The sequence below is a fragment of the Elaeis guineensis genome, chromosome 5 (genome assembly GCF_000442705.2).
Source record: "Elaeis guineensis isolate ETL-2024a chromosome 5, EG11, whole genome shotgun sequence".
In the NCBI taxonomy this organism is placed as follows: Eukaryota; Viridiplantae; Streptophyta; class Magnoliopsida; order Arecales; family Arecaceae; genus Elaeis; species Elaeis guineensis.
The window spans coordinates 4,676,836-4,748,774 of record NC_025997.2 but is presented as its reverse complement, the minus strand read 5'-3'; the positions used below and the strand labels follow the sequence as shown (position 1 = coordinate 4,748,774).

General features: G+C 41.4%; 2 protein-coding genes and 2 pseudogenes across 7 annotated transcripts; all 4 read left to right on the top strand.

The window, feature by feature from the left end:
- Window positions 1-17,467: 17,467 nt before the first annotated feature.
- On the top strand, window positions 17,468-23,076 carry LOC105037578 (protein IN2-1 homolog B). Of its 2 annotated transcripts, none has more exons than XM_073257219.1 (11): window positions 17,468-17,789; window positions 17,958-18,032; window positions 18,187-18,247; window positions 18,441-18,527; window positions 18,857-18,955; window positions 19,035-19,143; window positions 19,243-19,319; window positions 20,307-20,414; window positions 22,229-22,309; window positions 22,415-22,449; window positions 22,860-23,076. In XM_073257219.1, the coding sequence occupies exons 1-10, from the start codon at window positions 17,770-17,772 to the stop codon at window positions 22,421-22,423; spliced, it is 726 nt and encodes a 241-aa protein (XP_073113320.1). In that variant the 5' UTR covers window positions 17,468-17,769; the 3' UTR covers window positions 22,424-22,449; window positions 22,860-23,076. The 2 variants fall into 2 exon arrangements, with proteins under 2 accessions (XP_073113320.1, XP_073113319.1); XM_073257218.1 differs by having other exon boundaries at window positions 17,601-17,789; window positions 22,412-22,449.
- A 1,321-nt stretch (window positions 23,077-24,397) lies between these two features.
- LOC140857833 (uncharacterized) lies at window positions 24,398-29,138 on the top strand (annotated as a pseudogene).
- A 7,909-nt stretch (window positions 29,139-37,047) lies between these two features.
- LOC140857891 (protein IN2-1 homolog B-like) lies at window positions 37,048-42,485 on the top strand. 5 transcript variants are annotated; one of them, XM_073257214.1, is made up of 11 exons: window positions 37,048-37,220; window positions 37,389-37,463; window positions 37,620-37,680; window positions 37,850-37,960; window positions 38,290-38,388; window positions 38,467-38,575; window positions 38,675-38,751; window positions 39,733-39,840; window positions 41,641-41,721; window positions 41,827-41,861; window positions 42,272-42,485. In XM_073257214.1, exons 1-10 carry the CDS (start codon window positions 37,201-37,203, stop codon window positions 41,833-41,835), a joined length of 750 nt encoding a protein of 249 aa, XP_073113315.1. In that variant the 5' UTR covers window positions 37,048-37,200; the 3' UTR covers window positions 41,836-41,861; window positions 42,272-42,485. The 5 variants fall into 5 exon arrangements, with proteins under 5 accessions (XP_073113315.1, XP_073113314.1, XP_073113318.1 ...); XM_073257213.1 differs by having other exon boundaries at window positions 41,824-41,861; XM_073257215.1 differs by having other exon boundaries at window positions 37,049-37,220; window positions 37,874-37,960; window positions 41,824-41,861.
- A 1,491-nt stretch (window positions 42,486-43,976) lies between these two features.
- On the top strand, window positions 43,977-46,225 carry LOC140857832 (uncharacterized; annotated as a pseudogene).
- The last annotated feature ends 25,714 nt before the right edge of the window (window positions 46,226-71,939 follow it).

Sequence of the window (71,939 nt, the reverse complement as noted above, 5' to 3'; positions counted from 1 at the left end):
ACAACGTTCTCAGTGCCTTTCTTGTCCCTAATTTCTAGGTCAAATTCTTGAAGGAGCAAAATCCATCTGATTAAACGTGCCTTGGCATCCTTCTTTGCTAGGAGATGTCTAATGGCTGAGTGATCGGTGTAAACAATGGTGTGGGTCCAAACCAAATAAGATCTAAATTTCTCTAAAGCAAAGACAACGGTAAGGAACTCCTTCTCAGTTGTGGTGTAGTTAAGCTGCGCATCATTTAAGGTTTTACTTGCATAATATATCACTCTAGGCAGCTTATTTATTCGTTGACCTAAGATTGCGCCCACAACATGATCGGACGCATCACACATTAATTCAAATGGTTCAGACCAGACAGGAGGATGAATGATTGGAGCTGATACAAGTGCATTTTTTAGAAATTCAAAGGATTCCAAGCACTCATGAGTAAATTCAAATTTGGTATCCTTTGCCAAAAGATTAGTCAGTGGACGTGCTACTTTGCTAAAGTTGGCAATAAACCTTCTATAGAATCCAGCATAACCTAAAAATGAACGTATTTCTTTCATAGATTTAGGTGGTGGAAGACTTGCAATTAGATCTATTTTGGCCTTGTCCACTTCAATCTCCTTTTTAGAAATGACATGGCCAAGAACTATTCTCTGTTTGACCATAAACTGACATTTTTCTCAGTTGAGAACTAGGTGCTTCTCCTTACATCGTTCTAGAACTAATTGCAGGTGATTCAGACACTCGGAGAAGGTTAGCCCAAAAACCATCTCCATCATATTGCATTACCTAGACTTTTAATCTTAAAATCAATTAGACGTCAACCTTAAGGAATTCGAGCTCAATAGGACAAGGAACCCTAAGAATTCTACCAAGTTTGAGTTGTTTGATTAGTTGGTGTCTAGGCAAGTCCCTGAGGGTGGTTTGTTAAATTGGTTTAGTTGCTGGCCTGGCCAACTCGTTTGGTGTCTAGAAAGGCAACGATGAGTGAACCTCCCACCTCTTATACTTACCTGGCTAACTAGTTGATCAATCTCCACTTGGAAGGCTTGAAGGGTCATCTTGGAATAGTTAGGAGCTGTCTAGATTAGATAAACTCCATTGGGGACAATGTCGGTCAAGTTGGGGGGAGAGCTTGAACAAAATCAGGTGTTATCATTTCCTTTTCCTTCCACTATGAGTTATTTCTTGCATTTAATATATTATGTAAAAAAAAAATAAAAAAATATATATATATATATATATATATGAAATAAATTAATCTATAAAAGAAATAAGAGTAAGTTAGAAAGTATTTGCTAATGTAGTGAGTCACGGAGAAGATTAGCTGGTTAGACTCTTGGTGGCTTAGGTCATTTAAAGACTATTAGCACTTCCAATTGCACATGCACACTAACAAGGTAAAGTAGGTGTTAATTGTAAGGCCAATTAAGGATTTGAGTATTATTTAAATTAGATAATTTTTTCTACACCCCAATTGAAGAAATTTGAATTTAAGGAAAGAGCTACCTGCCTGAAATAAAATACAAAACATAGAGTAAATGTGGATTGCCCTAAGCCTAGTAACCGGGTCTCTTCACCTAAGTCAAGTGTTGAGATTCACGTCAAACGGTGGTGGGAAGGCCAGGATGCTTAGCAAAAAAAAAAAAAACAGTGTGAAAGCTACCTTAGTTCTTTGTTTAATCTGGGGTGTATAGAAAATTAATCGAACTAAGTTATGAAAAATGATACAATTGGCCTGTACAAGTTAATACTGAAATACTAAGTTAGTTATCACTCACACAAGTGCTATAAAACTTTAAGTGTACTCTAAGAAAGCTTCTAAGTAGACTGACTACCGATTCTAATTCGAAGCTCATTACTTAGTAATACTAGAAAACTTCTTGAATTTCGATCTTAAATTAATTTGCAAAGGAAGGATCTTTTTGAAATATGATCTTATTTTGGTACATTGCTAAGGGACTAGCAATGATTAAGTTGGGGGGTGTGATTTATGTCACAAATTGACATAAAAAGTATCAATTAATATCTAAATTATCTAACTTTATTAAGAAATTGATACTTGTTATTATATTTTGCAGAAGAAGAGATCATCAATAGAAAGAATAAGGAAAGAGGATTTCAACGGCGCAAATTTTATGCAAAACGGAGTTAAATTGACCCAGGAATTGAAGAATGAAGAAAGAAGACTCAATTGGGTCAAACCCGAGTCAAATTAGATCAAAATTGGTCAAAAATCAACTAATTTGATGATCTGGTTAGCCGCCTGGTCCACAGCAACAGGCGCATGGACCATGGACCCATCGGCGCACCATAAACCCCCCTAACAACCCTCTAAAACCTCTTAGTCCCACATCTAAAGTTTTGAAAACCTTATAACCCCCAAATGCCTATAAAAAGCCCCCAAAGGCCCTTGTTTTATGTATCTTCCTTCCGATCAAGCTTGTAACCCTAGATAGTGGGGTTTTTAGCTCTCTTCTCAAGCCTCGAGCTTTGAGATTTTTGTAATAAATTTTTTTTATATATAAAATCTTATTTTTATGCAATTTCATCTCTTTACATTATGCAATTTATTTTTCTTGCAATTAGGATAGTTTAATTTATGCAATTTAATTTTATGCAATTAGGTTAGTTTAAATTATGCAGTTTAAATTTATGCAATTAGGATAGTTTAATTTATGAAATTAGGGTAGTTTATTTTTCTGCATTTAAATTTTGCAAGTAGATTTAGATCATGTCTAGCTAAGCATCCTGTTGGGTATAAAATACCCCCAGCCGAAGTCCTCCACAGAATCAACGGCTCCGCCAACAAGGCCAACCTCAAAAGAAGTCTCCGCCCGAACTCCCACGGGAGCCGGGCTTCATCCTCGACGACCAACAACTTTAGCTACAAGACAGCTCCGCCCGGACTCCTACGGGAGCCGAGTCCCGCCGACGACTCCAACGGCTGCAAGACAGACTGCGTCCGGACTCCTACGGGAGCCGAACTCCGCCAATAACTTCAGCAGCAAGCAGACTCCGCCCGGACTCCCACAGAAGCCGGGCTCCGTCCTCAACATCAACTGCTGGTAAGCCTTGTCCGGACTCCGACGGGAGCCGGACTTCGCCTTTAACCTTGATTGCAGGGAGACTTCGCCCGGACTCCGACGGGAGCCGAGCTTCATTCTCGACAACTCCTACCGCAAGACAGACTGCATCCGGACTCCTACGGGAGCCGGACTCCGCCAATAACTTCAGCAGCAAGCAGACTCCGCTCGGACTCCCACGGAAGCCGGGCTCCGTCCTCAACGTCAACTGCTGGTAAGCCTTGTCCGGACTCCGACGGGAGCCGGACTTTGCCTTCAACGTTGATTGCAGGAAGACTTCGCCCGGACTCCTACGGGAGTCGGGTTCCGCCCGCAACTTCAGCTCTGAGAGGGTTCCGTCCGGACTCCCACGGAAGCCGGGCTCCACCCACGACCCCAACTGCAAGGAGGACATCGCCCGGACCTCTACAGAGGCCGGACTCCGACCGCTGCCGAGCTTCAACCGACAGGTCTGCGCCCCCTGGCAGGTCACAACAACAACCATGATCCTGTTCCACTTCTTGTAGCGGATTTCGCGCGGCTCCATCACTCCCTGCGGCGGACCCATTACTCTCTGACAGACTGTGTCAACGGCCACGATTCTGCTCCGCTCCCTGCGGCAGGTGCTGCGCGACTCCACTACTCCCTGACAACTAGCGGCAACGGACGCCGCTCCACTACCTGCAACAGGCTCTACGTGGCAGGCCATAGCAATAGCCACGGGTCTACTCCACTACCCTTCGCCATAAATTTTCCTGACCATGGGCGGCCCACTACCAGACGGTTACAAATGTCGCCATCAATCCGTTGCCTCCTCCGTCTATAAAAGGGGGACCCAGATACGTTATTCTATAAGCTCATTTCTTATCTCAAAACTCTGCTAAATTCTCCGTTCGAGCACTCCATTCTTGTTGAGGCAGAGAACTGACTTGAGCGTCGGAGGGTCTTGCCGGAGCAACCCCACCTCCGGTTTAGACTTCCTTTGCAGGTCCCGGCGGCGACCGCGGCTTCCCCAACTCCAGCTTCTCCGACGCAAGCAGATTTTTGCACCAACAGGATTGGCGCTAGAGGAAGGGCATGAACCTTCGCAGTACCCTTGTTCTTAAAGGAGTGCTCAACGGATCCGCTTCCGGCCATCTTTTCCGGCACCCACTCCTCCTTCCCTCATCTGATGCCTTCTCACGAGGTCTTTGTACAACTGCCTCCGGCTATGATCACCGATGAGGAGTGGCCGGATGACCGGCCTCTGTCGGGTTCCGTCAATACCGTCTCGGGGGAACTCCGGCGGGAGGCAACCAACGTACCGGCTGCATCCCCCAAGCGGCAAAAAATTGAAGAACCCATAACCTTCACCGAAGAAGACACCCAGGGAGTCCAATTCCCTCATAACGACGCGGTCGTAGTTTCCTTGAACATAGCAAATTACGACGTCCGTCGCATTCTCGTCGACAACGGGAGTTCGGCCGACATCTTGTTCTACAACGCCTTTTCAAGAATGACCACTCTTGGCGGTCATCTGAGACCGATTTGCTCCCCCTTGATAGGGTTTACCGATGACGCCGTTCCGACGGAAGGAATGATAGCTCTGACTGTGATCGCGGGTCAGTATCCAAAGCAGTCCAGAGCTCTGGTGAATTTTTTGGTGGTAAAGGCGCCATCTGCCTACAATGCAATCCTTGGCCGACCCGGCCTCAATGCCCTCAGAGCTGTCGTTTCAACCTATCATTTGAAATTGAAGTTTCCCACCAACCAGGGGATCGGAGAGGTCCGGGGAGACCAAGCCCTGGCCAGACACTGCTACAATATCGCCTTACAAAGAAGCGATCAAGCGGACCTCTGCCCGGTCGATGGATTGGATGCTCGCAATGACCTCACTGAAGAGAGGGGCGGTCCAATCGAAGATCTAATACCAATCCCTTTGAATGATGGGAACACGGAGCATGTGGTGTTAATTGGCTCCAACCTGGGGGAGGAGGTGCGGACGCGTCTTGTTGATTTCCTCCGAAGGAATGTGGACGTTTTCGTGTGGGTGTCGGCGGATATGCCGGGGATCGACACAGAAGTCATGGAACATCATCTGGCAGTCGACCCGAAACATCGGCCGACAAAAGAAAAAATCCGGAGTCATGCCCCGGAGAGGCAGAAGGCGATAGCCGAGGAAGTGGATAAGCTTCTCAAGGCCGGATTTATTAAGGAAGTCAATTATCCTGAGTGGATCTCCAATGTTGTTTTGGTCAAGAAAGCAAATGGCAAGTGGAGGATGTGTATAGACTTCAAAAAGCTGAATAAGGCTTGTCCAAAGGACAGCTACCCCCTTCCCAGGATCGACCAACTGGTGGACGCTACCTCAGGCCATGAGCTCCTCACTTTTATGGATGCATTCTCCGGCTATAATCAGATTAGAATGGCATCGGAAGATGAAGAAAAGACAGTTTTCATCACTAATCGCGGCCTTTACTGCTACAGGGTCATGCCATTCGACCTCAAGAATGCGGGCGTAACCTACCAACGACTGGTGAACAAAATATTCAAAGAGCAGATCGACCGAAACATGGAGGTTTACGTGGACGATATGCTTGTAAAAAGCAGGTCTTCTAGAAATCATGTCGCCGACCTCGAGGAAACCTTTGACGCTCTTCGAAAGTATAGAATGAAGCTGAACCCAACCAAATGTATTTTTGGGATAACCTCAGGAAAGTTCCTGGGCTTCATGGTATCGGGGCGTGGGATTGAGGCCAATCCAGAGAAAATTCACGCCATCCAAGAGATGACCGCCCCAAGGTCGATCAAGGAGGTTCAGTGCCTCACAGGAAGGATAGTGGCTCTTAATCGCTTTATCGCGAGGTCGGTCGAATGATGTTTGCCCTTCTTTCAAACCCTCAAGCAGCCGAAGAACTTCTGTTGGACCTCTGAATGCCAACAGGCGTTCGAAGAATTAAAAAGCTACCTTAGCTCACCCCCGCTGCTGGCGAAGCCCAAACCTGGGGAGGAACTATTTTTGTACCTGGCAGTCTCTCCCACGGCCCTCGCAGCTGTCCTTGTCAAAGAAGAAACGAAAGTCCAGCGACCGGTCTACTACATTAGCCGCACGTTGAGGGACGCCGAGACCAGGTACACTAAATTAGAAAAACTGACCTACGCCTTGTTGGTTGCAGCTCAGAGACTCCGACCTTACTTTCAAGGGCACACTGTGACGCTACTCACCGATCAACCGATCAAGGCGGTCTTGCACCGAGTTGATACCTCCGGAAGGATGGCAAAATGGGCGATCGAGCTCACGGAATTCGACATCAACTACAGACCTAGACCGACAGTAAAGGCCCAAATATTGGCAGATTTCATTGTAGAGTGCACCATCCCAGAGGAGGCCGAACCTGAGCAAAGTAGAGTTGACAACCTGAAGTCTCAACCGAACTCCCCCAATGAAGAAGCCAGTCCCTCCGATTGCTTTTGGACCCTCTATGTGGACGGATCTTCCAACATGGCAGGCGCGGGTGCAGGCCTGATCTTGGTCAGCCCGGAGGGAGTCATCGCGGAGTATGCTCTGCATTTCGAGTTCCCCGCAACAAACAATGGAGCGAAATATGAGGCTCTGATTGCAGGATTAAGGATCGCCAAAGAGCTGGGAATAGGTCAACTCCGGGTGCACAGCGATTCTCAACTTGTGGTGGGACAAGTCAGCGGGAGTTATGAAGCGCGGGAAGACAGTATGGCCAGGTACCTTGAGAAAGTGAAGGAGCTTACCCCCGTCTTTAGCAACTTCGACATTAGGCAAATTTCAAGGTCGGAGAATACCAGAGCCGACCTTCTCTCCAAGCTGGCCACGTCGGCTCCGACCGAATTGCCCAAAGGCGTCCTCTTTGAAGTTCTAAAACATCCGAGTACAGAAGAATCACGGCCTGTAATGGAGATCGACCACGAGCCCAGCTGGGTCGACCCGCTGATGACCTATCTTAGAGATGAAGTTCTTTCCCGGGATGCGAAGGAGGCTCGGAAGCTCCGAAATCAAGCCTCCCGTTACATCCTTTATGAGGGCAAATTGTACAAAAGATCATACTCCTTGCCCCTCTTAAGGTGCCTCCGGCCCTCGGAAGCTGACTACACTTTATGGGAAGTACACGAGGGAGCTTGCGGAAACCATTTGGGTGCCAGATCTTTATCCCACAAGCTACTCCGCCAAGGGTATTACTGGCCAACGATGCATCATGATTCGATTGAATATGTCAAAAAGTGCGATCGATGCCAGAGATACGCCAACGTCCAGAGACAGCCCGCCACTGAGCTCACACCCCTAAGTGCCCCATGGCCTTTTGCACAATGGGGGATGGACATCCTTGGCCCCTTTCCCATGGCGTCTGGGCAAAGGAAGTTCCTCCTTGTGGCGATTGACTACTTCATCAAATGGGTTGAAGCCGAACCACTGACAAAAATCACAGAAGCAAAAGTATAAGATTTTGTCTGGAAGTCAATTGTGTGCAGGTTCGGTCTGCCTAGAACCCTAATCACTGATAACGGACGGCAATTCGTGGGAGCAAGATTCGTCGAATTCTGTGAAGATCTAAACATCTCCCACAACTTCACATCAGTAGCCCATCCTCAGGCGAACGACGAAGCTGAGGTAACCAACAGAACTCTTTTGCAGAGAATTAAGACAAGGCTTGAAAAAGCAAAAGGAACTTGGGCGGACGAGCTTTATCACGTGCTATGGGCGTATCGAACTACCCAGAGGTTACCTACAGGGGAGACTCCCTTTGCTTTAGCCTTTGGTACGGAAGCCGTCATCCCGATCGAGCTTAAACTCCCGTCGGCACGAGTCGTGGCATTCGACGAACCCCAAAATGCACAAAGTCTCAGAGCCAATCTCGACCTGCTGGAAGAGAGACGGGAGATTGCTCAGGTTCGAATGGCAGCCTACAGACAGAAAGTTGCTCGATATTACAACGCCCGGGTCAAGAACAAAGCCTTTAAAGCAGGAGATCTGGTGCTACGACGAGCTGCTGTCTCGCAACCTCAGGACCGGGGGAAGCTCGCCCCAAACTGGGAGGGATCTTATGAGGTCAAAGAAGTGGTTCGGCCCGAAACTTATTATCTTAAGGAGCTCGGAGGAGCCGACCTCCTGCGATCGTGGAGCTCAGAAAACTTACGGATGTACTACCAGTGACTTCATTTTAATCGAAAATTGCATACCCATGTGTCTTTGGACAATTCAAGCAAACTATATCAAAAACAAAAGGGCAATCTCATAAAGTCGAAGGCCCGGTTCCTTTTAGACCAGATGGGGGGAGAGGCCTTACAACGCCCATATGTGCCCCACAGCCCTGTTAGGGACAGGAGGAGAACCTCGCCCTAACTTGAGCAAAGTCGAAGGCCCGGTTCCTTTTAGATCGGATGGGGGGAGAGGCCTTACAACGCCCACATGTGCCCCCATAGCCCTGTTAGGGACAGGAGGAGAACCTCGCCCTAACTTGAGCAAAATCGAAGGCCCGATTCCTTTTAGACCGGATGGGGGGAGAGGCCTTACAACGCCCATATGTGCCCCCACAGCCCTGTTAGGGACAGGAGGAGAACCTCGCCCTAACTTGAGCAAAGTCGAAGGCCCGATTCCTTTTAGACCGGATGGGAGGAGAGGCCTTACAACGCCCATATGTGCCCCCACAGCTCTATTAGGGATAGGAGGAGAACACTCGCCCTAACTTGAGCAAAGTCGAAGGCCCGATTTTTTAGACCGGGTGGGGGAAGGCCCTGCAACGCCCATATGCGCCCCCCAAGAGGAAAACCTTGCCCTAACTTAAGCTATTTCGACCGATGGTAAGACCAGCCCGGACTCCTACAGGAGCCGGGCTCCAATCGCCGACATCAACTACAGGACAACCCCGCCCGGACTCCTACGGGAGCCGGGCTTCGCTGACAACAGCAACTGCCGATAAGCCTTGTCCGGACTTCTACGGGAGCCGGACTCTGCCTATGACTTTGATTGCAGAAAGACTTCGCCCTGACTCCTACAGGAGCCGGGCTCTGTCCACGACACCAAGGAAGGCTCCACCCGGACTCCTACGAGAGTCGGGCTCCGCCCACAACTCCAACTTCAGGAGGGATTCTCCGTTCGGACTCCCAAGGGAGCCGAACTCAGCTTCGACTTCAGCGGAGAAAAAACTCCAAGCAAAAAAGGAAAGCAAACAGTGCCCGAGGGCAACGAAAGCTCGGATCTCCGAATTCAAGTCCTAGGAGGGACCTCGGGCCCGAATGGCCCCAAGCGAACCTGCAGCCATCAACGGAATGACAATTGGGTATCTTCGAACGGCGTAAAAGTCAAAAAGGAGCTCGGCAAATGACAACCCTACATGAATAGAAGAGGTCGTCGATGACCTTGGGACGACGTAAAAAAGAAAAGAAGAAGAGAAGGAAGAAAGGGGAAAGGAAAATGAAGAAGTTCGATAGACAACTATTTAATGCGAGATGCAGACGAGGTAACAAAATCTTCTTTTCATTTAACAAGAATATACATTACAAGACCCGGTGGGTCAAGAAAAAAAAAAGAAGAAGATACATATCATCGCAAGCCTCGCGAACACGGTTCGGGAAGAATGAACTGGAGGCCGCACCGAGCTGCAAACTCCTCTTCCCATCTCTGTCCTTCTCAGCCGCGTTCTCCAGTGCGTGTAACAGCTCTCGCCCCACCTCGCTTCGCTCTATCTTCGAAGTCCCAACCCTAGGGAGAAAAGGGTGGGATAGATCCCCGAGGGCGGTAAGGGCAACGGCGGCAGTGGCGAAGACCTGTTTCAAGAGGAGCCGGAGTCACCTTGGAAGCAGTAGTGATGCCAGAGATATGCTTCATCTCCGAATGCTCCGTGACAGCCACCACCCAAAATGCTTCGACAAGGTCGGCATGCGCTACTTCCACCGTCCCCGCAACAAGTTTCACTGCCCCACCGTCGACGCCGACCGCCTCTGGTCCCTCAGCCTCGACGGCATCAAGGATCCCGCCACCGCTTATGACGACAGCTCTGCCCTCTTGACCGGTATCACCCCGCCTTGCTACTCTGAAATTCGCGGGCAGAATAACTTCACCGACAGCCCCCGTTATTAAACCCCTGTTGTTGAAGGAATTCTTCCTCAAGCCCCCTTTAAAACGACGGAGATTCTCACCGGCCGCCGTTCTACTCCTCACCTTCCTCCAAGCCCTAGACATCCCTTCAAGAATGGCCTCCGGGGTAGAGGACATGGTGTAGGAACCCTCAGAGAAGAATTGGGGGGCTGAAGAAGGCAAGGACTGGTGCGAGGGAAGCAGCTGAGGAGCAAGGCTCTCAGGCGAAAGAAAGGCACCAGGATGAGGCCATGAAGGGATTAGGGGGTTTAAATAGCCGACGGATCCTAGCGCAGTTATGACGGCGGGTGTTCCTGGGCCAACTGGTGCGTGCCACGTGTCGCGCATGTCCCCCTCATCGCTATCGAGGGTTGACCGTTCACAAATTCCCGTGGCACGACGCTTGGGATCGCGTTCCGACGAGGGTTTCGAAAAGACTCTTCAGGTCACCTTCACCGGAAAGCGGGCTTTGACGTGCACACATTAAATGCCAAAATATCTGGGGGCGGTGGTGCGCAGGATTCGAAGGGACGGCTTCGGATGTATCCATCTCTCCGTACTTCCTTCGTTCGAAACTCAAACTCGAAAGTAAGGGGACTGGTGTTGGGTATAAAATACCCCCAGCCGAAGTCCTCCACAGAATCAATGGCTCCGCCAACAAGGCCAACCTCAAAAGAAGTCTCCGTCCGGACTCCCACGAGAGTCGGGCTTCATCCTCGACGACCAACAACTTCAGCTACAAGACAGCTCCGCCCGGACTCCTACGGGAGCCGGGTCCCGCCGACGACTCCAATGACTGCAAGACAGACTGCGTCCGGACTCCTACGGGAGCCGGACTCCGCCAATAACTTCAGCAGCAAGCAGACTCCGCCCGGACTCCCACGGAAGCCGGGCTCCGTCTTCAACATCAACTGCTGGTAAGCCTTGTCCGGACTCCGACGGGAGCCGGACTTCGCCTTTAACCTTGATTGCAGGGAGACTTCACCCGGACTCCGACGGGAGCCGAGCTTCATTCTCGACAACTCCTACCGCAAGACAGACTGCGTCCGGACTCCTACGGGAGCCGGACTCCGTCAATAACTTCAGCAGCAAGCAGACTCCGCCCGGACTCCCACGGAAGCCGGGCTCCGTCCTCAACGTCAACTACTGGTAAGCCTTGTCCGGACTCCGACGGGAGCCGGACTTCGCCTTCAACCTTGATTGCAGGAAGACTTCGCCCGGACTCGGAGTAAAGTCGATCGTGACATAAGGAAGTCTGGAAGAGATTCGAAGAGTAGTCGATCATTGTAGAAAATCGACTGATAGTGAAGCCCAGAGAGTATTTGGAGCAGTCCGATAGATGACTGAAGGAGCTCATTATTGGAAACGTCTGGAGGGTATGGTAGGAGTTTGTCCGTTGGAGGAATCTGGAGGATACTGTGGAAGGTCGACTGCTAGAGGAGTCCGGATGGTACTGTGGAAGCTCGGACGGTCGGAGGAGTTCAAAAAAATACCGCACAAGGTCGGAAGACGGAAGAGTCCTGGGAGGATTGGCCTCTTACGAACTTTGGCTGGGGTTATTTTATACCCAACACTAGTACCCCTATTTTCGAGTTCAGGTTTCGAATGAAGGAAGTACAGAGAAATTTTTACAGCCAAAGTTGCTCTCCTTGATTTTCGTACTCGATTATTTTTAGATATTTTGGCGTTTGGCGCGTCGGTGCTGGAGTCTTTTCAAATCGAGGCTTTGCTCATGTTAGGACAAGGTTCTCCTCTTGTTCCTAACATGGCTGTGGGGGCGCATAAGGACCGTTGCGAGGGCCTCTCTCCCTATCCGGTCTCTAAATAATCGGATCTTCGACTTTGCTCATGTTGGGATGAGGTTCTCCTCCTATTCCTAACATGGCTGTGGCGGCGCATAAGGGCCGTTGTGAGGGCCTCTCCCCCCATCCGGTCTCTAAATAACCAGATCTTCGACTTTGCTCATGTTAGGACGAGGTTCTCCTCCTGTTCCTAACATGACTGTGGGGGTGCATAAGGGCCTTTGCGAGGGCCTCTCCCCCCATCCGGTCTCTTAATAACTGGATCTTCGACTTTGCTCATGTTAAGATGAGGTTCTCCTCCTGTTCTAACATGGCTGTGGGGGCGCATAAGGGCCGTTGCGAGAGTCTTTTCCCCCATCCGGTCTATTAATAATCAAGTCTTCGACTTTGCTCATGTTAGGACGAGGTTCTCCTCCTGTTCCTAACATGACTGTGGGGGCATATAAGGGCCGTTGTGAGAGCCTCTTCCCCCATCCGGTCTCTAAATAATCGGGCCTTCGTTTGTGTCGGGATGAGGTTCTCCTCTTGTTCTAACGCGCTTAGTTTTGATTGTCTGAAGGAGCTACTCCGTTCGTAAATTTTTCGAATTCCATGATCGCGGAAGGTCCGCTCCTCCGAGCTCTTTTAGATAGTATGTTCTAGGCCGGACTACCTCCCTGACTTCATACGGACCTTCCCAATTTGGGGCAAGTTTCTCTTGGTTCTGAGTTTGTGAAACAGCAACTCGCCGAAGTACTAAGTCTCCCGCTCTGAAGGCTTTGCTCTTGACCCGGGAGTTGTAGTAGTGGACTGCTTTCTGCTTGTAGGCTGCCATCCGAACTTGAGCTATCTCCCATTTTTCTTCTAACAAGTCGAGGTTGGCCTTGAGATCTTGTGAGTTGTGCTGCTCGTCGAATGCCACGACTCACGCCGACAGAAGCTTGAGTTCAATCGGGATAACGGCTTCTGTTCCGAAGGCTAAGGCAAAGGGGATCTCCCCCATGGGCAGTCTTTGGGTAGTTCGGTATGCCCATAACACATGATAAAGCTCGTCTGCCCAAGTTTCCTTTGCTTTTTCAAGTCTCGCCTTGATTCCTTGCAACAGAGTCCTGTTAGTCACCTCGGATTCGTCGTTTGCCTGCGGATGGGCTACTGACGTGAAGTTATGGGAGATGTTTAAGTTTTCACAAAATTCAGCAAATCTTGCTCTAGCAAATTATCGTCTATTATCAGTGATGAGAGTCTGGATAAGCCGAACCTATAAATAATTGACTTCCAAACGAAGTCCTGCACCTTAGCTTCTGTGATTTTCGCCAAAGGTTCGGCTTCGACCCACTTGGTGAAGTAGTCAATTGCCACCAAGAGGAACTTCCGCTGCCCGGACGCCATGGAAAAAGGTCCAAGGATATCCATCCCCTATTGTGCAAACGGCCATGGGGCACTCAAAGGTATAAGTTCGGAGGTGGGCTGTCTTTGGATATTCGCATATCTCTGACACCGATCACACTTTCTGATATATTCAATGGAGTCATGGTACATTATAGGCCAGTAATAACCTTGTCGGAGCAGTTTGTGGGATAAGATCTAACTCCTAGGTAACTTCCACAGACTCCTTCATGTACCTCCCACAAGGCAAAGTCGGCTTCAGAAGGCCGGAGACATTTCAGAAGGGGCAAAGAGTACAACCTCTTGCACAGCTTGCCCTCATAAAGGATATATCGGGAGGCCTGGTTTCTAAGCTTCTGAGTTTATTTTGCATCATGAGGAAGAACCCCGTCTTTGAGGTATGCAACCAGTGGGTCAATCCAACTGGGTTCATGGCTGATCTCCATTACAAGCTGCGGTTCCTCTGTATTTAGACATTTTAAAACTTCGAAGAGGACTTCCTTGGGTAGTTCAGCTGGAGCCAGTGTAGCCAACTTAGAGAGAAGATTGGTCCTGGTATTTTCTGCTCTTGGAATCTGGTTGATGTCAAAGCTGCCAAAGGCAGAGATGATTTATTTTACCTTTTCGAGATACTTGGCCATACTGTCCTCTCGAGCTTCATAGTTTTTGCTGACTTGTCCCACCACCAATTGAGAGTCACTGTAGACTTGGAGCCGATCTACTTCTAATTCTTTGGCGATCTTCAGTCTTGCAATCAGAGCTTCATATTCTGCTCCATTATTTATCACAAAAAATTCGAAGTGCAGCACGTACTCCACGATAATTCTTTTCGGATTGACCAAGATCAGGTCCGCGCCCACGCCTGACATGTTGGAGGAACCGTCCACATAGAGGGCCCAAAAACCATCAGGGAGATCTGTTCTTTCCTCAGGGGAGTTCGGCTGGAGCCCTGGGTTGTCAGCTTCACCTCGTTCAAGTTCAGCTTCTTCCGGGATAGTGCATTCCACTATGAAGTCTGCTAATATCTGAGCTTTTATCATCGGCCGAGGTCGATAGTTGATGTCGAATTTCATGAGCTCGACCGCCCATTTTGCTATCCTTCCGGAAGCATCCGCTCGATGCAGAACTACCTTAATCGGCTGATCGGTGAGCAGTGTTATGGTGTGCCCTTAAAAGTAAGATCGGAGCCTTCGGGCTGCAATCAATAGGACGTAAGTTAGTTTCTCTAACTTAGTGTACCTGATTTCGGTGTCTCTTAATACTCGATTTATGTAGTAGATCGGCCGTTGAATTTTTACTTCTTCCTTAACCAGAACTGCTGCGAGAGCCACAGGGGAGACTGCCAGGTACAGGAACAACTCCTTTCCAGGTTCGGGCTTTGCCAATAGCGAAGGTGAGCTGAGGTAGTTCTTCAATTCTTCGAACGTTTGCTGACATTCAGTGGTCCAACAGAAGTTCTTCGACTGCTTGAGAGTCTAAAAGAAAGGTAGGCACCGTTCGGCCGACCTTGAGATGAAGCGATTCAGAGCTGCTACTCTCCCAATAGGGCGCTGAACTTCCTTTATTGACTTCGGGGCGGTCATTTTCTGGATGGATCGAATCCTTTTTGGATTTGCTTCGATCCCGCACCCCGATACCATAAAGCTCAAAAATTTTCCTGAGGTTACTCTAAAAGCACACTTGGTTGGGTTCCGCTTCATCTTGTATTTTCGGAGGGCGCTGAAGGTCTCCTCAAGGTCGGTGACGTGGTTCATTGAGGATTTACTTTTTACAAGCATGTCATCCACGTAGATCTCCATGTTGTGGCCGATCTGCTCTTTGAAGATCTTGTTCACCAGCCGTTGATAGGTCGCCCCTGCATTTTTGAGGCCAAAAGGTATGACCCTGTAACAGTAAAGACCGCGGTCAGTGATAAAAGCAGTATTTTCTTCATCCTCTGGTACCATCCTGATTTGATTGTAGCCGGAGAATACATCCACGAAAGTGAGAAGCTCGTGGCCCGAGGTTGCAAATACTAATTGGTTAATTCTGGACAGAGAGTAACTGTCCTTCGGGCAGGTTTTGTTCAGCTTTTTGAAGTCTATACACATCCTCCACTTGCCGTTCGCCTTCTTGACGAGAACCACATTAGAGACCCAGTTCGGATAGTTGACTCCTCTGATGAATCCGGCTTTCAGGAGTTTATCAACTTCCTCAGCTATTGCCTTCTGCCTTTCCAATGCATGACCTCGGATTTTTTCCTTCATCGGTCGATGTTTGGGATCAACAGCTAGACGGTGTTCCATGACTTCCGCATCAATCCCTGGCATGTCCGTCGGAACCCAAGCGAAAACATCCGCATTCTTTTATAGAAAATTGATGAGCTGTGTCCGTACCTCTTCTCCCAGGTTGGAGCCGATCTTCACCACGTGCTCTTCATTCCCATCGTTCAAAGGAATTGAGACAAGATCTTCAATTGGCTCACCCCGTTCTTCAGCAAGGTCGTCGTGAGTGTCTAATCTATCAACCAGACAGGGGTCAGACTGACCATTTCTTTGTAAGGCTATGTTATAGCAGTGTCTTGTCAGGACTTGATCTCCTCTGACCTCTCCGACCCTTTGGCTTGTAGAAAATTTTAATTTCAAATGGTAGGTCGACACCACAGCTCGAAGGGCGTTGAGGTCAGGTCGGCCGAGTATTGCATTGTAGGCAGACGGTGCCCTTACTACCAGAAAATCCACTTGCGCTCTAGATTGTTTCGGGCACCGACCTGCAACTACGGTCAAAGTTATTACTCCTTCTACTAGCACAGCAATATTTAAAAAAATTATAACCGCATCATTATGGGAGAATTGAATCTCCTGGGCATCTTCTTCAGTAAAGGTTATAGATTCTTCAGTCCTCTGCCGCTTGGGTGGTCCGGCCGATCCACTGGCTGCTCCCCGTCGGGGTCCTCTAGAGAGGGTGTTAATGATCCCGATTGGAGGTTGATCTTCAGGCTGTTCTTCCTTCCTTGGTGGCTCTGGTTGTGGTAGGGCCCTCAGTCGATCTTTCCTATCTTCAGGCTGGCGTCGGATGAATCTGTTGAGCCAACCTCGTCTGATGAGCTCCTCGATCTCATCTCGGAGTTGAATACACTCCTCCGTGTCGTGGCCATGGTCACGATGATAGAGGTAGAACTTGTTAGGGTTGCGCTTCCCGAGGTGTGTGCGCATCCTTTCCGACCTTGGCAGCTGCTCCCTGATCTCCATCAGCACTTGAGTTTTTGGAGCATTGAGAGGTGCATAGCTGTGGAATCTTCTTGGGGGAGAGCTCCGTCGAACTCTGCGGTCCGGGCTTCTCTGCCTACGAGCTCGAGGAGGAGTTCGGATATGCTTGTGTCCCGAGGGAGTTCGAGAATGTGGCCGAGCTTCACTCGGTCCTTTTTCAGCTGCGGGCTTGCTGGAGTCGCTCGCCTGCCGCTCCTTCGCGGCCTCCCCATCCTTCAGCTTAAAGGCTTCCTCTGCTCGGGCATATCCTTCGGCTCGAGCCAGCAAATCAGCGAAGTCCCTGGGATACTTCTTTTCCAGAAAAAACAGAAGGTCATTCTTTTGAAGACCGCTCTTCAGGACGGCCATTGCAACTGATTGGTCCAAGTTTCGGACCTCCAATGCGGCGGCATTAAAACGGTTGACATAAGTTTGAATGGATTCTCCCTCCTTTTGTTTGATGTTGATGAGGAATTTCGAACCTCTCCGGGGACGTCGGCTGCTGACGAAATGAGCCGCAAACTGGTGGCTCATTTGATCAAAGGAGAAGATAGTACCCAGCTTCAATGTCGAGTATCAATTTCTTGCTGCTCCCTTCAAGGTAGATGGAAAAGCTCGGCACAGGATGACGTCTGGCGCGCTATGGAGCAGCATCATTGTCCGGAAGGTCTCCAGGTGGTCAACCGGATCCGAGGTCCCATCGTAGCTCTTAAATTGGGGGAGCTTGAAGTTCGGTGGGATCAGTTCCTGCATAATCTTTTGAGAAAAAGGAGGGTGAGTACAGATATCCTCACCATAAGCAGGGAGAGCATGGCGGAGTTCTTCGATCCGTCGGATCATCTCCTGGAATTTTTGATCCAGGAGATCCTCTCGATCGCGAATCTCGAGGGTCTTCTGGTAGAATGGAGGTAGAGACCCTCTTGAGGTGGAAGCATAATCAGACAGAGGGTTCTCCATCCTCTGCTTTCTCTTTTCGAGGGATACAAGGTGATTGATCCAAATGGACTGTTCGATCATCGGATTCTGAAATTTCAGTGATGTTCTTTTCAGTCGCACAGATATCCGTGGTTACTGCTGCTGCATGGTCTGTACCATTTTGATGAGACTCCTGATTTGCTGAACCAGCGGATTGTACTGCTCCATGCCGTGGTCCTACCTAACTCCTTCGTGCTCCTTTTCTACCTTTCCTCTCTGGTCCACAGCACAAACCCCTATCTAGAGTTCGTGGTCAACCCAAGGCCATGGCAACGCCGACGACGAGGTGAGTAACTTCCCGAACTCTCCAACGATTCTGTGTTCGGACAAGATTGTTTCTTGGAAGTTTCTCTTTTGATTGCGGAGTTTCTCAGTTCTGATTGATTTCAGTTGGCCTGTCTGTTGAGTCTTTTGTGCTTCTCCTAAAATATTTCGATCGTGCTATATGTCTTAGTTTCATGAAGGAGGTGCTTCCCTCTGTTCTGGATTCTACTTCCCAGCCACCAACTCTCTTTGATGGGACCACCAGGTAATTAACATATTCTTGTCCACCATATTGCTGATCCTTATCAAATTTATGAGGAATTCTAAGCATTTTGATTTGGATTTAGTACTATTTATCGTTTACCTTTATGATTTTTTCTCCTTTTTCTTTTTTTTTTTCTCCTCCTTGTGGAAGGAAGGCTCTATATGTGTTACACATGCCCATTTGCGCAACGCACCTGGATTACTAGAAACTGTAAGGTATTTCCTTGATTTATGCTACTGAAAGTGATGGAATTCCCTGCTTGTAGAGTCGAAACGTGTTCTTCGTCATGATCACTGGAGATAGGTTTTCCATGATTGTTTTTGAATCGGATGTTTGGAATTTTTTATAGGTGTCGTCTCTTTTATGCTTTTTTTTTTTTAAAAGAAAAACTGCTGTTATGGGAAGCAGGGACTGCAGGAAAAGATCAAGTTGGTTCCAATTGATCTGCAAAATAGGCCAGCATGGTACAAGGAGAAGGTTTACCCCCCAAATAAGGTTCGATGCTTCAATATCATGTGCTTTAATACTGTAGTGTTTCATGAAACTTATGTCTGATAAATGACTTATGCCTCTGATGTAAAACATAAATTACGTGTTGAAATTCTTGAACATAGCTTTTTGCAATTTCCCATCTGCATAAATAAAATTTTATTCATCATTGGTAAAATGATGTGACCAGTTTCATTGATAATTGTTTCCTTTTCAAGATTAATAACTCAACAGAATGCAATTTCCAAGCTCTGCAAAGGTTAATTGGGTTACATCACAGTCAACCTGGAAATATGTTTACGTATACTAATTAAAATGTAAACATTGGTACACAGGTACCCTCTTTGGAGCATAATAATGAAGTCAAAGGAGAGAGTTTGGATTTGATAAAATATATTGATGCTCATTTTGAGGGCCCTGCATTGCTTCCTGATGTAAGTGATAACCGATACTGATCTTGGCAGCAGCCACTTTAGTGATAAGTTTGCTTATTGCGTGATCTGAAATTTGTAGGATCCTGCAAAGCGGCTGTTTGCTGAGGAGCTGTTCTCTTACGCTGATTCTCTTAACAAAATTATGTTCACTGCATTATCCTCGAAAGAAGATGTGGGTGATGAAGTTGGTGAGATAGAACTCTTGTAAACCTTTATACACGTATTCCTGCAATGAGAATTCAAATGGTTATTGCTACATGTTGATTTGCTTAAGCCTGTGTTATTAGGTGCTGCCCTCGATAAAGTAGAAGATGCCCTTTCCAAATTTGATGATGGTCCTTTCTTCCTTGGCCAATTTAGTCTGGTAGGTAACAAATCCTTCGTTAGATTTTTTCCCTTTGAGCTCCTGATTGGTGGCATTCTCTTCGTATTTATCCAAAGAAAAAAAAAAAAAAAAAACATAAAAGGCTGCTATGTCTTCATAAAAAGAATGTTTTCTGGCAATATCCTTAAACTATATAAAACTGGCTTAATTTCCCAATTTTTCAATTCCAAAAATAACCCCAATCAAATAACTGTAATTAGCTTTCCTTAAAAGGTTCAAAGTATACTAGACTCCTACAAAAGAATGGATTCTAATATTGTGAAACTTTGAGAAGGATAATCACTCCAATGAGATTTCTTTCTTAAAAGATTTAAAACATGTTACACTTCTATAAACAAAGGGATTCTGACATTGCTTGACTTTTGAGGATAAGAAATGGACAACTAGATACAGTATGCAAGAAAGGACCATTCATGCTGACTTCTGAACCAATAGTTCAGGGAAAACATGAACCAATAGATGAAGGTCAGATATAATACATTGGAAGGAAAAAAATTATGAATTAATCATTTTCAGCTATTTTTAGAATTTAAATTTTTATTTAATTATCCTAGATATAGAACCTTGAGCAACCACATGCATCTGCACTTGCATTACAAGTATTCTTTAAATAAAAGAAAAGGTGACGTGATTCATTTTCCATTAGAGACAATCAGAAAGGTCTAGAAAAGTCTAGCAAATTTTAGGTTTGGATATTGTTGACTAGAGAATCTTTTCCATGCTATAGTATCATAATTAGTGATTTATTTACCACTTCTGATTGATCAGCTGTGACTGCAACTAAGATATGTCACTTGACATTGAAAGCCTCGTGATTATTTGTTTATTTGTCTATTCTTTTCATTTTATAATCCAGTGATGATATTGTAACTTTTGGACATGTTATACAAGGCTATATTCACATTTTTTACCTTTTCCTGTTGATGTATTCTAAAATTTGATTTTTGGCTAAAATTTACTTTTTAGGTTGATATTGCATATGCTCCTTTTATGGAAAGGTATCAGATTCTCTTTTCAGATGTAAAAAACTATGACATCACCAAAGGAAGGCCCAAACTGGCATTATGGTTTGAGGTAACAAAAATTCATGCCAAGTGTAATGCTTATGTTATGGTGCTATTTTCAGGTCTTTCTTGTCATGTTAAAATTTGTGATGATGGTATGATATTACATTCTAGTGAACTGTGACATGCGACAAGCCATGAGTTTCTATGTGGTAATTAGTTGCCTCCAATGGAGTTCAACATAAAAATATGAATGCATTATTTAACCTTCTGTTTGGTACGAAGGATGGATTAAAGAAACGATGGATAAAAGAGGAAGGATGGATGAGGGAGAGGATGAATGGATCATCCATCCATCATTTCGTATGTTTGGTGAAACATGGAAGGATAGATAAACATGATTCTCTTCTCTATTTGGTACATGAGAAATGAAGGGATGATGGATGATATTTATATAATATTTTTATTAGATTATTTTTTGATAAAAATATTATTATTATAAATTTATAATACTTATTTATACTAAAAAATTAAACAATATATAAACTTATAATGATTATAATCTATAATTATATAAAAAATTATATAAATAACTAATTAATTGAAAATTTAATTGAATAGTTAATTAATATTATACAAATGGTTAATTAGAATAGTAAAAAAATAAAAAAATAGAAGATAATTATAATTATCGATATTATGTACTAAAATTAAAATAATTAGTAATAAAATTTAATAGTATATGATTAATATTATATAAAAATATATATATAAATAATATAAATAAAAAAGTGAAGAAATATTATAGTTTTGTCAAAAAATTACTAAGGGATAATTTTGTCCATGTAAAATCCATTCATCAATGCTCCATCCATTCTTTCTTGCATCCCTCTAATTTGGAAGGATGTAAATTGGTAGGTCAGGATGGATAGATAACTCATTCTTTTTCATCCATCCTTTCTGTGGCTTTTTGAACCAAACAGCGGATGGAGGTCATCCATCCACCCTCTCATGACCCCAACCAAATATAGGGTCAGAGGGTTTGTGAAAATTCAAGCACTGAATATCCTTTCTCTTGCATACCCTCTCATTCACTTTCTATTATTTCCCATTTAAGTCATCATATTGGGATGTTTTTCATTTTGAAAGACTTATGTCAATCTACCCGACTTACCCAAACCAATTTCTACTAGTCCAAAGGCTTTAATTATGGTAATCTTTTGTTATAAATATAAAATTTTGGAAACCATTGCTAATCTAAATAATGGTCATGGAGTTGTGCCATTATCTTTCAGTCTGGTAGTGTCATTAGCTAGTGCACATGAGACTGATGTCATAGTACGTCTCCAACCTTTGCCTATGATTACGCTACCTTGTTAGAGAAATTGAATGGTGTATGAAATCAACTGGGAGATTAGGTAGTGTTCTTCCAACATTCTTTTGATCAATGTGTTCTTCCAACAATTAGCACAGAATATCTCTGTCCAGCTGATTTGATAGAGAATACTGATGTTGTCAGATATCCAATATATGTAGGGGAACAGAAGGCGTGTAGAAGGAAATATGGTATAATTTAGACTATCTGATGAGTGAGCGTACAGACTATCTTATGGACTTCTATCACTTTATTCTTATTTTACCATCCTAGACAGGTTATTCAGAAATATTTGTTTTATGTTTCAATTTTCTTCCAATTTTATTCTAATCAACCTTGCCCTTTAAACATTCTATGAGTATATTATTTGGTTAATGAGGATTTTTAAAGCTGACCCCGAATTGTTGGAATAAGCTGGATGGTTATGATTATGGTTTTTTACTGATTGTGTTGCTCAATCATTGTTACAGTTGACATTTATTGTTAACTTCAACTAAGCATTATTTTAGGAGTTGAACAAGATTGATGCATATGTACAAACCCGGCGTGATCCTCAGGAGCTACTTGCTCACACTAAGAAGCGGCTTGGGGTAAAACCTCTCTATAGTATCTCATTTTTTGTTTAAATTCATGTATTCAAGAAATTAGGCTTGTTGTTTCAAAGTTGGATAATTCTTTTTTATTTCCTCTAGCAGATTGCATGAAGATTTCCTCTTTTGCAGTTAATAAGGTAAACTTCAGCTTCCATTCTATCTGCATGGAATTTGTGTATGTTATGTCAAGACTCTTTCATATGTATGACTGCATATATGGAGACAACATCGACCTGGATATGTTTCGATTTTCCAAGAAATTGTAACTTTCTTTAGTGCAAAAACAAAAAAGAAAAGAAGAAGGAGAGTAGAAAAAAATGTCTCCGAGCATCTTCATGTGCAAGCCAAAACATAGAACAATGTTACAAATCTACAAATAGGTGCCATGTTTAATTTTATTGTGATTAATTTCTGTTAATTGTGATAACCAGCTCCTTATCTCTGTAACTATAATGCCAGTCTTTAACATTAAAATTGCTGCTCACTTTTTCTCATGGTTGACTTTACAGTCCTTGCCTGACATTGATGGTGACCTTGATGCTTGTAGGTAGCACGTATGTAACTTTATATATGGTTCGTGGGAGGTGATTGCAGAAGCACCAGTGTTATCTTATATATCAGCCTATGCTTGTTATAAAGTGTAGCCCTAAGTATTGCTTGATATGGATAAGACTTTGGTTTGTGCGAAAAATTTGTTGCCTACTATTAATCAATGGAACAGATGTGTATCTTTACTGTGAATAAGAGTGCGCTTTCTACTATTATAGATTTTGTTTCTTGTGCATATTTTCTGCTGGGCTGAGTTCTTTCCCTCATCTGCCAGTTAGATGAAAAATGAAGTTAATTTTCACAATGCATGATAGAGGATTGCCATTAGAAAAAATATGCTAAGCATGTTACACTGCCTTATATTAATGGGTGGAAGGATCGAACCGTGAAACATTATGTATTCTTTTCACTGGTAGTTCTGTTAATAGGGCTTGGTAAAAAACATCAAAAACAATAATACTGACATTTTGTCTTTATGTTGATTGATTAAGTTCTCAAGCCTATATCAGTGGCCTTGATTAAAAATAGATCGTGGAATATAAATGGCTTTTGGTGCCGATGAGATATGTTTGGTTGTTGCCAGGCATTTCCAGGGAAAACACAGCATCGATTGCACGTCTTACAGATGAAACTGTAGGCAGGATGCATGGCAGAAAGCTTGACCTATGTTAACCCAAAATGGTGTCGACGATGAGCATTCGACCTAGCCTGCTACCACTACGTTGGAGTTGGACATCATCAAATATTTCTTGCCTTCACTTTAGTAAGAGATCCTACCAATTTGGAGCAACTGTATACCATCCTTAAATGTCCATCTTTAAGTCTGCCGTACGTATCTCTATAGTTTAGATGACAGTAGTAGCAACTTACGAATATGCAGCATGTCATTGCCCAATTTGATGCTTGTACACCACTGATTTTTTGATGGTCATGGAAGAACATAGGTGACTCTCCCCACAAAATTTTCCATATGGTTCCATTCTATTAATTTTTGATGCACACAATGGCATGCCAGACGTCCCTCCTTCCATTGGCATGGGTGATAGGACTACTGCCATCACTTTACGTACTGTAGATTTATAGAATGGTAAGCATTCTCGAAGGTATTTCCAATGCTCAACAAAGAAAAAAATCATGCAAACCAAATGCAGGAGTAGAAATGTTAGTCCATTGGTAACTGGTCTTATAATTGGCTTGTTCTAGTTCTGACGTGCTAAACCCACCAAGTGCCCGTTCCATAGAAAATTCCTACATTATGAGAATTATATATACTCCCATCCATCCCGCAATGGTCGGACGCCCAACTAAGCTAACACCACACAGCAATTGCAGTCTTAATCGCCACCTACCTCGTTAACTGCCCAACTAACTTCGTCAATGAAGGAACAAAAAATAAAAGAAAAAAAAAAAAAAACATTCAAGAAAGAAAAGGAGAAGAAATTCAGCACCCTGCCTTCCCCTCTAAATCTTGTAATGGTCACCATTCTTCCAGTGTTAGCAACCAGTTGATCTCCATTCCTCTCCAAAGGCAGCAGGATGGGCCATGACTCTGAGAAGAAGTCATCATTAGCTCATGATCAATTTACCAGCAGCGGCCGAGGCTTCCGAAACCTCATTGCATGCAGCTTCGTCCTCCTCTTCATCAGCTACATTCTCCACTCCTCTAATTATCTCCTGACCAACAAAACAACAGAATGCTCCACCAACTTCTCCACTGCCATATCTCTATCTGTCGAAAACGCCACGACAAGTATTGACATTCCAAAAGAACAATCCCAAATCCTACTGGAAGAACAAGAACTGGTGGCAGAAGAAGAACAAGAAGAAGAAGAAGAAGAGACTGGTCTCAAGCACATTGTCTTTTGCATTGCTGCCTCTTCTCGCTTATGGAATCAAAGGAAGGAATACATCAAGCAGTGGTGGAGGCCTGGAGTGACCAGGGGAGTGGTATGGCTCGACAAGCCGGCGAAAACTTGGAGCAACAAGCACTACAAAAAATTTAATTTTTTATGATAAAATTTTTTTATCATTAAAATTTATTTTTTCATCGTTAAAAATATTTACGACGAAATATATCATCGCTAAAAATTTATAGAGAAAGCCTCGTAGCAAAAACCTTAGCGACGAAAAAATTTTATTTCGTCGTAAAAAATAGTCAACTTAGACGACGAAGTAATCGCGGTATTAGTGACGAAATAATTTTATCGCAAGAGCTTAAATTTTCGTCGCTAAAATTACAAAAAAAAAAATTTCATCATAAAAATTAATTTTTTATTTTTTAATTTTTTTTTTATTTTAACGATGAAAATTGAATTTCATGACAAATATTAGCGACGAAAATAATTTCGTCGCTAAATATAGCGATTAAAAAAAAATTCTCTTATTTTTTGCGATGAAATTTTGTCGTAATTTTTTACGACGAAAAAAAAATTTCGTCGTAAAAAATGACGACGAAATTTTTATTTCGTCGCAAAAATGGCGACGAAAAAAATTATTTTGTCGCAATAATTGCGATGAAAAAAAATTTCGTCGCAATTTTGGCGATGAAATAATTTTTTTCGTCACAATTGTATGCGACGAAATAAAAATTTCGTCGTGATAATTGCGATGAAATAAAAATTTCGTCGCGATAATTACGACGAAATAAAAAATTTGTCGCAAAAATGTAATACTTTTAGCGACGAAATTATTTTTTCATTGCAAAATTAGCAACGAAATAAAAAATTTTATCGCAATGTATAATAAAAATTTTATTTTTTGGATTCATAAATTTTTTTTTGCGACGAAATTAATATTTCATCGCTAAATTAAATTTTGAAAAAAAATTTTATTTTTATTTTTTTATCAAAAAAAATCTGCTCAAATATAAATTCTCAGATCAAACATATTTTACATAACAATATATTAACACAATAGAAATATTCTAATTCAAAATACCAATTTCAAGTAACAAAAAGTTTCATAATCTTCGTTGTCATATACAAAAATATAAGTCCGTACATCATTTTAAATTTAAAAAAACTACAAACTAGGTATGATCTGGCTCGTTGGCCTCGTTTCCTTCTCCAGACGTTGATCCCTAACCCGATATGTGTCGCGATGGTGGTGCAGAGGCAGCATCATGTGACTGTAGAGGTACTAACTCAGAAGCATCAATATCGAGCCGTCCCGCCATCGCAGCCACTATCCTCTCGAGTGTCTGACTACGATTCATCCAGTAACTAATCTGATCTTGCATCATGCTCATGGATGTCCTGTCTCTGGCATCGATGCATCATCAGACCGGTCGGATGACGAACTGCGTAATTTTTTGGACCACATGCTATGATCAGATCCTAGCTGCCGCCCGAGGACGATATCCAAAATCGTATCATCTGTCATCAAACAAACCTGCTACGATCCAGTATCGTCATCAGATCCAACCTCCCTCGTTGCCTGCTCTCTCAATTGTAACATTTTTTCCTTCACAATAAACCAAATAAAATCATAAATTTTTTTCAAACTCTTTAAAAGTATTCAAAATATAGAGTAATGATACTTACATGACGCTGCCTCGCCTCCTCGGTCACGAACTCGCCACTCTTATTTTGATAGAATTTAGCATAGGCGTCGACTCCGGATAGTCCCTATTCAAACAAAAGAAAAGAAAAAAAAAGATATCAAAATAATATAAATATTTAATAAGAAGTTACAACGTATGATTGCAAATATAGTTACGTACCATCCTCTTCATTCCCTGTGCAAAAGAAGTACTTCCTTGCGTGTGAATAGAATCAATCTTACTCTTATTCACCTTATTCACCTCCGATCGTCACTACAAAATACATACAATTATATCCACTAAAGGACATAATAAAATTAAAATAACTTGAAATACTAGACATACCTGAAATACCTCACTTTCAAAATGCTCACATAACCACCGCCACACACTAGACATATTTTTATTTTTAAAATATTTTTAAATCATGACTAAAATTAATTATATCAAACAAATAATTATATCTAACATTATATCTAATTATTAAAATAATAAATAATTACTTATAATGGCTAAAATTAATTGAGAAAAAACTATTATAAAAATTAAAAAATATATAAATTAAAAAAATTATTCTCACCTTCAACTCTCCCCTTGAATCCGACAGCTGTGCAGTGACGGTGACGGCAACCGACGATGGCGACGGCGGCGGCGGCCTGGCAGCGGCGGCAGTGGCGGTGGCGACGGCCCTACGAAACCAGACAAGTCAGGTGTAAGAGAGGGAGACAGGGAGAGTGACAGAGAAAGTGAGGGAGGGAGAGTGAGAAAGAAAATGAGTTTAGGCACATCTGAGAAAGAGAATGAGGGAGGGAGACAGGGGAGGGAGGGATCGACCGGCGGTGAGGAGGGATGGCTCGATCGGCAGCGGGGAGGGAGGAAGAGTGAGAAAAAGAGGGAGGGATGGGAGGCGGCAGGTGGGGGACGGGAGGCCGAAGCGACGACGACACTGTAGAAGGGGGCAGCGTGGGTGAGGCAGAAGAGGGCAGCGCCGAGCTGCTGGTTCGACGGGCCGGAGGAGGGATCGGACAGGAGGGACGGGGAGGGAAGGAGGGAGAGGAGGCGAGAGAGGGAGAAGGAGGAGAGGAGGGAGGATTCGAGGGAAGGAGGGAGGAGGAGTCGGAGAGGAAGCGGAGGGAGAAGGAGACAGCGGAGGCGAGGAGGGAGAGGACAGGTGTGAGGTCCTCTGTGGCCTACTCTTCTTCTCGGAGGTGGCGGGGAGGGAGGGCTCGACGGCGGTGGGGAGGGAGAGAGAGAGAGGATGGTGGCGGAGAGGGAGAGTACTTATCGGAAAGGATGACTGGTGATCGACGACCGATGACTGGGGAGGGAGGACTGTCGCTGGCGACCGAGGAGGGAGAAAGAGTTTGGCGACTGCGGTGGTGTGGGCAAAGGAGAGAACGAGTGAGGTTCATCTTGAATTGGGGCAAATTTTTGCCCTATTTCAAAGTGCCTTTTTTTTTAATTAAAAAATATTTAGCGACGAAATTAATTCATTGTGAAAAGTAAATATTTTATCATAAAAAAAATATATTTTTTGCAACAAAAATTATTTCATCACCAATGATAAATTTTTTGCAATGAAAATTTAATTTCATCGCAAATATAAAAAAATTATCGTAAAAATCAAATTTTTTGCAACGAAAAAAATATTTCATCTCAAAAAATCAAATTATTTTGCGACATAATTATTTTCGTTGCAAAAAAAAATAATTTTTAGCAACGAAAAATTTTTTCATCGCCAAAAAAAATAATTTTTTGCGATGAAAAAAATTTTTATCTCTAAAGATTAATTTCTAGCAACGAATATTAAATTTTCGTCACAAAATATTCAAATTTTTTCAATAAAATAAAATTTAGCGACAAACTAGTTTTGTCGCTAAATACAAATAAAATTGATCGAAAAAATCTTTATTTTTTGCAACGAAATATCAATTTCCTTGTAAAAAATATAATTTTTTTGCGATAAATTTTTTTTTCGTCGCAAAAAAATATTTTTTTGCTACGAAAAAAATATTTCATTGCAAAAAAAATAATTTTTTGCAACGAAAAAAAATTTCATCGCTAAAGATTAACTTCTGGCAACAAAAATAAAATTTTCGTTGTAAAAGATATAATTTTTTGTAACAAAATTTTTTTCATCGTAAATACCTGATTTTTGGGAATAAAATTTAAATTTCGTTACAAAAGCTTAATTATTTATGATGAAATAAATTTTATCGCTAAAATTTCATCGTTAAAAATCAAATTTCTTGTAATGAAGGAGCTCCCACAGATCAAGATCTCTAACGACACATCCAAATTCCCCTACAAACATGCGCATGGAAGTCGATCAGCTTTGAGGCTATCGAGGATCGTTTCAGAGACTTTGAGGCTGAAGATGGACAATGTAAGGTGGTTTGTGATGGGCGACGATGACACGGTGTTCATCGTGGAAAATGTGGTGAGGGTGCTGAGGAAGTATGATCATAAGCAGTTGTATTACATTGGCAGCTCGTCGGAGAGCCATGTGCAGAACATATCGTTCTCATGTGGGATGGCATACGGTGGTGGGGGATTTGCAATCTGCTATCCATTGGCATGGAGTTGGAGAAGATGCAGGATCGTTGCATGCAGAGATATGCTGGCTTGTACGGCAGTGATGATCGAATTCATGTTTGCATGGCGGAGCTCGGAGTGCCACTCACCAGGGAAGCAAGATTTCATCAGGTACCACTAGAAGTATACCTGAAAGCATGAAGATGGTTTTACTCTTTAGCAAAGAATCTTTCAATCAAATTTAAATGAGTCTCCTGGAATCCAAGTTAGAGAGTTGAGAAAATCTCTGAAGTAGAATGGCATTTGTAGTAGATGATTGGTTTAATTCTAAGCCTCAAGATGTCAAAACTGTAACTTATCATCTGAACATATAAGAGGATCTTGCTGAGATCCTGGAAATTGGAGATGAGGCCGGAGCTGGCGGATCTTGCTGAGATCTGGCCATGGAGGCCATAGATCGCCTGGTGGATGTCTTTCGGAGAGGCATCAGGTTGGGATCTGGCCGGAGAAGAAGAAAAAGATGTCGAAGAAGATGACTGGAGACAGTCCCGTTGAGTACTCCTTTAAGAACAAGGGTCCTGCGAAGACACAGGCCCTTCCTCTAGCGCCAATTTTGTTGGTGCAGAATTTCACTGATGCTGGATGAAGCTGGAGTCGAGGGGATCACGGCCACCGCTAGGACCTGCAAGGGAAGTCTAAACCGGAGTTGGGGGTGCTCCGACAAGACCCTCCGACGCTCAAGTCAGTACTCTGCTTCAACAGAAATGGAGTACTCGAATGAAATTTTAGCAGAGTTTAGAGATAGTGCTTAGAGCTTAGAGGAGAACGTATCTGGGAGATCTCTTTTATAGACGAGAGAGCGTAACCGATTGACAGCGACGTTCGTAACTGCCTGCTAGTGGGTCGTTCGGGGCCACGTGGAGTTTGTTACGAAGAGTGGAGTGATGTCCGTTGTCGTGATTTGTCGGAGAGTTCGGACCGGACGGCTGAAGCTTGGTTGGGACGTCTGGTGGAGCGGAATAGCTCTCTGTCTCAGCAATCTAAGAGAAGCTCAAATGTTTTCGAGGTTACTGAAGGGTTAACTGTTGTTGGGTGCCTTAGGCGTTGATGCTGCAGACAGAAGTCATTTGCTGTAGAAGCCCGGACGGAAACTTTCTGTTGGAGAAATCCAGCTGGAGTCCGATTGCTAGAGAAGTCTGTCTGAAATTTGTCTGATGTAGAAGCTTGTTTGAAGACTGTCCGTTGGAGAGGTCCGATTGCATGAGGAATCCGACAGAAGGTCGACCGGTAGCGAAATTCGAAAGGCGTTGTGGAAGTTTGTCCGCTGGAGGAGTCTGGAGGACACTATGGAAGGTTGATCGCTGGAGGAGTCCGGAGAAAATTTGTCCGTTGGAGGGGTCTGGTTGGCACTGTTGAAGTCCGATTGGTGCTGTTGAAGGTTGACGGCTGGAGAGGTACGGAAGACACCGGATACAGTCGGTCACTGTAGAAATTCGGTTGCTGGAGCCCGTCCGTTGTAGAAGTTCGTCTGGAATCCATCCGCTGTAGAAGTTCGGACGGAGTCCGATTCTTGTAGGAGTTCGGAAGGAGGCCACTTACTGTAGAAGCTCAGATGGAGATCGATTGTCGTGGAAGCCCGGATGGAAACCGCTTATTGTAGAAGCTCGGACGAAATCCACTTACCGTAAAAACTCGGATGAAGTCTGCTTGCAATAGAAGTTCGGATAGAATTCGCTTACTGTAGAAGCTTGGATGAAATTCGAAAGGCGGTCGACCACCGTAGAAACTTGGATGGAGTCTGGTTACTGTAGAAGTCCTGCTGCTGGAGAAGCCCGGACATTGACGAAGTCCGAAAGAGGCTCGGAGTAAAGTCGATCGTGACAGGAGGAAGTCTGGAAGAGATTCGGAGAGTAGTCGATCATTGTAGAAAATCGGCTGATAGTGAAGCCCAGAGAGTATTTGGAGCAGTCCGATAGACGACTGAAGGAGCTCATTATTGGAGAAGTCCGAAGGATATGGTAGGAGTTTGTCCGTTGGAGGAATCTGGAGGATACTGTGGAAGGTCGACTGCTGGAGGAGTCCGGATGGTACTGTGAAAACTCTGACGGCCGGGGGAGTTCAAAAAAACACCGCACAAGGTCGGAAGACGGAAGAGTCCTGGGAGGGTTGGCCTCTTACGAACTTTGGCTGGGGTTATTTTATACCCAACACTAGTACCCCTATTTTCGAGTTCAGGTTTCGAATGAAGGAAGTACAGAGAAATTTTCACAGCCAAGTTGCTCTTCTTGATTTTCGTATTCGATTATTTTCAAATATTTTGGCGTTTGGCACGTCGGTGCTGGAGTCTTTTCAAATCGAAGCTTTGCTCATGTTAGGACGAGGTTCTCCTTCTGTTCCTAACATGGCTGTGGGGGCGCATAAGGACCGTTGCGAGGGCCTCTCTCCATATCCGGTCTCTAAATAATCGGATCTTCGACTTTGCTCATGTTAGGATGAGGTTCTCCTCCTGTTTCTAACATGGCTGTGGCGGCTCATAAGAGCCATTGCGAGGGCCTCTCCCCCCATCCGGTCTCTAAATAACCAGATCTTCGACTTTGCTCATGTTAGGAGGAGGTTCTCCTCCTGTTCCTAACATGGCTGTGGGGGCGCATAAGGGCCTTTGCGAGGGCCTCTCCCCCCATCCGGTCTCTTAATAACTGGATCTTCGACTTTGCTCATGTTAAGATGAGGTTCTCCTCCTGTTTCTAACATGGCTGTGGGGGCGCATAAGGGCCGTTGCGAGAGCCTTTTTCCCCATCCGGTCTCTTAATAATCGAGTCTTCAACTTTGCTCATGTTAGGACGAGGTTCTCCTCCTGTTCCTAACATGACTGTGGGGGCACATAAGGGCCGTTGTGAGAGCCTCTTCCCCCATCCGGTCTCTAAATAATCGGACCTTCGTTTGTGTCGGGATGAGGTTCTCCTTTTGTTCCTAACGCGCTTAGTTTCGATTTTCTGAAGGAGCTACTCCGTTCGTAAATTTTTTGAATTCTATGATCGCGGAAGGTCCGTTCCTCCGAGCTCTTTTAGATAGTATGTTCTGGGCCGGACTACCTCCCTGACTTCATACGGACCTTCCCAATTTGGGGCAAGTTTTCCTTGGTTCTGAGTTTGTAAAATAGCGACTCGTCGAAGTACTAAGTCCCCCGCTCTGAAGGCTTTGCTCTTGACCTGGGAGTTGTAGTAGTGGACTGCTTTCTGCTTGTAGACTGCCATCCGAACTTGAGCTGTCTTCCGCTTTTCTTCTAACAAGTCGAGGTTGGCCTTGAGATCTTGTGAGTTGTACTGCTCGTCGAATGCCACGACTCGCGCCGACGGAAGCTTGAGTTCAATCGGGATAACGGCTTCTGTTCTGAAGGCTAAGGCAAAGGGGATCTCCCCCGTGGGCAGTCTTTGGGTAGTTCGGTATGCCCATAACACATGATAAAGCTCGTCTGCCCAAGTTCTCTTTGCTTTTTCAAGTCTCGTCTTGATTCCTTGCAACAGAGTCCTGTTAGTCACCTCAGATTCGTCGTTTGCCTGCGGATGGGCTACTGACGTGAAGTTATGGGAGATGTTTAAGTTTTCACAAAATTCAGCAAACCTTGCTCCAGCAAATTATTGTCCATTATCAGTAATGAGAATTCTGGGTAAGCCGAACCTACAAACGATTGACTTCCAAACGAAGTCCTGCACCTTAGCTTCTGTGATTTTCGCCAAAGGTTCGGCTTCGACCCACTTGGTGAAGTAGTCAATTGCCACCAAGAGGAACTTCCGCTGCCCGAACGCCATGGAAAAAGGTCCAAGGATATCCAGCCCCTATTGTGCAAACGGCCATGGGGCACTCAAAGGTATAAGTTCGGAGGCGGGCTGTCTTTGGATATTCGCATATCTCTGACACCGATCACACTTTCTGATATATTCAATGGAGTTGTAGTACATTGTAGGCCAGTAATAATCTTATCGGAGCAGTTTGTGGGATAAAGATCTGGCTCTCAGGTGACTTCCACAGACTCCTTCATGTACCTCCCACAAGGCAAAGTCGGCTTTAGAAGGCCGGAGACATTTCAAGAGGGACAAAGAGTACGACCTCTTGTACAGCTTGCCCTCATAAAGGATATATCGGGAGGCCTGGTTTCTAAACTTCTGAGCTTATTTTGCATCATGAGGAAGAACCCCGTCTTTGAGGTATGCAACCAGTGGGTCAATCCAACTGGGTTCATGGCTGATCTCCATTACAAGCTGCGGTTCCTCTGTATTTGGACATTTTAAAACTTCAAAGAGGACTTTCTTGGGTAGTTCAGCTGGAGCCAGTGTAGCCAACTTAGAGAGAAGATCGGTCCTGATATTTTCTGCTCTTGGAATCTGCTTGATGTCAAAGCTGCCAAAGGCAGAGATGATTTTTTTTACCTTTTCGAGATACTTGGCCATACTGTCCTCCCGAGCTTCATAGTTTTCGCTGACTTGTCCCACCACCAATTGAGAGTCACTGTAGACTTGGAGCCGATCTACTTCTAATTCTTTGGCGATCTTCAGTCTTGCAATCAGAGCTTCATATTCTGCTCCGTTATTTATCGCAAAAAATTCAAAGCGCAGCACGTACTCCACGATAATTCCTTTCGGATTGACCAAGATCAGGTCTGCGCCCGCGCCTGACATGTTGGAGGAACCGTCCACATAGAGGGCCCAAAAACCATCAGGGAGATATGTTCTTTCCTCAGGGGAGTTCGGCTGGAGCCCTGGGTTGTCAGCTTCACCTCGTTCAAGTTCAGCTTCTTCCGGGATAGTGCATTCCACTATGAAGTCTGCTAATATCTGAGCTTTTATCGTCGGTCGAGGTCGATAGTTGATGTCGAATTTCGTGAGCTCGACCGTCCATTTTGCTATCCTTCCGGAAGTATCCGCTCGATGCAGAACTGTCTTAATCGGCTGGTCGGTGAGCAGTTTATGGTGTGCCCTTGAAAGTAAGATCGGAGCCTTCGGGCTGCAATCAATAGGACGTAAGTTAGTTTCTCTAACTTAGTATACCTGATTTCGGCATCTCTCAATACTCGATTTATGTAGTAGATCGACCGTTGAATTTTTACTTCTTCCTTAACCAGAACTGCTGCGAGAGCCACAGGGGAGACTGCCAGGTACAGGAATAACTCCTTTCCAGGTTCGGGCTTTGCCAATAGCGAAGGTGAGCCGAGGTAGTTCTTCAATTCTTCGAACGTTTGCTGACATTCAGTGGTCCAACAGAAGTTCTTCGACTGCTTGAGAGTCTGAAAGAAAGGTAGGCACCGTTCGGCCGACTTTGAGACGAAGCGATTCAGAGCTGCTACTCTCCCAGTAAGACGCTGAACTTCCTTTATTGACTTCGGGGCGGTCATTTTCTAGATGGCTCGAATCTTTTTTGGATTTGCTTCAATCCCGCACCCCGATACCATAAAGCCGAAGAATTTTCCTGAGGTTAATCTAAAAGCACACTTGGTTGGGTTCAGCTTCATCTTGTATTTTCGGAGGGTGCTGAAGGTCTCCTTAAGGTCGGTGACGTGGTTCATTGAGGATTTGCTTTTTACAAGCATGTCGTCCACGTAGATCTCCATATTGCGGCCGATCTGCTCTTTGAAGATTTTATTCACCAGCCGTTGATAGGTCGCCCCTGCATTTTTGAGGCCAAAAGGTATGACCCTGTAACAGTAAAGACCGTGGTCAGTGATAAAAGCAGTCTTTTCTTCATCCTCTGGTACCATCCTGATTTGATTGTAGCCAGAGAATACATCCACGAAAGTGAGAAGCTCATGGCCCGAGGTTGCATCCACTAATTGGTCAATTATGGACAGAGAGTAACTGTCCTTCGGGCAGGCTTTGTTCAGCTTTTTGAAGTCTATACACATCCTCCACTTGCCGTTCGCCAGAACCACATTAGAGACCCAGTTTGGATAGTTGACTACTCTGATGAATCCGGCTTTCAGGAGTTTATCAACTTCCTCAGCTATTGCCTTCTGCCTTTCCAATGCATGACCTCGGATTTTTTCCTTCATCGGTCGATGTTTGGGATCAACAGCTAGACGGTGTTCCATGACTTTCGCATCAATCCCTGGCATGTCCGTCAGAACCCAAGAGAAAATATCCGCATTCTTTTATAGAAAATTGATGAGCTGTGTCCGTACCTCTTCTCCCAGGTTGGAGCCGATCTTCACCGCGTGCTCTTCATTCCCATCGTTCAAAGGAATTGAGACAAGATCTTCAATTGGCTCACCCCGTTCTTCAGCAAGGTCGTCGTGGGTGTCTAATCCATCAACCAGACAGAGGTCAGACTGACCATTTCTTTGTAAGGCTATGTTATAGCAGTGTCTTGCCAGGACTTGATCTCCTCTGACCTCTCCGACCCCTTGGCTTGTAGGAAATTTCAATTTCAAATGGTAGGTCGACACTACAGCTCGGAGGGCGTTGAGGTCAGGTCGGCCGAGTATTGCATTGTAGGCAGACGGTGCCCTTACTACCAGAAAATCCACTTGCGCTCTAGATTGTTTCGGGCACCGACCTGCAACTACGGTCAAAGTTATTACTCCTTCTACTGGCACAGCAATATTTAAAGAAATTATAACCGCATCATTATGGGAGAATTGAATCTCTTGGGCATCTTCTTCAGTAATGGTTATAGATTCTTCAGTCCTCTGTCGCTTGGGTGGTCCGACCGATCCACTGGCTGCTCCCCGTCGGGGTTCTCTAGAGAGGGTGTTAATGATCCCGATTGGAGGTCGATCTTCAGGCTGTTCTTCCTTTCTTGGTGGCTCTGGTTGTGGTAGGGCCCTCGGTCGATCTTTCCTATCTTCAGGCTGGCGTCGGATGAATCTGTTGAGCCGACCTCGTCTGATGAGCTCCTCGATCTCATCTCGGAGTTGAATACACTCCTCCGTGTCGTGGTCGTGGTCACGATGATAGAGGCAGAACTTATTAGGATTGCGCTTCCCGAGGTGTGTGCGCATCCTTTCCGACCTTGGCAGCTGCTCCTTGATCTCCATCAGCACTTGAGTTTTTAGAGCATTGAGAAGTGCGTAGCTGTGGAATCTTCTTGGGGGAGAGCTCCGTCGAACTCTGCGGTCCAGGCTTCTCTACCTACGAGCTCGAGGAGGAGTTCGGATATGCTTGTGTCCCGGGGGAGTTCGAGAATGTGGCCGAGCTTCACTCGGCTCTTTTTCAGCTGCGGGCTTGCTGGAGTCGCTCGCCTGCCGCTCCTTCGCGGCCTCCCCGTCCTTCAGCTTAAAGGCTTCCTCTGCTCGGGCATATCCTTCGGCTCGAGCCAGCAAATCAGCGAAGTTCTGGGATACTTCTTTTCCAGAAAAAACAGAAGGTCATTCTTTTGAAGATCGCTCTTCAGGACGGCCATTGCAACTGATTGGTCCAAGTTCCGGACCTCCAATGCGGCGGCATTAAAATGGTTGACATAAGTTCGGATGGATTCTCCCTCCTTTTGCTTGATGTTGATGAGGAATTCCGAACCTCTCCGGGGACGTCGGCTGCTGACGAAATGAGCCGCAAACTGGTGGCTCATTTGATCAAAGGAGAAGATAGTACCCAGCTTCAATATCGAGTATCAATTTCTTGCTGCTCCCTTCAAGGTAGATGGAAAAGTTCGGCACAGGATAAAGTCTGGCGCGCTATGGAGCAGCATCATTGTCCGGAAGGTCTCCAGGTGGTCAACCGGATCCGAGGTCCCATCGTAGCTCTTAAATTGGGGGAGCTTGAAGTTCGGCGGGGTCAGTTCCTGCATAATCTTTTGAGAAAAAAGAGGGTGAGTACAGATATCCTCACCGTAAGCAGAGGGAGCATGGCAGAGTTCTTCGATCCGCCGGATCATCTCCTGGAATCTTTGATCCAGGAGATCCTCTTGATCGCGAATCTTGAGGGTCTTCTGGTAGAACGGAGGTAGAGATCCTTTTGGGATGGAAGCGTAATCAGACAGAGGGCTCTCCGTCTTTTGCTTCCACTTTTCGAGGGATACAGAGTGACTGATCCAAATGGATCGTCCGATCATCGAATTTTAAAATTTCGACGGTGCTCTTTTCAGCCGCAGAGGTACCTATAACTGCTGCTGCTGTATGGTTTGTACTATTTTGATGTGGCCCTGATTTGCTGAACCAGCAGATTGTACTGCTCCATGCCGCGGTCCTACCTAACTCCTTCGTGCTCCTTTTCTACCTTTCCTCTCTGGTCCGCAGCACAAACCCCTATCTAGAGTTCGTGGTCAACCCAAGGCCATGGCAACGCCGACGACAAGGTGAGTAACTTCCCGAACTCTCCAACGATTCTGTGTTCGGACAAGATTGTTTCTTGGAAGATTCTCTTTTGATTGCCGAGTTTCTCAGTTCTGATTGATTTCAGTTGGCCGGTCTGTTGAGTCTTTTGTGCTTCTCCTAAAATGTTTCGATCGTGTTATATGTCTTAGTTTCATGAAGGAGGTGCTTCCTCCTGTTCTGGATTCTACTTCCCAGCCACCAACTCTCTTTGATGGGACCACCAGGTAATTAACATATTCTTGTCCACCATATTGCTGATCCTTATCAAATTTATGAGGAATTCTAAGCATTTTGATTTGGATTTAGTACTACTTATCGTTTACCTTTATGATTTTTTCTCCTTTTTCTTTTTTTTTTTTCCTCCTCCTTGTGGAAGGAAGGCTCTATATATCTTACAAATCCCCATTTGCGCAACGCACCTGGATTACTAGAAACTGTAAGGTATTTCCTTGATTTATGCTACTGAAAGTGATGGAATTCCCTGCTTGTAGAGTCGAAACGTGTTCTTCTTCATGATCACTGGAGATAGGTTTTCCATGATTGTTTTTGAATCGGATGTTTGGAAATTTTTATAGGTGTCGTCTCTTTTATGCTTTTTTTTTAAAAAAAGAAAAACTGCTGTTATGGGAAGCAGGGACTGCAGGAAAAGATCAAGTTGGTTCCAATTGATCTGCAAAATAGGCCAGCATGGTACAAGGAGAAGGTTTACCCCCCAAATAAGGTTCGATGCTTCAATATCATGTGCTTTAATACTGTAGTGTTTCATGAAACTTATGTCTGGTAAATGACTTATGCCTCTGATGTAAAACATAAATTACGTGTTGAAATTCTTGAACATAGCTTTTTGCAATTTCCCATCTGCATAAATTAAATTTTATTCATCATTGGTAAAATGATGTGACCAGTTTCATTGATAATTGTTTCCTTTTCAAGATTAATAACTCAACAGAATGCAATTTCCAAGCTCTGCAAAGGTTAATTGGGTTACATCACAGTCAACCTGGAAATATGTTTACGTATACTAATTAAAATGTAAACATTGGTACACAGGTACCCTCTTTGGAGCATAATAATGAAGTCAAAGGAGAGAGTTTGGATTTGATAAAATATATTGATGCTCATTTTGAGGGCCCTGCATTGCTTCCTGATGTCAGTGATAACCAATACTGATCTTGGCAGCAGCCACTTTAGTGATATGTTTGCTTATTGGTGATCTGAAATTTGTAGGATCCTGCAAAGCGGCAGTTTGCTGAGGAGCTGTTCTCTTACATTGATTCTCTTAACAAAATTATGTTCACTGCATTATCCTCGAAAGAAGATGTGGGTGATGAAGTTGGTGAGATAGAACTCTTGTAAACCTTTATACACGTATTCCTGCAATGAGAATTCAAATGGTTATTGCTACATGTTGATTTGCTTAAGCCTGTGTTATTAGGTGCTGCCCTCGATAAAGTAGAAGATGCCCTTTCCAAATTTGATGATGGTCCTTTCTTCCTTGGCCAATTTAGTCTGGTAGGTAACAAATCCTTCGTTATATTTTTTCCCTTTAAGCTCCTGATTGGTGGCATTCTCTTCGTATTTATCCAAAGAGAAAAAATAAAAAATAAAAGGCTGCTATGTCTTCATAAAAAGAATGTTTTCTGGCAATATCCTTAAACTATATAAAACTGGCTTAATTTCCCAAATTTTCAATTCCAAAATAACCCCAATCAAATAACTGTAATTAGCTTTCCTTAAAAGGTTCAAAGTATACTAGACTCCTTCAAAAGAAGGGATTCTAATATTGTTAAACTTTGAGAAGGATAATCACTCCAATGAGATTTCTTTCTTAAAAGATTTAAAACATGTTACACTTCTATAAACAAAGGGATTCTGACATTGCTTGAATTTTGAGGATAAGAAATGGACAACTAGAGACAGTATGCAAGAAAGGACCATTCATGCTGACTTCTGAACCAATAGTTCAGAGAAAACATGAACCAATAGATGAAGGTCAGATATAATACATTGGAAGGAAAAAAATTATGAATTAATCATTTTCAGCTATTTTTAGAATTTAAATTTTTATTTAATTATCCTAGATATAGAACCTTGAGCAACCACATGCATCTGCACTTGCATTACAAGTATTCTTTAAATAAAAGAAAAGGTGACGTGATTCATTTTCCATTAGAGACAATCAGAAAGGTCTAGAAAAGTCTAGCAAATTTTAGGTTTGGATATTGTTGACTAGAGAATCTTTTCCATGCTATAGTATCATAATTAGTGATTTATTTACCACTTCTGATTGATCAGCTGTGACTGCAACTAAGATATGTCACTTGACATGGAAAGCCTCGTGATTATTTGTTTATTTGTCTATTCTTTTCATTTTATAATCCAGTGATGATATTGTAACTTTTGGACATGTTATACAAGGCTATATTCACATTTTTTACCTTTTCCCTTTGATGTATTCTAAAATTTGATTTTTGGCTAAAATTTACTTTTTAGGTTGATATTGCATATGCTCCTTTTATGGAAAGGTATCAGATTCTCTTTTCAGATGTAAAAAACTATGACATCACCAAAGGAAGGCCCAAACTGGCATTATGGTTTGAGGTAACAAAAATTCATGCCAAGTGTAATGCTTATGTTATGGTGCTATTTTCAGGTCTTTCTTGTCATGTTAAAATTTGTGATGATGGTATGATATTACATTCTAGTGAACTGTGACATGCGACAAGCCATGAGTTTCTATGTGGTAATTAGTTGCCTCCAATGGAGTTCAACATAAAAATATGAATGCATTATTTAACCTTCTGTTTAGTACAAAGGATGAATTAAAGAAACGATGGATAAAAGAGGAAGGATGGATGAGGGAGAGGATGAATGGATCATCCATCCATCATTTCGTATGTTTGGTGAAACATGGAAGGATAGATAAGCATGATTCTCTTCTCTATTTGGTACATGAGAAATGAAGGGATGATGGATGATATTTATATAATATTTTTACTAGATTATTTTTTGATAAAAATATTATTATTATAAATTTATAATACTTATTTATACTAAAAAAGTAAACAATATATAAACTTATAATGATTATAATCTATAATTATATAAATAACTAATTAATTGAAAATTTAATTGAATAGTTAATTAATATTATACAAATGGTTAATTAGAATAGTAAAAAAATAAAAAAATAGAAGATAATTATAATTATCGATATTATGTACTAAAATTAAAATAATTAGTAATAAAATTTAATAGTATATGATTAATATTATATAAAAAATATATATAAATAATATAAATAAAAAAGTGAAGAAATATTATAGTTTTGTCAAAAAATTACTAAGGGATAATTTTGTCAATGCAAAATCCGTTCATCAATGCTCCATCCATTCTTTCTTGCATCCCTCTAATTTGGAAGGATGTAAATTGGTAGGTCCGGATGGATAGATAACTCATTCTTTTTCATCCATCCTTTCCGTGGCTTTTTGAACCAAACAGCGGATGGAGGTCATCCATCCACCCTCTCATGACCCAACCAAATATAGGGTCAGAGGGTTTGTGAAAATTCAAGCACTGAATATCCTTTCTCTTGCATACCCTCTCATTCACTTTCTATTATTTCCCATTTAAGTCATCATATTGGGATGTTTTTCATTTTGAAAGACTTATGTCAATCTACCCGACTTACCCAAACCAATTTCTACTAGTCCAAAGGCTTTAATTATGGTAATCTTTTGTTATAAATATAAAATTTTGGAAACCATTGCTAATCTAAATAATGGTCATGGAGTTGTGCCATTATCTTTCAGTCTGGTAGTGTCATTAGCTAGTGCACATGAGACTGATGTCATAGTACGTCTCCAACCTTTGCCTATGATTACGCTACCTTGTTAGAGAAATTGAATGGTGTATGAAATCAACTGGGAGATTAGGTAGTGTTCTTCCAACATTCTTTTGATCAATGTGTTCTTCCAACAATTAGCACAGAATATCTCTGTCCAGCTGATTTGATAGAGAATACTGATGTTGTCAGATATCCAATATATGTAGGGGAACAGAAGGCGTGTAGAAGGAAATATGGTATAATTTAGACTATCTGATGAGTGAGCGTACAGACTATCTTATGGACTTCTATCACTTTATTCTTATTTTACCATCCTAGACAGGTTATTCAGAAATATTTGTTTTATGTTTCAATTTTCTTCCAATTTTATTCTAATCAACCTTGCCCTTTAAACATTCTATGAGTATATTATTTGGTTAATGAGGATTTTTAAAGCTGACCCCGAATTGTTGGAATAAGCTGGATGGTTATGATTATGGTTTTTTACTGATTGTGTTGCTCAATCATTGTTACAGTTGACATTTATTGTTAACTTCAACTAAGCATTATTTTAGGAGTTGAACAAGATTGATGCATATGTACAAACCCGGCGTGATCCTCAGGAGCTACTTGCTCACACTAAGAAGCGGCTTGGGGTAAAACCTCTCTATAGTATCTCATTTTTTGTTTAAATTCATGTATTCAAGAAATTAGGCTTGTTGTTTCAAAGTTGGATAATTCTTTTTTATTTCCTCTAGCAGATTGCATGAAGATTTCCTCTTTTGCAGTTAATAAGGTAAACTTCAGCTTCCATTCTATCTGCATGGAATTTGTGTATGTTATGTCAAGACTCTTTCATATGTATGACTGCATATATGGAGACAACATCGACCTGGATATGTTTCGATTTTCCAAGAAATTGTAACTTTCTTTAGTGCAAAAACAAAAAAGAAAAGAAGAAGGAGAGTAGAAAAAAATGTCTCCGAGCATCTTCATGTGCAAGCCAAAACATAGAACAATGTTACAAATCTACAAATAGGTGCCATGTTTAATTTTATTGTGATTAATTTCTGTTAATTGTGATAACCAGCTCCTTATCTCTGTAACTATAATGCCAGTCTTTAACATTAAAATTGCTGCTCACTTTTTCTCATGGTTGACTTTACAGTCCTTGCCTGACATTGATGGTGACCTTGATGCTTGTAGGTAGCACGTATGTAACTTTATATATGGTTCGTGGGAGGTGATTGCAGAAGCACCAGTGTTATCTTATATATCAGCCTATGCTTGTTATAAAGTGTAGCCCTAAGTATTGCTTGATATGGATAAGACTTTGGTTTGTGCGAAAAATTTGTTGCCTACTATTAATCAGTGGAACAGATGTGTATCTTTACTGTGAATAAGAGTGCGCTTTCTACTATTATAGATTTTGTTTCTTGTGCATATTTTCTGCTGGGCTGAGTTCTTTCCCTCATCTGCCAGTTAGATGAAAAATGAAGTTAATTTTCACAATGCATGATAGAGGATTGCCATTAGAAAAAATACGCTAGGCATGTTACACTGCCTTATATTAATGGGTGGAAGGATCGAACCGTGAAACATTATGTATTCTTTTCACTGGTATTTCTGTTAATAGGGCTTGGTAAAAAACATTAAAAACAATAATACTGACATTTTGTCTTTATGTTGATTGATTAAGTTCTCAAGCCTATATCAGTGGCCTTGATTAAAAATAGATCGTGGAATATAAATGGCTTTTGGTGCCAATGAGATATGTTGGGTTGTTGCCAGGCATTTCCAGGGAAAACACAGCATCGATTGCACGTCTTACAGATGAAACTGTAGGCAGGATGCATGGCAGAAAGCTTGACCTATGTTAACCCAAAATGGTGTCGACGACGAGCATTCGACCTAGCCTGCTATCCATCCACTACGTTGGAGTTGGACATCATCAAATATTTCTTGCCTTCACTTTAGTAAGAGATCCTACCAATTTGGAGCAACTATATACCAATTTGGACATCATCAACTAGTCTGCCGTACCTATCTCTATAGTTTAGATGACAGTAGTAGCAACTTACGAATATGCAGCATGTCATTGCCCAATTTGATGCTTGTACACCACTGATTTTTTGATGGTCATGGAAGAACATAGGTGACTCTCCCCACAAAATTTTCCATATGGTTCCATTCTATTAATTTTTGATGCACACAATGGCATGCCAGACGTCCCTCCTTCCATTGGCATGGGTGATAGGACTACTGCCATCACTTTACGTACTGTAGATTTATAGAATGGTAAGCATTCTCGAAGGTATTTCCAATGCTCAACAAAGAAAAAAATCATGCAAACCAAATGCAGGAGTAGAAATGTTAGTCCATTTGTAACTGGTCTTATAATTGGCTTGTTCTAGTTCTGACGTGCTAAACCCACCAAGTGCCCGTTCCATAGAAAATTCCTACATTATGAGAATTATATATACTCCCATCCATCCCGCAATGGTCGGACGCCCAACTAAGCTAACACCACACAGCAATTGCAGTCTTAATCGCCACCTACCTCGTTAACTGCCCAACTAACTTCGTCAATGAAGGAACAAAAAATAAAAGAAAAAAAAAACATTCAAGAAAGAAAAGGAGAAGAAATTCACCACCCTGCCTTCCTCTCTAAATCTTGTAGTGGTCACCATTCTTCCAGTGTTAGCAACCAGTTGATCTCCATTCCTCTCCAAAGGCAGCAGGATGGGCCATGACTCTGAGAAGAAGTCATCATTAGCTCATGATCAATTTACCAGCAGCGGCCGAGGCTTCCGAAACCTCATTGCATGCAGCTTCGTCCTCCTCTTCATCAGCTACATTCTCCACTCCTCTAATTATCTCCTGACCAACAAAACAACAGAATGCTCCACCAACTTCTCCATTGCCATATCTCTATCTGTCGAAAACGCCATGACAAGTATTGACATTCCAAAAGAAAAATCCCAAATCCTACTGGAAGAACAAGAACTGGTGGCAGAAGAAGAACAAGAAGAAGAAGAAGAAGAGACTGGTCTCAAGCACATTGTCTTTTGCATTGCTGCCTCTTCTCGCTTATGGAATCAAAGGAAGGAATACATCAAGCAGTGGTGGAGGCCTGGAGTGACCAGGGGAGTGGTATGGCTCGACAAGCCGGTGAAAACTTGGAGCAACAAGGACCTCCCACAGATCAAGATCTCCAGCGACACATCCAAATTCCCCTACAAACATGCACATGGAAGTCGATCAGCTTTGAGGCTATCGAGGATCGTTTCAGAGACTTTGAGGCTGAAGATGGACAATGTAAGGTGGTTTGTGATGGGCGACGATGACACGGTGTTCATCGTGGAAAATATGGTGAGGGTGCTGAGGAAGTATGATCATAAGCAGTTGTATTACATTGGCAGCTCGTCGGAGAGCCATGTGCAGAACATATTGTTCTCATATGGGATGGCATACGGTGGTGGGGGATTTGCAATCAGCTATCCATTGGCAGTGGAGTTGGAGAAGATGCAGGATCGTTGCATGCAGAGATATGCTGGCTTGTACGGCAGTGATGATCGAATTCATGCCTGCATGGCGGAGCTCGGAGTGCCACTCACCAGGGAAGCAGGATTTCATCAGGTACCACTAGAAGTACACCTGAAAGCATGAAGATGGTTTTACTCTTTAGCAAAGAATCTTTCAATCAAATTTAAATGAGTCTCCTGGAATCCAAGTTAGAGAGTTGAGAAAATCTCTGAAGTAGAATGGCATTTGTAGTAGATGATTGGTTTAATTCTAAGCCTTAAGATGTCAAAACTATAACTTATCATCTGAACATATAAGAGGATCTGAAACTGAACATTGTCTGAGTATCAACCTTGCATGACTGAAACAATTTCTTTATAGTTATTAAAATTCTACACTAGATAGATGATCCTAAATAGCTTCACCTTTTTCTTCCAGTTGAAAAGACCAAAAATTAACAAGCTTGGAAAGCAAGAGAGATCACTAAGCATGTTGCCGCTATTCTAGATCAGAGGAAAGAGAGTCATAGGTTAGTATGTACCTTGTCATAAAATTATTTTTTATACAGTATAGCTGAATTTGCTGGTTAGGCCATGATAAAGCTTGCTGTAAACTGTATAAAAACTAGAAGATATCAGCCTGTTTCGCATTCAATTATGAAGAACTCTAAAAGCCATCCATGTTCTTGATTTGGTCCACTACTTTTCATCCTAAGGATTTTCAAAGTTGCTTAATGAGTTATTCTGCATCATTTCATAAACAGATAGGATTAAGTTGGCATTCTGTATCAAGACTAGACTTCATAGAAACAAGCAGTAGAAAGTAGAAGCATAACCACCGGCACATTGGCACACTAAACATTTGTATTCTGTTTGTCAGAATGAAGACATAAGAAAAGAGAGAAAAATGGAAGACAGACATTGTAATTGCATTTGAATTAGGAATTATATCAATGCATATGACAGGAATTCAAATCTCATTATCCAACTATGTATATTTACATTAGAAGTTCCAGGATTGGTAACATCTGCCTCCTCTGTGCAGTATGATGTGTATGGGGACCTCCTGGGACTGCTAGCTGCTCACCCGGTGGCACCACTTGTATCGTTACGCCACCTCGATGTGGTAGAACCAATATTCCCTGGTATGAAGTGAGCCAAGGCCATCCAGCATCTCCTACAGTCTGCTAATCAAGATTCAGCCAGCATCATGCAGCAGTCCATCTGCTATGACAAGAAGCACTCGTGGTCGATCTCGGTGTCGTGGGGATATGCCATCCAGGTCTCAAGGGGCCTCATGTCACCCCGAGAGCTCATAACCCCTGCAAGGACATTCTTGAATTGGTACAAGAGAGCTGATTACTTTGCTTACTCTTTTAACACTAGACCAGTTGCAAGGCACCCCTGTCAGCATCCCTTCACTTACTACATAAGCAGCGTTCGCTATGACAATTCTAGGAAGCAGATTATAAGCAACTACTCCCGGCAAAGACGGACATACTCTTGTCGATGGAAGATGCCTTCACCTGAAACTATCAACAACATTATAGTTTTTAAGAAGCCTGATCCCCTTCGGTGGAAACAGGCAAGTGATGCAGCCATTACATCCCTGCTTCTCAGCTTCTTTCAGTATTAAAATAACATTACTTTAGAATTATAGAAATTAAGATTGATATACAGATAACACCAATGCTAAAGCTCACATGATGCTAATTGTCTATTACTACAGTCGCCAAGAAGAGATTGTTGCAAAGTGTTGACTTCTGGAAGGAGATCTACCATGCACATATTAGTCAGCAAATGCCAACTTGATGAGCATCCGGAACTGTAGAATAATAGTAAGAGAATTGTATAATTTTATAATTTTTTCTGGCTTAGTATCTGATTGAATTATTGGATTGTAGCACAACTAGAAGTTTTGCTTTTACCAACCTAATGAATGCTTTTTAAGTATAAAGACCCTGAAGGAAATCATTCTGGCATGATGAAGCATGCAGATATATCATGAAAATTACTGCTTGCAGACTTGCGTCCAAAAATAAATAAATAATAATTATTTGAGCTGTTTGAATTGTTACTGCATGTGTTCATGAAAATTACTGCCCGTGTTCGTGATATGAAATTTGGAGCTTTATAACAAGTACCCTTCAGACCGTCAGGCAATATCCATGACCAGACTTTGTATTTATCTACAAAGGAATAGTCATGTTTCGTACGCCCACTCTATTGCAATGGAAGATGCTGCCACTTCCCCTGATGCAACCATTTTAGCGGAATTCAAGTCAACCAACTTAGAAGGGTGAGAATTCCTCTCTCTTCCCGAGGGGAATGAAAAGCTTCATGTTGCATTTTGCAAAACAAACTATAGCCAGTTCAAAAATACTTACTACATGCACACTTGCAGGATAAAACCCAAATATGTTAAGACTGCAACAGGCTCTCTCTCTCTCTCCCTCTCTCTTCTTTTGACAAAAGCTGCTTCCCCATATCTCAAATTCTTTTAGCTGAATGAAAGAATTTGTCATATTTTCCATCAATGTGGAGGATATATCAATGGAACAAAGTATTTCATGGATAAAGTAATAAAAGCACCTGAACATCTCTAAGATGGAGAATTATGTTGAGACCGACCTAAACTTCTCGCTTAGAAAGAGAGAGTTGTCATCTTCCAAACTTGTTAAATCCTACTGGTACAGCAAACATGTAAATCCAGCACAATCGGAATGTAAACCAGGATCTTAGGAGCAAGGTACCACCTTAAAAATAGTCGTGACACTGATACAGGGATTATAACATAGTTACATATGTGAACTATCATCTCTGTCCTGATGTAAATGGTAAAGGAGTTGCTACCCAGTGCAAGTGCTTGTTCTCCTATGAAATACTATTTCTCACGCCATGGAAAGCGGAGGGTCAGCCCCTTTAGCATTGTAATCGGTGGCATAAACTTGTCCATATTCGCCTTTAGGATCCTTCTCATCCAGGTAATCACCTCTGGCATTGAGGGTCAGCATCTGGCAGACAAGCCACATGAGGACTGCATCAAGGGAAAGGAAGGCAGCACCACCAAAGAGGCCAGTCTTGGCAGTGGGGCACTGTGTTTTAAGATCATGGTGAATGTTGTGTACACGGTTAAGGCCTTCAGTGATGGTTGCCCACATCATCATCCCCATTGCTAGAGCAGACAAGATCCTGATTGCACAATACTTCCAGATCAGAAAGAATCATAACCACAGCTATCATATCTGACAGGTAAAAATTTAAAAAAAGAATAATAATAGAAGTACGCACAATACTTCCCTTGCTGAGGTGCCTGGGACCGACTGACGTGGACTACGCGCTCAGAGAAGTACATGAAGGGATCTGCGAAAATCACTTGGGGGGCAAATCTTTGGCCTACAAAGTCCTACGGCAGGGTTACTACTGACCCACCATGAGAAAGGATGCGGCTGAGTTGGTTCGGAGGTGTAAACCATGTCAGAGGTACGCTAACATACAACACCGACCAGCCAGCCAAATCACTCCCATCGTCGTCCCGTGGCCCTTCGTCCAGTGGAGAATCGACATACTTGGTCCTTTCCCTCCGACGTCTGATCAAAGGAAGTTCATAGTCATCGCAATCGATTACTTCACTAAGTGGGTAGAAGCCGAACCTCTGGCACAAATCACCAAGCGAAAGATGGAAGACTTCGTCCAGAAGTCCATCATCTTCAGGTTCGGACTACCGCACACCATTATCACCGACAATGGATGACAATTCGACAATCGAGACTTCTGAGAGTTCTGTGCGAGATTTCATATCACGCATAGGCTAACCTCGGTCGGGCACCCGCAGTCCAACAGCAAGTTTGAAGTAACCAACCGAACTATTCTACATGGACTGAAGACCCGAATGAATGAAGCCAAAGGCCTCTGGATTGAGGAATTGAATTCCGTCTTATGGGCGTACCGAATGACACCCCGTGTCCCGACCGAAGAATCTCCTTTCAGCTTGGCCTATGGGACGGAGGCGATGATCCCGCTCGAGATCGGGCTACCATCGACTAGAGTCGAGCAGTACTGCGAGCTGAGCAACTTCGAGTGTCGGAGAGCTGACTTGGACCTCCTACCCGAACTCCGACGCGAGGCTCAACTCCGCATGGCTTCCTACCGACAAAGAGTGGCTCGATACTACAATGCTAAGGTTAAGCCGAAGCTTTTCAGGCCCGGGGACCTGGTTTTAAGAAAGGCGGGAGTTTCGAAGCCTCTAGACCAAAGAAAATTGGCTCCGAACTGGGAAGGACCCTACAGGATAGCGGACACCTACAGCCCGGGAGCCTACCGACTGGAGACTCTAGAAGGAATGGCCATTCCCCAGACTTGAAATGCCGACAACCTGAGATTGTACTACCAGTGAACTCTGTGTACCCTCGTTCGAAATACAAACTCAGTTTCAAAACCCCAGAGTCTAGAATCTTGACCCTCCGATTGTGGGCTGATGCTCACCAGTAGTACGAGCCCCTACGCCCCGACTTCGGCCCGACATTCCATCAGGAATCTACGGCTTGATCGCCGACGATACGTCGGACTCTTGCAAGGACCAACATATCTACGTTGGTGGATGGCCGGCGATGACGATGAAACCCCCTTAAGTTAAAGCCACTCTCCTTCCATAGTCAACTCTCGAGCAAGACGATTGGCTAAGTTGTCGACTCGACTCCAGCCGAGAAAGGCAAAACACCAACGCGACCAACGTCACGTTCGTGACATACCGACCAGGTCACAATCGGTCAAAGGATATTCGGCTTACCACCGTTTATCACACGTCACGACGCATATGTCCGACAAAGTGCCGGGCAACGGATGACCGACTTGTCATCACCAAATGCGTCGGACACCATTCGACTATCAGACTCTACGGGATAATCGGGTCAAAGATGACACCCGACTTGACAAATATGTTCGACTCGATTTCGGGCAACGGACGCTCGACTTAAACTCTCGACTGTCGGGTTGTACGACAGTCGGGACGTCGACTTAAAATCGGAGCTCGCTTTGTGTTGCCCAGCTATGCAACCCAAGAGGGGGGGTGAATTGGGTTTCTAAAAATTTTAAGCCCAACAGATGACTTATGAAGAACAAAACAATGGCTTTAAATCAATATTAATTATCTAAAGTAGTATTGCAAGGATATAATAAAGAAATAAGATAAAGCGATAAAGCACACCACAAACACAAGGATTTATAGTGGTTTGGTGCTAACCTTGCACCTACATCCACTCCCCAAGATCCCACTTGGGAATTTCAATCCACTATCCTTTGTATTCAACCCGAATACAAAACGTCGGAAACTCCGACACTAGCTATCCCAAGCTAGAATACAAGACGTCGGAAACTCCGACCCTAGCTATCCCAAGCTAGAACACTTGTTTCCCGGGTACAAGCCAACCCAAAACACTCCGATTTCAGGTTCGGATCAACCTTTCCTTGTTTTGAAAATCCTCCAAAAACAAGAGCAAAAACTCACAAAGAGTAAGAATATTTAGAGCACAGATGAATACAAAAACAGCTCCTTAAATGAGCAAATATAACAATAAAAGCTTTACTCAAATGAAGAACCCCTTTTTCAGATTTTCTCAAGATGAATGAACGGTTGAATGCTTGAGAAGAGGTTGATTGTTGATTGAAGATCTCTTGAAAGCTTTGAACGATCTCTAGATCAAGGTTGAAACGATAGGCGTGAAGAATTCTCTCCTTGAAAGATCTTCCTTTTCTCTTTCACAATCTCTCTGGTATATTGTGGATCCTCTCTCTTTTTCTCTATGGATATTTCGTTGATCTCAGGCTTTTTCTTGCAAATTTCGGATCCTCTATTCTGTTCTTCTCTTTTTCCTCTCTTTTCTCTTCACGTTTGATTTCACGTTTGATCCGCTATTTAATCTGCAATTTCTTTCATCATTTAAAGCATTTTGTAGCATTAGAAGCAAGAGAAAACAATTTAGGCAGATAAAGAGCCGTTAGAGGATTTTTAGGAAGCATAAATGGCAATTAAAACGGGCAAAAAAATAGCCGTTGCTGACATTTCCCGTCGCAGGGGTCGACTCATGAGTCGACTCATGCTTCAGGAGTCGACTCATGAGTCGACTTCTGTTGCAACAGACCAGAAGATCTGATTTCTGAATTTTTCGGCTCAAATCAGCAGGGGTCGACTCATGAGTCGACTCATGCCTTGTGGGTCGACTCATGAGTCGACTCACAGGTCGTGCCAAGCCAAAAATCTAGTGTGCCATGGGAATTTTTTGCGTGCCATTCAGCTCATAGTGCCATGAGTTGACTCATGAGTCGACTCATGCACTTCAAACCTTCATAACTTCAAAAGTATAAGTCCAAACACAATGAAATTTTCACCAATAGATTTCAAATCATTTGTTCTACCAAGTGGTACTATCAAATCAGGATTTTAGCAAAATTATGATTTTGCCCTTGAAGAGCATAAGGACTTTTTCAATTGTTTGTATCCCTTCAATCTGCTTTGTAATCATCAAAATCAATCTAGGAGCAACAATCTCCCCCTTTTTGATGATGACAAAACATATGAACAAAAATATTTATGTTAATGCATTAATTTCAAAAGAATCCATTATGGGTGTATATGCTTGAAAAGAGTATGATTCTTTTGGCATGTAATATAAATGCAAAAATAGTTTATCCATTTTCTTAAAGATTTGAAAAGGGTATTAGATCATTTTGAGTTCAAGATATTTCAGAGCAAGAGAAGATAAATAACTTTTTCTATGTATCAGAGCAAAAATAATTTTTACAATGATATCAGAAAAGATTTTATAATGAATCAGAGCAAGAAAATTTTTAATGTATCAGAGAAAATTTCAAACAGTATCCGAGCAAATGTTATAATATTTTAGAGAAACCTTCACACTGTATCGGATCAAATGTTATCATGTATCAGATCAAGTTGAAAGAAATTGAAGGATGTATCAGAGTAAAACAAATTTCTTATTGATGTCTCAAGGTGAGTAAAATTTCAAAAGCAAGTTTGAATATCAGAGCATATATATAAAAAATACTTATTTGCATTGTACTCATGATTTTGCTTTTGATGGATTAAAGTTCTGTCTGATACCAAATTTCTCTGTCTGATACCAAATTTCGATACCAAAATTTCTCAAAGTTTTGTTTAATCTTTCAATGCTTGTTTTTGTCTAATTTCTCCAATATTTGTTTAATTTCTTCAATATTTGTTTTAATTTAATTTCTCCCCCTTTTTCTCATAATTTAGGGTTTTGCTTTTTGTCTAATTTCAATTTTTGTTTAATTTTAATTTCTCCCCCTTTTTGACATCATCAAACATAGTTAACTCTTTCTTTTCCTTTTCTGAAAATATTCTTTAATTTCTTCCTCTTTAGAGTTTTTCACAGATGTTTTCTCCCCCTTAATATAGCAATTATCAATAGCAAACAACAATAAGTAGAAGATAATATTTCAACAGATGTATCAGAGATTGAAATATAACCAAAATATAATCATTACAAAGAGGTAGAAATATAGGTAAAAGATGATTCCATTAATATCATAATTGTTTCATAAAATTCAACCAGCTAAATGTCAATACATGGCCCCAAGGTATAGATCCTAGAACAAGATACTAACTCCTAAGATCTAGATAAGTCAATGATCAGAGTCATCAGATATAGGGTGAGGAGATGATGGATCAGAAGTGCGTCCTCTACCCCGTCTGCCTCTGCCACGAGTAGGAGAACGAGATGAACTTGGAGGCTGAGAACGCTGAGATACTAGGGCTGATACCATGAGTCTGATAGAATCAAGTACGTTCAGTGCTCTGGAAACAGATTGAAGTAGAGCAGTGAACTGGGTGGTAGCATGCTCACTCGATCCTCTGATCTCTTTCCTCAGTAGCTCATATCCACCTTCTAGTGCTCCTCTGAGCCTTCCAGCCTCTGCAGTGAGGTCTGTGACCTCAATGGTAGACTCCTGTGGCTGGGGATGGGCCAATGCAAGGACTTGCCCCTGCAAGTCAAGAACTCTGCCAGTAAGTCTCCAGACTGTATCCTCAAGCTGCTGTATCCTGACGGACTGATCTGAAATCATCTGAAATATAGTGGAGATGTGGGGAGTAATGGTCTGATCAGAAGAAGTAGCTCCAGGTGCAAAAGAAGTACTACTCCACTGGCTAGACAACAAAGAAGCCACACGCTGAGATATATGCTCGATCTGATCGTCAGCCAGTCTGAACTCTGAATGAGGTGCTCTGCTCTCTGGCTGATACACTGGTGTGGGCATCCTAGTAAACTCAGAAGGGCCAGCCTCAGTATCATGAATGAACTGGGTATCTGGTGAAGCTGCCCTGAAATCATGTACAGGAGAAGATGGACCTTCTTCTTCTACTCTGCCTTCAGTTCTGTCTTCAGCTCTTTCCTCAGCTCTCTCCTCAGCTCTTTCTTCAGAGCCCTTGATCCAACCACCAACAGTCTTTATAATTCCCATTCGGTGTAGGCTGTGTTGGTTGAAAGTGTCCACATGTGAGAGCTTGGTAGGTGTCTCCCCCTCACAGCTAACTCCAAACCTCCTAAAAACTCTAGTAAGGGCCATACCATAAGGCAAGTGTGCCTTGGATCTGTTCAAAGTTTCTCTCATGGCCTCTATCATAAGTGTAGGGAGGTTTAGGGGGGTCTGAGTGATGATATGAAACATGACACATACATCTCTGCCAGATAGTAAGTCATGTCTACCACTCCTAGGAAAGAATAGTTTTGTCACAATCTGATGCAGGACCCTCATCTCAATGGACTGTAATTTTGGCCTAAAGAGCAGCAGAGGTCGACTCATAGAATCGACTCATGCCTGGGGGTCGACCCATGGGGTCGACTCACAGAATGTGCTAGCCAAAAATCTCGCATGCCGTTCAGCCCTTTTAGCCATGAGTCGACTCATGGGGTCGACTCAAAAATATAAACCTAATTTTTTTACAAAATACACTTTCAAAAATATTGAGATTGCCTCTAATAGTATACACATCTTTTGTTCTTGCTCTTGAGGCTTCCGAATCAGGTCTTGACAAAATTATGATTTTGCCCCTGAAATACAATAAGTCTCTTTCCAAGTCAAAATCATTAGTAACCCCCTCAAATATTTTGTAATCATCAAAATCAATTCAAGGAGCAACAATCTCTCCTTTTTTGATGATGACAAAATACTTGAGTAAAAGTATATATAAAGTTTTGAACATGAATTTCAAATTTATAATGATGCATCACTTAAATATTATAGTCAAGTATTGGAACGAAATGCATCATAAGTAGTTTAAAGACAAAATTTGAAATTTGCTACAAATTTAAAATTTGCTTATAAGTGCATTTGCTTGGAAAAAAAAGCTGATTTTGATTCTTTGACATATGACACATGTGCCCATTTACTTAGCAATTTACTTATTGCTCATTCTTTATTGCTCTTATTGATTTTTGCTTATTGTTCAATTTTTATTGCTCATTTTGCTCAATCTTGATTTATTGCTTATTGCTCAACCTTGATTTTGATTCTTTACTCCCCCTTTTTGACAGCATCAACTAAGATTCTCTATTCCCCTTTTTAAGGACATATTTTCTCTATTCCTTCTTTTTGATGGGATCAATTTTACTTCTTTAGCTCCCTTCCTTGACTGCTTATTTCTCTATTGCTTATTGTTTTGCTCCCTCTCAAAATAGCAAACATAAAAGATATACCAATTTGCTCATTTAGAAGTTATTGCAATTCATAGTATTGCACAACATAAATATAAGTTATTTTTCATATCTCATAATTAAAAGCTGAAGATTCCTATGCAAAAGCTGAAGTATCTAACTGACGAGATAGTATGGAAGCTACACGCTGAGATATCATCTCTATCTGATCATCAGCCAATCTGATCTCTGAAGGATATGCTCTGCTGTCCGGCTGCTGAACTGAAGTGTGTCTCCTCGCAGACTCTGATGGCCCAGCCTCGTGATCGAAAACGAACTGAATATCTGGAGATGCTGTCCTATGATCACGAAGGGGTGAGGATGGTCCTTCCTCCTCTGCTCTGTCCTCAGCTCTCTCTTCCACACCTTTAGTCCAACCACCATCAGTTTTAGAAAATCCCATGCGGTGCAAAGTATGACGGTTGATAGTGTCAGAGTGGCATAGTCTAGCTACTGTCTCCCCCTCAAAGCTAACTCCAAACCTCCTAAATACTAAAGTGAGAGCCATACCAAAAGGCAAATGTGCCTTGGACCTATTCAAGGTCTCTCTTATAGCTTCAAACATTAATGCCGGGAGGTTCAGGGGGGTTTGGGTAATCACATGAAACATAATGCAGATGTCCCGACCAGAGAGAAGATCATGTCTACCACTTCTAGGAAAAAATAACTTAGTTACCATGTGGTGTAGCAGTCTCATCTCAATGGAAAGAATTTTTGCCTCTAATTTGTTCAGACTTCCAGTGAAGGTTCTTCCTAGAATAATATTTATTCCTTCCTCTTTAATTGGAAGTTCCATGTTTGTATATCCCTCACAAGGTAACTGAAGTATCTGCCCTAAAAGCACAGGATCTAGGCTAATGTCTACACCCTTCACTGTCGATTTTACTGTTTCATTGCTGTATCCCAAATTCAGGTAAAATTCTCTAACAAGATCCACAAAAGTATTTTCTTTTAGGGAGCAGTAGAATTTCCAACCTTGGTCCTTAATTTTTGATCCGATACTAAACCCTTCCTTTTCAAAAAAATCTAAAATCAATATTTTTGCCAGGCTCTACCTTTCTATCAGATAGGGGTACCTTACTAGGGCTGATTTGTGACCTGGTTGAAGCTGGAGTTGAAGCAGCAGCAGGGTTTGAAATAGAAGTGGTCTTGGTTGCTAGTCTCTTTCGGCGCACACTTTTCTCCAATCTGCGAACTGATTTCCTCCTCTGTGGAAGCTTCATCTTCAGAGCCATTTGCACAGGCAGGACCAGCACGGAACTTAAGAGAGCAAATATGAGGGAGAGATGAAGGGATTTTAGTGGAAAGATAGGAATTTTGAAAAAGTGATGTGCTGACTTGGAGAAGACAGATTGAGTCTAGGGTAAGCTCAAATCGCTCAAAATGAAGAAGAAAAAAGGGAGGAACTTGGTTCCTAAGGGTCGATTTGAAGTGTGAGAGACGGTGGGAGAAGAGTTTTGGGGGAAAACTTGGGTTTGAAGAAGAAGAGAGGGAGACCTTTGGCTTGGTGGGAGGAAGAAGATGAAAAATTGAGTCGGCTCAAGGAGAGATTTCCAACAAAAAGAGAGCGCCCGAAGGATTTAGCCATAATTACAAGTTTGCCCTAAGGTCGACCCTGAGGGTCGACTCATGGCACAGAAAAATTCAGAAAAATGATGAAACAGTTTCAAAAAAATTTGAAACATTAGGAGAAGGATGTTTACCCAAAAATTGATTATAAGAATGATAATTTTGAGCTTTTGAGCTCAAAAGAAAAAATGAGAATTAAGCTAAAAGAATTTTTGGTGGTGATCCCTTAGAATCAGAGAGACACTTAAGCAAATGGATCAAAGATTCCTAGTTCTCTCCTAATTTCACAAAATTTATCTTCACTTAAGGCCTTGATAAAGATGTCAGCTAATTATTTTTCAGTACAAACATAGTCAAGAATAATGTATTTATTTTGGATATGTTCTCTTATGAAATGATGCCTGATTTCAATATGTTTTGATCTAGAATGCTGAATTAAATTTTTAGTGAGATTTATATCACTAGTGTTATCACATCTTATGAGAGTTTCATTAAGTTTGATACCAAAGTCTACGAGTTGTTGCTTAATCCACAAGATTTGAGCATAATAACTTCCGGCTGCAATGTATTCAGCCTCGGTCGTAGATAGTGCTACCAAATTTTGTTTCTTGCTAAACCAAGAGATTAGGTTAACTCCAAAAAATTGACAAGTTTCACTAGTATTTTTTCTATCTAATCTACATCCAGCAAAATCAGCATCTGAATATCCTATTAAGTTAATTAATGAGTCCTTAGAATACCATAATCCTAGAGTTTGTGTACCATTTAAATATCTAAAGATTCTTTTAACTGCATTCAAGTGTGATTCTTTTGGATTTGATTGAAATCGAGCACAAAGACAAACATTAAATATAATATCAGGTCTATTAGCAGTTAAATATAATAGAGAACCAATCATGCCTCTATAAAATTTTAAGTCTACACTTTTACCTTCTTCGTCCTTGTCAAGCTTACATGATGGGCTCATGGGTGTGCCAATTATTTTGGAGTTCTTCATTCCAAATCTTTTGAGCAATTCTCTTATGTACTTGCTTTGGGTGATGGAGATTCCTTCCTTTATTTATTTTATTTAGAGTCCGAGGAAGAATGTAAGTTCTCTCATCATGTTCATCTCGAACTCTCCCTGCATGAGCTTTGTAAAATCTTGACAAAGAGTTTCATTAGTAGACCCAAAAATGATGTCATCAACATATATTTGTATAACTAAAATATCATCTTGATTTCTGTTAATGAAAAGGGTTGTGTCTACATTTTCTTTTGAAAAATCATTATTAAGTAAAAATTTGCTTAGCCTTTCATACCGAGCCCTGGATACTTGTTTCAAACCATATAGAGCTTTATTTAATTTAAAAATATAATTAAAAAAAATATGATTTTCAAAACTTGGAGATTGTTTTACATAAACTTCTTCAGCAATATATTCATTTAAAAAGATACTTTTAATATCCATTTGGAACAATTTAAATTTTATAAAGCAAGCATATGCAAGTAGAAGTCTAATTGTCTCTAATCTAGCAACAAGTGCAAAGGTCTCATCAAAATCAATTTTTTCTTCTTGATTATAATATTTTGTAACCAATCTTGCTTTATTTCTTATTATATTTTCATGTTCATCTAATTTATTCCTATATACCCATTTTGTGCCAATTATTAAATAATTTTTAGGTCTTGATACTAGAGTCCATACATTATTTCTTTCAAATTGATTAAGTTCTTCTTGCATTGCATTAATCCAATTATAATCTTTTTCAGCTTCGTCTATAGTTTTAGGTTTAAGATGAGAGACAAAAGTAAAATGATTGAATGCATCTTTAAGTGAAGAACGAGTTCTTACACCATGTGTAGGATCACCAATAATTAGTTTCTTAGGCTGCTTGTGATCATACCTCCATTCTTTGGGTAGATCATTTGTACCTTGAGGTTGTTCTTGTTGTTCTTCACCTTCCTCATCCTGTTTGTCTTCATGTTCTTCATCATCTTGAATTGTTGAATCTTTTAGAGTGATCTCCTTTATCCCTTCGATAAGAGGATCTGCATCATCAACACCTTCATTCTTCCTTGAAGGAAGATTGTTAGTTTCATCAAAGACAACATGTATTGACTCCTCTACTACTAAGGTTCTTTTATTGAAAACTCTAAAAGCTTTACTAGAAGAGGAGTAATCAAGAAAAATTGCTTCATCGAATTTTGCATCAAATTTTTCTAGTCTTTCTTTACCATTGTTTAACACAAAACATCGGCAACCAAAAACATGAAAATATATAATATTTGATTTTCTTCCTTTCCAAAGCTCATAGGAAGTTTTCTTTAAAATTTATCTAATTAAAGCATGATTTAATGGGTAACATGCCGTGTTAATTGCTTCCGCCCAAAAGTATCTTGGAAGATTGCTTTCATATAGCATGGTACGGGCCATTTCTTCAAGAGTTCTATTTTTTCTTTCTACTACCCTATTTTGTTGGAGTGTCCTAGGTGCCGAAAAGTTGTGACCTATTCCTTTTTCGTCACAAAACTTCTCAAAATCTTGATTTTTAAATTCGGTTCTATGATCACTTCGGATATTTTGAATTGAAAAATCTTTCTCATTTGTGACTTTTCGATAAAATTTAGAGAAAACATGAAAAGTTTCATCCTTATGTGCCAAAAAAAATCCATGTAAAATGAGAAAAATCATCAATAATTACAAAACTATATCATTTTCCTCATAGACTAGTAGTTCTAGTAGGTTCAAATAAATTCATGTGCAATAGTTCTAATGGCCTAAAAGTTGAAACAATATTTTTATATTTGAATGAAACTCTTGTTTGTTTACCCATTTGGCATGCATCACAAATTATATCCTTTTCAAAATTTAATTTGGGTAATCCGATAACCAATTCTTTTTTAATGAGTTTGGAAAGAGAATGCATGCTAATATGTGCAAGTCTACGATGCCAAAGCCAACTAGTCTCATTAATCTTGGCATTCAAGGATACTAGGCATTGCATGTTTATTTTAGATAGATCATTCAAATCTACCATATAAACATTACCATGTCTATGCCCAACAAATTTAATACCTTCATTAATAGGACTAGTTACAATGCAAACAAAAGATTCAAAAATAACTTTGTATCCTTTATCACAAAATTGACTGATACTTAATAAATTATGTTTTAAACCATCTAATAATAAAATATTTTCAATATACTTGGAGGGAGTGCTACCAATGTTATCTATACCGATGATCTTTCCTTTGCCATTGTCTCCAAAGGTGACCATCCCTTCATTCTTAGCATCAAGTATGATGAATTGGGATTCATCACCAGTCATGTGTCTCGAGCATCCGCTATCAAGATACCATTTCTGGTTTGCTCCTTGGGATGCTAGACATACCTGCAGGCAAAAGTCAAGTTTTTGCTTTAGGTACCCAAGCTTTCTTGGATCTTTTTTGGTTAGTCATAATGGTTCCTTTTGGAACCCATATTTTCTTTACGTTGGAGTTTACAGATTTATTAGAGAAACAAGTGTATGACTTGTGTCCTACTCTACCACATTTGAAGCAAGTAATGTTTGAAAACTTATTACTTGAAGAGTTTACATAGATATTTTTTAGATACTTTTGTTTCTTTAAGGGGTTGTAGCCAAGACCAGCCTTATCATAAATGATCTTTTGATTTTCAAGAATCATATTAAGTTTATTAGAACTTAAGATGAATTTTTCAACTATTGGTTTTAGCTTGGCAATTTCATTCTTTAAATTCAGATTTTCTTGAAACAGGATAGATTTTTCATTTGAAATGCTCTCATTTTGTTTTAGTAAAGATTGATTCTTTGATTTTAACTCTTTGTTCTTTACCCCTAGCTTCTTTAGTTCATCAATTAAATCATAAAAATCTTCATGAAGTTCTTCAAAGGTAAAGTTAATAGGAGTTGCAGAATTTACCTCATTTTCGTGTGCCATAAGGCACAAGTTGGCTTGTTCATTTGAGTTTTCTTCTTCGGAGCTTGAGTCATCACTTCCACTCCAAGTAGCCATCATGGCCTTTTTCTTGAACTTCTTGGGATCCTTCTTCAGTTGTGGGCATTCAGACTTAAAGTGTCCCGATTTCTTGCATTTATAGTAAATAAGGGGTTGATTTTTATCCTTTTCTTTGTTATGTTCTCCTTTTGTGGGTGGCCTCTTCCTCATTTTTTATTTTTTTTTCCTCAAAAACTTCTTAAACCTTCTAGTAATGAGAGCCATTTCTTCATCCTGCTCTTCATTTTTCGTATCATCAGTTTCTTTATCAGGTTGAGCCGTAGATTTGAGGGCGATTGTTCTCTTCTTTTTGACTTCTTCTTGATGTTGTTTCATGCTCAGCTCATGTGTCATCAGTGATCCTAGAAGCTCTTCCAAGGGTAGGATGTTTAGATTTTTGGCTTCTTGGATAGCGGTCACTTTGGCTTTCCAAGTTCTTGGTAAGGACCTAAGAATCTTCCTCACGAGATCACTGTTAGAATAAGACTTACAAAGATTTTTTAGACCATTTATAATATCAGTAAAATGAGTAAATATTTCAGTTATAGATTCATCATGCTCCATTTTAAAAAGTTCATATTTATGTACTAGCATGTTAATTTTGGATTCCTTTACTTGATTAGTTCCTTCATTAGTTACTTCTAATCTATCTCATATTTTCTTAGCAGACATGCAAGTTGAAATACGATTGAATTCATTAGCATCTAGAGCACAATACAAAATATTCATGGCTTTAGCATTTAGTTGAGCCATTTTCTTATCAACCTCATCCCATTCTTTTCGGGTTTGGTTGATTCCACACCATCAATTATTTTAGTGGGTGTGTGTGGTTCGTTTACTATGATACTTCACATATCATAGTCAAGTGCTTGAATGAAGATTTTCATCCGAGCTTTTCAATAGGTATAGTTTGACCCATTGAAAAGTGGAGGTCGGTTAGTGAACTGCCCCACGGCTAGAGAAGTGCCAACTTGAGTTGCCATACATCTTTGGCTCTTTGATGGTTAAATCAAAATAGGACTAGAGCAGCGGACTCTGATACCACTTGTTGCCCAGCTATGGAACCCAAGAGGGAGGGTGAATTGGGTTTTTAAAACTTTAAACTTAACTTATAATTATGAAGATTATTTAACAATGAACAGGATAAGTTAGGAGAGTGAAGTTTATGCAAGGGGTAGAAGTTGCATGCAAGAATGCAAGAGAATAAAGAAGTATAAAAGGAGAGCAATTAAGCACAACACAAACAAGAAGATTTATAGTGGTTCGGTGCCAATCTTTCACCTACATCCACACTCCAAGCTCCTACTTGGAAATTCAAATCCACTAAACTGTATTCAACCCGAATACAACGTCAGAACCTCCAACTTTAGCTATTCCAAGCTAGAACACTTATTTTTCGAGTACAAACCAACCCAATACAATCCGATTCAAAGTTCGGATCAACCTTTCCTCATTTTGAAATCCTTTCAAAACAAAAACAACAACTCAAAAAGAGTATAGCAGTTAATTGCACAGAAATACAGATGAAGCTCCTTTAATGAGCAAGTAAAGCTTTAAATACACTTTACACAATTAGAAGGAAGCTCTTTCTGATTTTCTCAAGGTGGTTGGAGACTTCAATGAGCTCTTGAGGAGTTGGTGAACTTGAATTAAAAGCTTCTTGAACTCTTTAAGTGGGCTCTTGCTTAGGGTTGAAATAAATGCTTGAAGAACCTTTTCAAAACTTTTTCTCTTGTTGATTCCCTCCTTTTGGTGCCTTTTATAACTTCAAATAATGGTAGAGAGTAATCTGGGCTAAAATAGAGCCGTTAGACCACATTAAATGAGCATTAAATGCAAACAAAATGGGTTAAAAACTAGTCGTTACGGAACTTTTCCGTCACAGGGGTCGACTCATAGGGTCGACTCATGCTCATGGGTCGACTTATGGGGTCGACCTCTGTGGAAAACAACAGAAAATGACTGTTCTGTAATTTTGGCCTAAAGAGCAGCAGAGGTCGACTCATGCCTGGGGGTCGACCCATGGGGTCGACTCACAGAATGTGCCAGCCAAAAATCTCGCATGCCGTTCAGCCCTTTTAGCCATTGTCGACTCATGGGGTCGACTCAAAAATATAAACCTGATTTTCTTACAAAATACACTTCCAAAAATGTTGAGATTGCCTCCAATAGTTTACACATCTTTTATTCTTGCTCTTGAGGCTTTCGAATCAGATCTTGATAAAATTATGATTTTGTCCCTGAAATACAATAAGTCTCTTTCCAAGCCAAAATCATTAGTAACTCTCTCAAATACTTTGTAATCATCAAAATCAATTCAAGGAGCAACAATTGTTAATAAATTAATTATATAGATAGCTAACTAATTTATAATTTAATTTAAGCAGTTAATTAATATTATATAAATAGTTAATTTAAAATAATAAATATAAATAGAGAAACAAAAGATAATCTAATTATTTAATTATAATTATAGAAATTATATATTAAAATTAAAATAATAACTAATAAAATTTAATAGTATACAATTAATAATATATATAAATATATATATATAATATTAATGAAAAAGTAGTATTATATTTTTATCAAAAAAAATTAATGAGAGATAATTTTATCAATATTAAAATCCATCATTCAATGCTCCATCTTTCCTTCCTTCATCATCCCAATTTGGAAGGATGCAAAATGATAGATCAGAGTGGATGGACGATTCACCTTTTTCATCCATCTTTTCTGTAATTTTTTGAACCAAATGGTGAATGAAGGCCATTCATCCTTTCAATCCCATCTATCTACTTTTTCATGACCCCAACCAAACAGCTGTAGTATTAATTAGATCGGTGACACAGCTTTTTTGATGCCCAACGAAATAAAATAAAAATACATTTCATTTTGCCGTTCATCCAATGTACTCTGACTCTAATCACCATGTAATACCACATACAATACTAGATTAGAATATTAAGTCTATCAATCTAACGGTCAAGAACATGTACGTGATTGGAAGAAGGGCTTAAATCAGTGCAATTTAGTTATTTTTATTGCAACTTATCTTCTTATTATTATAATGGAATCTTTTTCTCATCAACTCTTAAACCCAGTTTGGACTCCACTATTTATCAGACCATACCCACCTTGGATTCCATCTTAATTTCCACTTTACTATTTTAATATTTTTCTGATATTCACACTGTTTTATTTTTAATTTTAGTATCTTGGCCTCTTCCAAGTCACGTGCATTGCACGTGCACAATTCTAGCAAGGGATAGGTGGGAGGAAGTCAACGGCGTAGGGAATCCAGATGTGGTGTAGGCGAGGATTGTAAGGTGGCCCTTCCGACGATTCCTTCCATGTTCTCCGAAAAAAAAAATCTATTATTGCGGCCAATCCCCTCATCGTCTGGTTGTCAGGAATGAGCACCTACAAGAGAAGTCCACACTAACCGAAGATGTCTCCGACGGAGACCCTCCGACGATCAAATCAGAGAGAAAACTAGGCAACAGTAGAAAAGAATCAGGGGGACTCAGCGAGAGAGAGAGAGTTTTCAGGGGTTTCGAAAGAACCTCCTTCAATATTGTTGCCTTCCCCAATTTATAGTGGAGCGCGGTGTGGCACCGCCATTAATGGTGCAGACAATTGGGAGAGTTGTCAAATCGCCGGAGGCTGTCAGAGTCATCACGGACTGTCAAGTCGCCGTGGGCTGTCAAATCGTTGGGATTAATCTATGTCCTTGGTAGGACAATGCCCCAGGGTGGCCATGTCGCACGCCCTCATCAGGACAGCAGCCCATAGCGATCGTACGGCGTTTGGGAGAGCCGACCGACCATATGTCGGCATTCAATTTCGGGACGTCGGGTGAAGACCCGAGCACTCCGTCGGTTGGTCTGGCGCATTGCGGGAGTCAGACATCGGCCACCACCCCCGCCCGACCGTGGGTTGGTAGAGTCGGACTCCATCGTTCGGCTAGTCGGGAACAGAACGGGCCTGCCCGACCGACATACCTTCGATCGGACAATGTCGGCAGTCGTCGGTTAATGCGGTCGGTAGAGTCGGGCACCGGTTAAACAGGCCCGAGGGTGAGTCAGCATAAAAGGGATCGGTCGGTATGCCCCAACAGTTGCCCCCCCACTCCTGAGTCAGATGTCGTGTTGGCTAGCGTCTCCGCGTGGGTGATGGCTTCGGACGAAAGGAGTGGATACCCATCGCATCATGTCCCGACTCTGGCGAGTAGTCGGAGCATCTTCTGTTTTTGCTTTTATTTAGTGTACTTATAATCAGGCTTCGGCCCAATTTTGTAAACTCAGTTCAAGTTTGAATGAAATTGAAAATTTTTCAACTTTTCTCTCTTTCTTTATGTATCTGAAATGTATCTTGGAGTGCATGTTTCGCCGAAACACCCTCGAGCGTATAAGTCGTAGGCCCGACGTACCTAGCTAGGATGTTCGGTAAAATCCCGGATAGCTAGCCCGGACAGTCGGTAGCACGTGCCACGGTAAAGGCAAAGTGTTGCTCCTAGATTGATTTTGATGATTACAAAGCAGATTGAAGGGATACAAACAATTGAAAAAGTCCTTATGCTCTTCAAGGGCAAAATCGTAATTTTGCTAAAATCCTGATTTGATAGTACCACTTGGTAGAACAAATGATTTGAAATCTATTGGTGAAAATTTCATTGTGTTTGGACTTATACTTTTGAAGTTATGAAGGTTTGAAGTGCATGAGTCGACTCATGAGTCAACTCATGGCACTATGAGCTGAATGGCACGCAAAAAATTCCCATGGCACACTGGATTTTTGGCTTGGCACGACCTGTGAGTCGACTCATGAGTCGACCCACAAGGCATGAGTCGACTCATGAGTCGACCCCTGCTGATTTGAGCCGAAAAATTCAGAAATCAGATCTTCTGGTCTGTTGCAACAGAAGTCGACTCATGAGTCGACTCCTGAAGCATGAGTCGACTCATGAGTCGACCCCTGCGACGGGAAATGTCAGCAACGGCTATTTTTTTGCCCGTTTTAATTGCCATTTATGCTTCCTAAAAATCCTCTAACGGCTCTTTATCTGTCTAAATTATTTTCTCTTGCTTTTAATGCTACAAAATGCTTTAAATGATGAAAGAAATTGCAGATTAAATAGCGGATCAAACGTGAAATCAAACGTGAAGAGAAAAGAGAGGAAAAAGAGAAGAACAGAATAGAGGATCCGAAATTTGCAAGAAAAAGCCTGAGATCAACGAAATATCCATAGAGAAAAAGAGAGAGGATCCACAATATACCAGAGAGATTGTGAAAGAGAAAAGGAAGATCTTTCAAGGAGAGAATTCTTCACGCCTATCTTTCAACCTTGATCTAGAGATCGTTCAAAGCTTTCAAGAGATCTTCAATCAACAATCAACCTCTTCTCAAGCGTTCAACCGTTCATTCATCTTGAGAAAATCTGAAAAAGGGGTTCTTCATTTGAGTAAAGCTTTTATTGTTATATTTGCTCATTTAAGGAGCTGTTTTTGTATTCATCTGTGCTCTAAATATTCTTACTCTTTGTGAGTTTTTGCTCTTGTTTTTGGAGGATTTCCAAAACAAGGAAAGGTTGATCCGAACCTGAAATCGGAGTGTTTTGGGTTGGCTTGTACCCGGGAAACAAGTGTTCTAGCTTGGGATAGCTAGGGTCGGAGTTTTCGACGTCTTGTATTCTAGCTTGGGATAGCTAGTGTCGGAGTTTCCGACGTTTTGTATTCGGGTTGAATACAAAGGATAGTGGATTGAAATTCCCAAGTGGGATCTTGGGGAGTGGATGTAGGTGCAAGGTTAGCACCGAACCACTATAAATCCTTGTGTTTGTGGTGTGCTTTATCGCTTTATCTTATTTCTTTATTATATCCTTGCAATACTACTTTAGATAATTAATATTGATTTAAAGCCATTGTTTTGTTCTTCATAAGTCATCTGTTGGGCTTAAAATTTTTAGAAACCCAATTCACCCCCCCCTCTTGGGTTGCATAGCTGGGCAACAAGTGGTATCAGAGCCAGTGCTCTAGCCCTTCTTTGATCTAACAATCAAAGAGCCAAAGATCTATGGCAACCCATGTTGGAACTTCTCTAGCTGAGGGGCAATCAACAAACCGACCTCCACTTTTCAATGGGTCTAATTACACCTATTGGAAAGCTCGGATGAAGATTTTCATACAAGCACTCGACTATGATATGTGGAGTATCATAGTGAATGATCCTCACACACCCACCAAGATTATAGATGGTGAGGAGTCAACCAAACCCGAGAAAGAATGGGATGAGGTTGACAAGAAATTGGCACAATTAAATGCCAAAGCTATGAATGTTCTTTATTGTGCACTAGATGCTAGTGAATTTAATCGCATTTCTACTTGTGCATCTGCTAAAGAAATATGGAATAGGTTAGAAGTCACCCATGAGGGAACAAATCAAGTAAAAGAGTCTAAAATAAACATGCTTGTACATAAATATGAATTGTTCAAAATAGAGCATGATGAGTCCATAACTGCTATGTTTACTCGTTTTACTGATATAATCAATGGTTTAAAGAGTCTTGGCAAATCTTATACTAACAGTGAACTTGTAAGGAAGATTCTCAGGTCACTGCCAAGAACTTGGGAAGCCAAGGTGACTGCCATCCAAGAAGCAAAGGACTTGAACACTCTACCTCTAGAAGAGCTTCTTGGATCCTTGATGACTCATGAACTTAGCATGATGCAACATCAAGAGGATGAAATCAAAAAGAAAAGAACCATTGCCCTCAAATCCACAACTTCACCTGATTATGAAACAGATGACTCTGAAGATGAAGATCAGGATGAGGAGATGGCTCTCATCACCCGGAAATTCAAGAAGTTTCTAAGAAAAAGGAAACAGGGGATGAGAAAGAAATTTACAAAAGGGGATCAAAGCATAGAAAAGGAGAAAGATCAAACCCCTATATGCTACGAGTGCAAGAAGCCAGGACATTTCAGATCCGAATGTCCTCAATTGAAGAAAGGTCCAAAGAAATTCAAAAAGAAGGCAATGATGGCGACCTGGAGTGCGAGTGATGACTCAAGCTCCGACGAGGAAACCTCAACCGAACAAGCCAATCTGTGCCTGATGGCACATGAAAATGAGGTAACTTCTGAATCCACTAGTGAATTTACTTTTGAAGAATTGCATGAAGCTTTCTATGATTCAATTGATGAATTAAAGAAACTAGGGAAGAAAAACAAAGAGCTGAAATTGAAAAATCAGTCCTTAGTGAAACAAGCTGAAATTCTTTCAATTGAAAAATTCACATTGATTCAAGAAAATCAAAACTTTAAGGATGAAATTAACAGACTGAAATCTATAGTAGATAAGTTCACCTTAAGTTCAAACAAGCTAAATATGATCCTTGATAATCAGAAAGCTATATATGATAAGGCTGGACTTGGTTATAAACCCCTGAAGAAACAAAAATTTTTGAAGGATATTTATGCAAATTATTCAAGCAAAAAGCCTACAAATATTACTTGTTTTAAATGTGGAAGAATAGGACATAAATCATACACATGTCTTATTAACAAATATGCAAACACAAAGAAAATATGGGTTCCAAAAGGAACCATTCTGACTAACCTGAAAGGACCCAAGAAAGCTTGGGTACCTAAGACAGAAACTTGATCTGTGCTTGCAGGTGTGTCTAGTATCCCAAGAAGGAAACAGGAAATGGTATCTTGACAGCGGATGCTCGAGACACATGACTGGTGATGAATCACAATTCATCACGCTTGATGCTAAGGATGGAGGGATGGTCACCTTTGGAGATAATGGCAAAGGAAAGATCATCGGGATAGGTAACATTGGTATCACTCCCTCCAAATACATTGAGAATGTTTTACTTGTTAAAGGTTTAAAGCATAACTTACTTAGCATTAGTCAATTCTGTGATAAAGGGTATAAAGTAAGTTTTGAATCATCTGTATGCATTGTGACGAGTCCTATTAACGATGGCATTAAATTTATAGGACATAGGCATGGCAATGTTTATATGGTAGACTTGAATGATTTAACTAAATTAGACATGCAATGCCTAGTTTCCTTAAATGCTAAAATAAATGAGACTAGTTGGCTGTGGCATCGTAGACTTGCACATATTAGCATGCATTCTCTTTCAAAATTAATCAAAAAGGATTTAGTTCTCGGTTTGCCAAAATTGAATTTTGAAAAGGATAGAATTTGTGATGCATGCCAATTAGGTAAACAAACTAGAGTATCATTTAAATCCAAAAATACTATTTCAACTTCTAGACCTTTAGAGCTCTTACATATGGATTTATTTGGACCAACTAAAACCACTAGTCTAGGAGGAAAACGATATGGATTTGTATTAATTGATGATTACTCTCGTTTTACTTGGATTTTCTTTTTAGCTCACAAAAATGAAACTTTTCAAATTTTCACGAAATTTCATCGAAAAGTCACTAATGAAAAAGGGTTTTCAATTCAAAATATTAGAAGTGATCATGGAACAGAATTTGAAAATCATGACTTTGAAAATTTTTGTGATGAAAATGGAATTGGCCACAACTTCTCTGCTCCTAGGACACCCCAACAAAATGGGGTAGTTGAAAGGAAAAATAGAACCTTAGAAGAAATGGCCCGTACCATGCTCTGTGAAAGCAACCTTCCAAAATATTTTTGGGCAGAAGCTATTAACACAGCATGTTACATTTTAAATCGTGCTTTAATAAGACAATTTTTAAAGAAAACCCCCTATGAACTTTGGAAAGGAAGAAAACCAAATATTGCCTATTTTCATGTTTTTGGTTGCCGATGTTTTGTATTAAATAATGGCAAAGAAAAACTTGGTAAATTTGATGCAAAATCAGATGAAGCAATCCTTCTAGGTTACTCCTCCACTAGTAAAGCATTTAGAGTGTTCAACAAAAGAACTTAGTAGTTGAGGAGTCCATACATGTTGTCTTTGATGAATCTAACGATCTTCCTTCAAGGAAGAATAAGGGTGTTGATGATGCAGATCCACTAATAGAAGGTATGAAGGAGATCACTCTAAAAGATTCAGCAACTCCAGAAACAAGGATCAAGAAGATGAACAAAATGAGAAAGGTGAAGAAATTCAAGAACAACCTCAAGGTACAAATGACTTACCCAAGGAATGGAGGTATGTTCACAACCACCCTAAGGAATTAATTATCGGTGATCCTATGCATGGGGTAAAAACACGTTCTTCACTTAGAGATGTACTTAATCATTGTGCTTTTGTATCTCAACTTGAACCTAAAACTTTTGAAGAAGCTGAAAATGATCATAACTGGATTAATGCTATGCAAGAAGAACTCAGTCAATTTGAAACAAATAATGTTTGGACCTTAGTGAAAAGACCTAAAGATTATTCAATAATTGGCACAAAATGGGTCTTTAGAAACAAATTAGATGAGCATGGAAATGTAATTAGAAATAAAGCAAGACTGGTTGCTAAGGGATATAATCAAGAAGAAGGAATTGATTTTGATGAAACTTTTGCACCTGTTGCTAGATTAGAAGCCATTAGACTTCTACTTGCTTATGCTTGCTTTATGAAATTCAAACTATTTCAAATGGATGTTAAAAGTGTATTTTTAAATGGATATATTTCTGAAGAAGTATATGTAGAACAACCCCCTGGATTTGAAAATCATGCTTTTTTCAATCATGTCTTTAGATTAAATAAAGCTTTATATGGTCTAAAACAAGCACCTAGAGCATGGTATGAAAGGCTAAGCAAATTTCTACTAAATAATGGTTTCTCAAGAGGCAATGTGGATACAACTCTATTTATTAAAAGAAACCAAAATGATATGCTAATTATACAAATTTATGTTGATGACATAATTTTTGGGTCTACTAATGAATCCCTTTGTCAAGACTTTGCTAAGCTTATGCAGGGAGAGTTCGAGATGAGCATGATGGGAGAACTCACCTTCTTCCTCGGACTCCCAAATCAAACAATCAAAAGAGGGAATCTCCATCACCCAAAGCAAGTACACCAAGGAACTACTCAAAGATTTGGAATGGAGAACTGCAAACCAATTGGCACACCAATGAGTCCCTCATGTAAGCTTGACAAGGATGATGAAGGTAAAAGCGTAGACTTAAAATACTATAGAGGTATGATTGGCTCATTATTATATTTAACTGCAAGTAGGCCTGATATCATGTTTAGTGTTTGCTTATGTGCAAGATATCAATCTAATCCTAAGGAATCTCATTTGAATGCTGTTAAAAGAATCCTTAGATACTTAAATGGTACACAAACTATAGGGTTATGGTACTCTAAGGACTCACAAATTAATTTGTTAGGATATTCTGATGCTGATTTTGCTGGATGTAAATTAGATAGAAAAAGCACAAGTGGAACTTGCCAATTTCTTGGAGTTAACCTAATCTCATGGTTTAGCAAGAAACAAAATTCGGTGGCACTGTCTACGGCTGAGGCCGAATACATTGCAGCCGGAAGTTGTTGTGCTCAAATCCTGTGGATTAAGCAACAACTCGAAGATTTTGGAATCAAACTTAATGAAACACCAATAAAATGTGATAATACAAGTGCTATAAATCTATCTAAAAATCCAATACAACATTCAAGATCTAAACATATTGAAATAAGACATCATTTTATAAGAGAACATGTTCAAAACAAAAATATAATTCTTGAATATGTTTGCACTGAAAATCAATTAGCTGATATCTTTACAAAGGCCCTTAGTGAGGAAAGATTCTGTGAAATTAGGAGAAATCTAGGAATTCTAGATCCATTTGTCTGAAATTTCTCAATTTCCAAAGAATAGATGTCAAAAACTCTTAGAGCTCAATTTTCAACATCTATCTTGGTCCCAAAGCTCAGGTTTATCACTCTAAAAACTTATCATTGAGCAAAATTCTTTCTCCCAAAATTTTGAATTTTTCTGGAATTTATTTGCATTTTTCCTGATTTTCTGAACTTCATGAGTCGACCCCCATGAGTCGACTCAATGACAAACTTGTAAATCCCACCAACTTCCATCGGGTTCATTGTTTTTAAAACGGAAAACCTTGTTTATGAGACGACTCATCTTCTCGTCGTCTTCTTTCCGAAAGCCGTCCTCTCCAAACTTCTGTTTTGCTCCAAATCCAAGGATCAATTCTGAGGCAATTCTCCCTCCTCCTCTCCACCAAAAATCGCCTCCTTGGAAAAGGATTTTTCTGTGCTTTCTCGCAGTGTTAGGCGCGGGTGGAACGTGCCCTAGAACTTCACCGTTCATTCAAAATCCACTTCTTTTCTCCACCAAAATTTTTCTTTACTCTTTTGTGATCCCTCCTCCACTGAATTCAAGTCTTCTTGTCTGCTACCTTATTGGATATGGCTCCAAAGATGAACTTCCCCAAAGAAGAAAATCAATCCGAGAGCCTGAGGAAATTGTCCGAAAGAAAAGGCATGCTCAGTCTTCCACTGTTCCCAATCCAGTTTCAGTACCTGCTCAAGGTCCCTCTCAACCCTCCATAAGCCCCAGTGTAAATCTTCTTTCTGATAGAAAAGTAGAAACCGGGAAAAATATAGATTTTCGGTTCTTTGAGAAAGAAGGCTTTACTTTTGCTACCAAGATCAAAAATCAAGGATGGGAACTTTATTGCTCTCTTAAGGAAGTCACCTATGTTGATCTAGTCAGAGAGTTCTACCAGAACCTAAATTATGGTAACGGGTCTGTGACTTCAACTGTAAAGGAGATTGACATCTGTTTGGATTCTAGGATATTGGGAGAGATACTTCAGTTGCCTAGTGAAGGATACTCATATATGGAACTCCCAATTAAAGAAGAAGGGATCAGAATTATCTTAGGAGAAGATTTTTCAGGAAGTTTAAACAAATTGGAAGCAAAGCTACTGTCCATTGAGATGAGGGTCCTGCATCAGATTGTGACAAAACTATTCTTTCTAGGAGTGGTAGACATGACTTACTATCTGGCAGAGATGTATGTGTCATGTTTCATATCATCACTCAGACCCCCCTAAACCTCCCTACACTTA

Bases quoted from the DNA above. Each gene is read 5' to 3' on its own strand.
- LOC105037578 (XM_073257218.1), top strand. From the start codon at position 17,770: ATGGCAACGCCGACGACGAG. The intron at 18,033-18,186 runs GTAATTAACATA...TGTGGAAGGAAG, and splicing joins CTCTTTGATGGGACCACCAG to GCTCTATATGTGTTACACAT. The intron at 19,320-20,306 runs GTAGGTAACAAA...TTTACTTTTTAG, and splicing joins TCCTTGGCCAATTTAGTCTG to GTTGATATTGCATATGCTCC.
- LOC140857891 (XM_073257213.1), top strand. From the start codon at position 37,201: ATGGCAACGCCGACGACAAG. The intron at 37,961-38,289 runs GTTCGATGCTTC...ATTGGTACACAG, and splicing joins AGGTTTACCCCCCAAATAAG to GTACCCTCTTTGGAGCATAA. The intron at 38,576-38,674 runs GTGAGATAGAAC...CTGTGTTATTAG, and splicing joins AGATGTGGGTGATGAAGTTG to GTGCTGCCCTCGATAAAGTA.